The 72,089-nt window shown below is 41.2% G+C and overlaps 2 protein-coding genes across 2 annotated transcripts; both read left to right on the top strand.

Moving 5' to 3' along the window:
* Nucleotides 1-37,341: 37,341 nt before the first annotated feature.
* On the top strand, nt 37,342-38,806 carry gsx2 (GS homeobox 2). Its single transcript, XM_046050319.1, has 2 exons — nt 37,342-37,787; nt 38,014-38,806. Exons 1-2 carry the CDS (start codon nt 37,415-37,417, stop codon nt 38,352-38,354), a joined length of 714 nt encoding a protein of 237 aa, XP_045906275.1. The 5' UTR covers nt 37,342-37,414; the 3' UTR covers nt 38,355-38,806.
* Nucleotides 38,807-43,612: 4,806 nt separating this feature from the next.
* On the top strand, nt 43,613-61,935 carry pdgfra (platelet-derived growth factor receptor, alpha polypeptide). Its single transcript, XM_046050190.1, has 29 exons — nt 43,613-43,814; nt 46,030-46,102; nt 46,214-46,504; nt 46,899-47,159; nt 47,686-47,825; nt 48,728-48,890; nt 49,295-49,487; nt 50,076-50,191; nt 50,285-50,578; nt 50,670-50,936; nt 51,108-51,250; nt 51,423-51,591; nt 51,718-51,907; nt 52,059-52,174; nt 52,315-52,441; nt 52,564-52,760; nt 53,337-53,431; nt 53,905-54,037; nt 54,371-54,475; nt 55,521-55,631; nt 56,040-56,193; nt 56,827-57,005; nt 57,323-57,432; nt 58,011-58,133; nt 58,247-58,358; nt 58,451-58,550; nt 58,767-58,872; nt 59,662-59,897; nt 59,991-61,935. Exons 2-29 carry the CDS (start codon nt 46,048-46,050, stop codon nt 60,136-60,138), a joined length of 4,434 nt encoding a protein of 1,477 aa, XP_045906146.1. The 5' UTR covers nt 43,613-43,814; nt 46,030-46,047; the 3' UTR covers nt 60,139-61,935.
* The last annotated feature ends 10,154 nt before the right edge of the window (nt 61,936-72,089 follow it).

Raw genomic sequence — 72,089 nt, 5'->3', positions numbered from 1 at the left:
ACACATGCACCTACACACACACACACACACACACACACACACACACACACACACACACACACACGTGTGGAGCCGTAATAGCTCTGATGTTGCATTTCTTCACTTAATTGGGAAAAGAACCAGTATTGTATAAAATGAAACTAGTACAGAGAAGTAGATCCAGTGTATGAAAAAGGAACTGGATTGATGGAATCCTCGCTCTCGGCAACATATGAATAATGTCAAAAAAATTATGCGCCAACATGGTTCAATATGCAGATCAATTGCAGGGTAACTTTGAGGGAAATCAGTTCAACAAATGGAGGGTAAAAAGAGACCACAGCTCTGTCACAAAATGCTCTGTCTTCTCTCTCTCACTGACTGACTCAGCGCTCAGACAGGCTGTGGAGATATTGAGGCTTACAGGTATAGTGTGTTATAGTGTTAAGAAATGTAAAAACAGGACGGAACCCCTCAGGGTACTGAAGACAGACATGGGCAGCCATCTTACTCATAGTCCTGGCCACAGCTGACAGAATTGTCGGACACTGATATGATGTACAGCTCGTGACAAAGAGACAAAAAGACCAACTAGTGACATGAAATATGAGTCTGTTTGGCGTGCCAGAAGTTACTGCTGCAGTTCCATATGGACAAATGACCATAGGACACAGTTCCACCAAGGTCCTTATGAACAAAAGCTCATGTTTTATAGATACATTAAAGACGTTAATAATGGAGACCGTCATCCTTAAAGACTTCAATGGAGAATACCAGCATTATTTAAAGTTTAAGTCCATTAACAGGGCTTTAGTCTTCAGCTCTGCTTTACATATCTCACTACTATTTTAATGTATTCCAAAAGTAATTAGATTTGTGGACATTAACTTATTTTTTGTCATTTTTAACTCACAAAATATATGGTGGTAAACCAAGCTTGAAATTAACTGCTGTTCTACTCGCAAAAACCCCCTAAATAAAAAGACATGATAGAGATAATAAAGTTTGTAAGGCGACATATTTTTGGAGGAATTATATCCGAGCAGAACTTTCATTTCTTCCTGAGGGGGTGAGGTAACTCACAATAAAGTTTGATATAATGAGCAGACTGAAGGGAAAATACTCAACTCGGAGAATGAAATAATGATAAAAGAGACCAACTTTGACACAACCAGATTTACAACTTCATTGTTACTGTAAGGGATTATCTAGCTCAGGCAATTTTCAAGGCCGTGGAATTTGATTTTCATAATGTACAAAAAAAGGCTTCTTCTTTGGGTAGGAAAATGAGTCTTAATATCTCCATTTATGCTCACTACATACAGACACCATCAGGAATAATAGAGTCGGTATGCCTGGTACCAGAGCTGTTTTTAAGTCTTTTGTGGCAAATGCAAGCCAAGTCTCATGTTTTATGAAGACAAGTATCATGTCCTTGATAAAGAACATGTCAAGTCACAAGTCTTGAGGAAGTGAATTGCAAGTCATTGTAAATTCAGATTTCTGAATTTTTAAGATGACACAGCCTTTAAACAACTCCAAATCCTCTAAACCCACAAATCACATACAGAAATAGAAAACAAGACATTGAAACCACAGCGTCAGAAGCAGCCAGATTACAATTTAATGTTTTACTGACCATCTACAGCTAGCTCAACCCCCTGTGACAGTGAAGCTGCAGGGTTCACACACCCTCCAACTATGAACAAAACCAGATGGTTCCTGAATGTTACCAGTAGCATACGTTAGCAACAACACTTATAATTGCATTAAATTTGAAGTTACCAGAAGTCACAATTCTCCTCTTTTGGTAGAGGCTAGCTGCCTCCCTACGCCTCCAGTCCCAGCAATTGGTGAACCCTACCAATTAATCTCTCACTCCAACTGGACTCACTGGATTGTATTTCACTGTCTCACTGGTACCTTAAATGTAAACATGCCCCCACCAGCTCGGCTCCCTGTGTTGTTTTATTGCAGTGATATTTTTGGTCTGAATCCATGCTTACTGAGAACTGTAATGGAATGAACGAATGTCGAATGGCAATCTCTTGCACTACTTGGTAATGAACAAGACAATGAAATTATTTTAATGTGTTACTACTGCAAGTAATAATTGTCTAGGCCAGGTCAAGAAATGAGACTTAAGTCTTTTGGGTGTCTCAAGTCCAAGCCTCAAATCTTAAGTCTAGTGCTCTGCCTGGCACAAACTTTAGAAAAAGTATCCACTGGTGCACACATATTTTATACCAACACACATAATTGTAGAAAACTGAAACATCTATGTACACATTCAGCTCTACACCGAACTGCGATGAATCTCTGAGCACTGTTATCAAAGGATGGCGTGTTTATAGTGAGGCCTGTGCAATGGGCCGAAAGGTAGCAGCATCTCCCTCATGTGGGCGTTGTCGTCTTCGGAGACAAAGAGGAGCGCGCTCAGTCAGCCGTGGCCTGAAAACAGACTGAGGTTGTTATGTGCTGAGAGTATTGTATTGTCACAGCGACCGTCCGACCCCTGAGGTTCCCATCTATCTCACCCCTTACTTACACCTACAGGAGAGCACAAACTCAAACTCAAAAAAAGACATTAGACAGAAGTTTAATACTCATGCAGGCTCACTGCATTAGTCAGATGAGTGCACAAATCCAGTGGTGATGAATAACCTTGGTGATAACCACTGGATTAGCCAATCTCTATGTTATTGGAAACACATCTAAGGGAACATTGATATTAATGAGCAGCCATCCCAGTTAGCTCCTAATGCATATCCCATGGACCATACTGCAGCATTGCTTCCTGCACTAATGTCTCATGTGGCAGTTTTATCACGGCCATGGCCCTGATCCAGATGATGTAACAGCTCAATTGAAATATCATCACGGGAGAAAGCCAAGCATCAAAAAACAAGGAGTGCCACCCCCAAAACAAACCTTAAATATTAATATCAGTGATGCCACTTATGTAAGACTCAGCACCATTGGGAAGGAGGTAGACACGTGTGCATGAGCAGAGTAGGAGACATTTGATTTTACAAATGCTGTTATATATTCTAGTCTGGTTTGAAATGTCTGACTCATAACGATCAGTAGACAGAAAACAGAGTGCTAGATCGCTGCCATTCATCCTTCTGTCTCACTTTCCCTGACATGGTTATTATGAAGTAAGTTTTAAAGGCAGAGACAAGCCATGGCCAACAGTCTGAAAGAATTTCGGGTTTATAAATTATGGCATTGGACAAGGGCTAGCAGATACACAGTGCAGAGATAACAACAGCAAATGAGACTACTGATTAGAAAGGTGAGGCAGAGCACGTATCACAGGAAACGGTTAATCTTTCTCGAGACAGAAAAGGTTACGCAGAATCTGCAGATGTCTTAAATATTTACATAAGGTGTGCGTGGACATTCAATCTCTCTTTGCTCCTTTCTTCCTTTCTTCCTTGTGCTGTGCAATAGTTTACGTCCTTCCTCTGAGGTGAAACACTAGGGAAACATTGTAAACAGTTTTATTAGGTGTATCAAGGGAACCTAAATATTTGTGTAACGGGATGGGTTTCACTTTAGGAAGAAGCCTGCAGAGGGCACAAAAATGAAATTTACTATACCAACATTTTTACTGTTACTCTTTCTTTACTGACATGCTATTTGAAACACTTGTAATAACAGTATTTTCAGCCATGCCATTAACGGATGTTGACTCTAGTGATGGCAACATCCCTCGGTGTGTCCACTACTTTGGTCTGGACTGAAAAATCTCAATTTCCTTAAATTTTCTACATACCTTCATGGTGCCCAGAGCACTTAATGCACAGTTCTCCTATTACAGCTTTGAACCGGTACTCCCACAATGCACCATTCAAGTTAATGGCAATAATGAGCCTAAAGGCTGGGTTTAGGAGTTTGAGTTCATGAAGCGTGAATATTATCATTCACGTCCAAGCACTACAAAGTTATGGCAGAACCTCCACATATGGTTTTCACTTAAAATGAATGTGAAATATCATATCCTTAATCGTCCTTAGAATTTGTATCATGCAGAAATCATTCAACATGATATAACGTTAGGTCTCTTTTAGTCAACCTATGAGCTTATAGATAACTCAATTGAATTGCTTTATTATTTATTTATTACTCCTCAGCTCCTCAATGTGCATTTATTACTGTCACCTGATTGTACCTGTAATAGTGAATGGTTGATGGATTGTGGCATGTCCAGTATGAGTATTTGTGTGAGTGAGTGATGGGATGTCCATATTAATCAATCCATGTCCCAGTCAGTTCAGATAAACTCCCAGAAGCTCGCGGCCTTAACTGTACTTGGTACAGTTACTGTAAATACGTCACAAGTAGGGACTGAACTACTCGCAAATACCGCAAGTGTGGGTATTGATCTGGACCCTTCATAGTCTTGTTTCAGTGTGGCTGAATCTGTCCCTACCTGGTGTAGAGGAAATTGAGTCTTGCTAAGTGACTACAGTTACATTTCCAGTTTCCTGATTTCTGTTTACACAAAACAAAACCGAAAATCCCTGCCTTGCCTTCCATCAGTGTCTTAAATACCTCTGTAGTAATCTTGTTTAATCAGCCACTGATTATTCCATCATCACTACTTAACATGCTCCCTCCTACACAAAGCAAAGCAAAGGAAATTGGGATTCTAAAGATAACAATAGCCTGCGTTTACCAGTTCAGCTGTAGTAATGGATACACTGCCATCTGCACCTCAGGGATAATTTGATTTGCCCTAACATGGTAAATTACCCTGCTACAGCCTGTCCATTTTATTTGCTAATTCAATTCAGTGTCACTTAACACCCAGAACCCTGCCTTCGACAGGGCCCCAGAGGCACAGAGAAACTGGTCTACTGTACTGTAGGTACTTCCAAGGGCTGGTGTGCTGGGCGGAGATGACCAGGGTGAGTTGAGGTGGCCGGCCTGTGAACTTGACAAACACTGACCATCACGACCTTGGCATGACAGAAAAAAATACCACAATGGCAGAAATACATTCATTCATTCATTTGTGGTGTCAAGCGCAGTTGAACTGGTCTGGCCACAGAGCTCAACCTCACACATGAACAGCCACAATCACATGCAGATGAGCACATACAAACATGCATATGCACAATTACTGCTATAATGCAGTTTATGATACCCACCGGGTTAAAGAGTTGAAGCTCCTTTCACTGCCTCTCTCTCCTTTCTCAGTGGTTAAGACACTAGCATGGTGAAAGGCCTATAAATACCATTAGACTTCTGTAATTCATCCCTTTGACATTGATATCCTCAGGGAAGTGATCTAAGATAACTCTCCATTTTCCATGTGGTTGATTAAAATAAAGATGTCCTCTCACTGGCTGCTGACCTTGTTTTTCCCACCACAAATTATACTTTATGAACAAGCTATGCCATTTTCTGTCCCTCGGAATAAATATGTAGAAAAACAGCTTTGCTAGGAAACAATTTTTCTTTCCAAACACCCATCTTGAGGCTTTTTTTTATTTTTTATTTTTTTTACGGTTTATATATTTGAACAAAGAATCTCCACCAAGTGACTAAGCGTCCTGTTCCTTTCTTCTTCTCCACAATTTTGTTTAAATTTTATTGTTGATGTTTTGAAACCCAAAGCCCACTCCTCTGAGCTTTCTAGTAGACTAATATTTGTCTTTCCACCTCCTCCCTGTCTCTGAACATCTGGACTGGAGCTTTACAGAAACTTCCTTGGCGAAGCCTGTTTATCTTTTGATGATTGCGTACACCACCATCGATAGTTTACCCTGACCATAAACATTCCCCTCTGGCCACTAACACATGGCCACTCAGCTGACTGGTGATTTTTGTCAATAACAATATTCATCAGAGGGAGACGAAGCACTCTTGCTGGTGTGGCGTGGTAGTGGTACATGTATTTATAGTGGAAATATCGCTGATTGAAAAAAGTTATAAAAAAATCTAGTCGTATGACCAAGATCATTAAAAAGGCAACAACAAAGGTCTAGTGTGATCTATCCACACAAACTAGAATTTATCACCAGGTAAAATTGATCACAACTTAAATGAGCAGTTCTGGAATACCCGGCTAAGATCTGTCCAGAAGGTCTGAGAGGAATCATGGTAAAGTACACAGGGGGTGCAATTTTAGCTGTGAAAGGTTTGATTGCGTACAATCACTGATTATTAGATAAATCAATAAATCCTCGGAATAACTGAGTGGGAAGTCAGCTTTTAAAAGGTTGTCTTTGCTGTTGGAGGCTTCATCCCTTGATTTTGATAGGATGGTCTGCAGGAGGTTGATGTGTCTGTGACCCTCTGGAATAATTTGATTGGAAAATGAAAAACCCACCCGAGCCTTTATTTTGTAGCATCTTTTCTTCCTGTTGTAGCGCTGCTGCGGCTGAGGTAGTGATAAGACAGATGAAGAGGGAGAACAGAAATGAGCATGAAGCTGGTTGTGAACGTGCTCATAATGCCAATCTGTACGTGTGTGAGTCCATGCATGCCCGTCTGGATGTCTGCACCACTGTGCACGTTTCTGCGTGTCACGAAGTCACACAGCCTGAAGTTTGGTCCAATTTCCTCCCTGTGATGGAAGTCATTACAGCTCTGCCTCACTCCTCTGATTGAAGTCTTTTAGTTACAATGGATTCGGTGTGACTTCGTCTGAGGCAGGGTCAGTGGAAGCCGGGCTCGGTAATCAGGTGGGATTCAGGAGTGAAGATGTGTTCAATCAGGCACATTCCAGCTACACTCTGCAAGTCATGAGACTGTGAGATTTCATGAGTAGCTCCATGTATTAATGCTGGTGTCAATCACAGACACACATTCAGTACACTGTACTGTGTGCATGCATGGATGAGTACATGTATGCATGCACAAATAAAATGCACTGTAAAGCATCACACAGGAAATTATTGAAATCAACTAACCTTTTATTGTTAAAGTTATGTGTAAGTTTTATTAGATTCAAGTTAATTGGTTCTAGGTTTAATGAGTATTTTGAATTGAAATTTGAGTTGAATGAATGTATAGCTGAGAGTTGACTTAACTCATTAAATTAATTTTCTAAAGAAACATGATCAGCATATTAGCACACTTCCTAGCATGCATTCCCAGAAACCCCTCATTTTTAGAAAATCTATAAGATAGAAGGTTGTGTGTCTTTCTTTACTACATATTAAGCTCTGTAGCTGAGTCAAGTTGGTGAGAGCATCCTGATCCACTAACTCGTGTCTTCACTTTTTACACATTTTCACAACTCATGAAACAGCTAATCAATCTATTTAAATTCAGTGAAGTTACATTTTTAAGGCAAAAAATATGTTTCTAAGTTTAACCAGCTTTGTTTTACTGTGCAGACAGGCATAAATGTATGTGAGAGACAGAGACTGTGCCAATGTGACGCTGCAGGAAATAGCTGTGTTTCTGTAGATGGCAGTGTAGCACAGATTTCCTGCAGCCCTCTCTCTGTCTCTTTGTGTGTGTGTGTGTGTGTGTGAGTGCCCAAGTCCCTGATAACCAAGATAAATCCTTTTAATGGAAAGATTCCACGTATTCCTGAAATAGCAGCGCTTTATCTTACCATATTTAGCTCACTTTTACATAAACATACAAATTCAGAACGCTCATTTAAATAAATCACATAACCTGATTTGATTTCTGTCCTTGCAAACTGAATTGTTCTATTAAATTAAGAGCTTTGGTATATTTATAGTAAAAAATACTGCAGCATTTGTGCACGTGTGTATATTTTAGAAGACGTTTGATGGAAACTGCAGATTACTCCTCATCTGCTACACAGGGCTGTCAGGAAAACAAGCCAGCTCTTTGAGCAAGAATAAACCAAGTCCTGCATTCATTTGCATTCATGTTTCCAGTAAACATATTCCTCTGTATTCAGCAGACAGAGACATCACTGTGAAGAAGTATGAAGTATTCTCAAGAGTGGCTACAAGCAAAGAGAAGGGTGCAGGAAAGGGATGACACATAGAAAAAAGGACCAGATTAGAACAGAATTGGCAACGGAAATAGTAAATTTAGCAGATACGGTATTGATAAGAGAGAGGAGGCTGGAGGAATGCTGCCAGGAAAGGCTTTGACAACATATCGTAGTGTTACGAAGGAAAAGAAGGAAAGAGAGGAATGACTTTATGTTGAAAGAAGGAGACGGATGTGACCCGGCGGTTAGTCATGTCCCCTGTGGGGTCCTGGGGGGCCAGCAGCGTCTCTCGCTTGCTTATTCCTCCTCGTTCCCCCCCCCTCTCCCTCTCTCTCTGTCAGGCCTCTTGCACTCTTGTCCTCTGCTCTCCTTCAACATCTGGAGTCTGTTTAGCATCATCAGCGCCAGAGCCCCCGCCATGACACCTCTCCTAAAAATGCCTAGGATCAGGACTTTTTCGGAGGGTAAAAGGAATTAACTGTTCAACGAGACAGTCCGTCTACAAGTGTTTTTATACACCGCGTCACATCTAAAACTCTCCTTTCCTGTGGTTTCACACTATACATGTCATCATTTGTCCTCATTGCATTTATTACAAAAAACTGCTAAATCATGTGAAAATCCATTGCTTTAATGGCAAAAACCTTCCAGTAAGGTACAGCTCATCTAGATGCTTTGATGATCTCTGGTCAATTAACTACAAGATTCCAGTGTTTACAGATGCAGCGGTACTGAAACTCAACCACGGTATGTTGTTTCTGGTGTTTCCTGCTGGTTGACAACATTATAAATGAGTCATGTTTAATTGGGAGGTTTTACATAAGCCGTAAGCCACAGCCTATTTGTAGGTATGTGTGTGTGTGTGTGTGTGTGTGTGTTCAGTGTTTACATGGAGCTGTGACAGTCCCCCCCCCCCGTGGCCAAAGGATTAGAGGTTAGCAAACACCTCTGTGAAAGTGTTTGACATCAGGGCCACGATGACGGATTTTCTCGCTGGTCAGTCAGCAGATGAGCACGCCATTAATTTTCTGTTGTCAGAGAGATGACCCATGTGGCCATCCCCCACATGCTGGCTCATGGGAAACAACGAGGTCTGGGGGTCTAAAGTTGGTTGTTCTGGTCAACAGGTCAAAGCAGAGATGCTGTAAAAACAGGGGCTGTGGGGGAGCGGGAGGTGGTACATAATGGTTGTAGTTTTGGGTCTAGGGGGCGCTGACAACTGTAAAATGTATTATTGAGTTCATATGAGGCATACGTGTGCCATGTGTGTGCTGAAATGCCTGATGTGTTATGCTTTGAGTTGAGATGTGTTTTGTGTCATCTTATGCAAGCAAAAGAATGGGTATGCAGACTGCTAAGTACCTCTTGGGAGTACATTTTGTGCATGAAACTGCTCTGTGTGTGTGTGTGCGTGTGTGTGTGTGTGTGTGTGTGTGTGTGTGTGTGTGTGTGTGTGTGTGTCTACAAACTGGGGCTTGGCTGAGGGGGTCCACATGGGAGAGGGTGGGAGTTCCTGGGCACCAGGCCTTTAACACTAAAACATTTCAGAGGCTGTCCGTCACAAACCTAATGACTTCAGCAGACAGGGCCTGGATTTTGGCTTTTCCCCACCGCCGACACCAACAGCCATAAAATACTCCATGTTTTGAATGCAGAACATGGATCTTGCAGACGAGAACAGCAACCAAGAGATCACACACACAGCAGAAAACACTGCGGTTTACACAATGAGGTGCTCAAAGCAATTTTAAAATATAAAGTGCTGTTATTTTGAGCAGCAGACTATGATAATTGTTTGCATGCAATCACAATACAGGCTTGAATGCAGTGAATGAATTCATTTGTTTTGTCAGGATGCAGAGTGATGTGCATCAAGCTCCAGCGGGCCAGGGTACTGGATGATTCATAGAGTGGCGTAAGTGACAGTGTTTACAGGAGGTCATCCCAACAGACCAGTCCTCCTGACCTTTAACCCACAGAGGCTAAAGACAGGGTTAGTTTGCCAAATCAGGAGACGGAAAACAACCAGGGGAGGGCCGAGCAGCAGTAGCACCTCATTAAACAGAGAAGGTAGAAGATGAGAGGGGGCTTAGGTGGCAAGAAAAAGCTGAAAGTACGGGAAATAGTGATGTAAACACACAACATATATACATTATATGTAAATATTGGCAGTCTAGAAAGGTTGTGGATATAAAAAAGTAAAAACAGGTTACAAGTTACAAAAGAGACGGGCTCAAGAGAGACAGAAAATGCAATGTGTGTGAATAATGTTTGCCCCCCAGCAAACCATGTCAAATTCCCCAGCATGCGTCCATTAAAGTCCCTTATCTTGGCCCGCCTCCTTCACACAGGGTAAACGTGGAGTTCGGTTACTAAGCTGACCTCCCACATGGAACCAGCAGAGGTGGGGCTCTGACTGTGTTTTACAGTAAGAAATGTTACATGTAAATCCCTGGATCTTCACCTACAGAACTAACAGTTGGAGCCTTGACAAACACAGAGGGAGCTCTGCTATTAAAAAAGAAAACTTTAACACTTGAGCTTTATAATTTGATAATCTTTATTGACAGAGCATGTCACCCAGACGCTCCGGCTTCTGTACATAAAAAAGTGAAAAAGTCATTACCGACTGGAGATGAGTTTTTCTGCGAGAGTGATGGTTTTGGATGGATTTTGCTGCAGGCCAAACGACAGGTCAGGCTGGTCGAAGAAATGACAGAGATTATTCTGAGCTCCGCAGAGGCCACTGTCATTTGTAGCTGGTCCCCATCCACTGTAAAAGGTCACTTCCCCAGGAGCCACCACAGGCACACAGCACAACACTGTCACCGTGGTAACCAGTCGGCCGCAGCGGGGATTAGACAGGATGAGCTGTCACGCCTGAAATGAATACAGTGGTTTTATGAAAGTGGACTGTCACTGGTATAGGAAAATGGTTGTCAGGGGGCCAGGTGAGAAGACAGTCTCATTAAGAGTGAGTCGTCTTGATACAGTTTGATGTGTGATGGATTTCACACAACAAACTTTGTCATTATTGTGTCATACCTCATGTCTCTCAACATTAAGAAAACTGCGTCAGTTTGCTTGTCTTCTGTGACTCGGCCCTCATCAGAAGTTAATGTATTAAAGGTTAATGGAAAATGCATCAAACAAGTTTCAGAAGTAAAACATCTTGAGAAACTTTGCCTAGTTATAACATAAGTGTTTACTCAGTGTTGACATTTACTCATCTGTAAAAGAACAGGGACTGCACCACACAAACTAGTTCTTACATAGAGAGTAGATGTTTCTAAACATTTACACCCAGTAACTGCTAGGTGTAACTGTTACATAGCTAACAGTTGTAAATGACAAAGCCAACAGTAGCTGGCTAATATATGACCACATTTAGACTGAAGAGAAAATGGGTTAAAATATGGAATATGACTCTTGATTTGAATACATTTCAGAAAACCAACACAAAATACCACAAATTACAAAAGACTAAATAGCATTTGTTTAGCTTAAGCAGATATTTCCTACCGTATGAAGATTAACTCTAAAACACATATTTTTTCATGTCTGGATAAATGAATAAAACAAAGTCATATGTGCATTTACATATGATTTGCAGATACATTTAATATTGTTTGTACCCTTAAAACTGTTATTTTTGGAAGTTATAACTCAGGATGCTGCAGTGACTTTCTGTTTACATACTTGATTGGTTTCGACTGGACGGCGCTACAAATGTTTCTTAGCCACAGAAATTTAAATTGATTATGAATGTATCATTGTTTTATGGACCGGCTTCGCAAACTAGCATACAGGTGAAACTCGAAAAATTAGCATATCGTGCAAAAGTTCATTTATTTCAGTAATTCAACTTAAAAGGTGAAACTAATATATATTATATAGACTCATTACATGCAAAGTGAGATATTTCAAGCCTTTATTTGATATAATTTCAATGATTATTGCGTACAGCTTATGAAAACCCCAAATTCAAAATCTCAGAAAATTAGAATGATGAAATCAATTTTAAAAAAAATCATTTTAAATACAGAAATGTCAGCCCTCTGAAAAGTATAATCATGCATATGTACTCAGTACTTGGTTTGGGCCCCTTCTGCATGAATTACTGCCTCAATGCAGCGTGGCATGGATGCTATCAGCCGGTGGCACTGCTGAGGTGTTATGGAAGACCACGATGCTTCAATAGCGGCCTTCAGCTCTTCTGCATTGTTCGGTCTCATGTCTTTCATCTTTCTCTTGGCAATGCCCCATAGATTCTCTATGGGGTTCAGATCAGGAGAGTTTGCTGGCCAATCAAGCAAAGTAATCCCATGGTCATTGAACCAGGTTTTGGTACTTTTGGCAGTGTGGGCAGGTGCCAAGTCCTGTTGGAAAATGAAGTCAGCATCTCCATAAAGCTCGTCTGCTGAAGGAAGCATAAAGTGCTCTGAAATGTCCTGCTAGACGGCTGCGCTGACTCTGGACTTAATAAAGCACAGTGGACCAACAGCAGCAGATGACATGGCTCCCCAAACCAACACAGACTGGAAACTTCACACTGGACTTCAAGCATCTTGGATTGTGTGCCTCTCCATTCTTCCTCCAGACTCTGGGACCTTGGTTTCCAAATCAGAAAAGAGGACTTTGGACCACTGAGAAACAGACCAGTTCTTTTTTTCTTTAGCCCAGGTAAGACGCTTCTGACATTGTTTGTTTTCAAGAGGAATACGACATTTGAAGCCCATGTCCAGGACCCGTCTGTGTGTGGGGGCTCTTGATGCAGTAACTCCAGCCTCAGTCCACTCCTTGTGAAGCTCCCCCACACATGTTTATGGCCTTTTCCTGATAATCCTCTCCAGACTACGGTCATCCCTGCTGCTTGTGCATCTTTTTCTTCCACACTTTTCCCTTCCACTTAACTTTCTATTAATGTGCCTTGATACAGCACTTTGAGAACATCCAACTTCTTTTGCAATTACCTTTTGAGGCTTTCTCTCCTTGTGGAGGGTGTCAATGATGGTTTTCTGCACAACTGTCAGGTCAGCAGTCTTCCCCATGATTGTGAATTCCACTGAACCAGACTGAGATACCAATTAAAGGCTCAGGAACCCTTTGCAGGTGTTTTGGATTAATCAGCTGATTAGAGTGTGACACTTTGAGCCTACAATACTGAACCTTTTCACAATATTATAATTTTCTGAGATTTTGAATTTGGGGTTTTCATATGCTGTAAGCCATTATTATTGAAATTATATCAAATAAAGGCTTGAAATATCTCACTCTGCATGTAATGAGTCTATATAATATATTAGTTTCACCTTTTAAGTTGAATTACTGAAATAAATTAACTTTTGCACGATATGCTAATTTTTTCGAGTTTCACCTGTAGGCTATAGATGCTGTGGTATGTGGAACTGGTTCATTCTATAAACATGTCGCTATAAATCTAAACATTAAATAAATGGATACATTAAACATTTAGCCGGTAAACTGCTAATTGCAGCATATTTGTTAAAGGATATGTTCAAAAGTCTGTCTTAAAACTATAGTCAGGTGCCCATATGAACACTGAAGGAGCACTTTTCATTCCTCCTGTTCATACTGGCCATTAAAAGTTCTCTTCGTGATGCACTTTAAGTGTAAGTGAAGGGGGACAAAATTCAAAGCCCTTGTTTTGTGCAAAGTCTGAGTGTTAGTTAAATCAAGTGGCTATCTTCCAAAGATTATATTTTTTTAAGAAAGAAACTCCCTCTTTGTGTTTCCACAGACAGTCTTTCCCGGCTGAGCTTTAGTGGAAAGTTAGTAACACAAAAAGGTACTAAAGGGGCTGTAGCTTTGGAAGATAATGTTGATTTGGCTAACTTGGACAAGTGAAGCCTCAGAATAGGTCCACATAAACTTTTGAAACTTTTGTTTGTTTGTTTCTATTCACTTACATTGAACCTGCATTAGGAGGGGATCTTCAATTAAAAAAAGCTCTTTCAATCTTTAAATTTGTACCTGACTTAAGACAGACTTTCAGGTCAGACCTTTTACCAAAAACATTAAAGTAATACATAATGTAATATAAATATAATTTCACTTAAGCATCAGAGTAGTGATGCTTCCTTGTACTGCTTCAAGGAAGTTTGCCAGTTGCTACACCATCACCATGGAAAAAGACATAAATTGCTGTACTTGAAAGCTTCTTTTACTTACGGCAACATAGTAACATCCTGGATCTAATACCCTTCCTCCCATTTGCCTTGTGGACATATTTTGTTTCTAGAAGAACTTACCGAAAATGTTTGTTTTGCTTAGAAAAACCCCACTAAATAAAATGGAGCGTGTGAGAAAGCAATACTGCGCTGACATGCAGATCAGGCTGACAGCGCCACAATGGCTGTTTTCTTAGTGGGAGTCACTGAATGAAGGGCCCCAGAGGCACATTCCCCCAGGTTAAAAGAGACATCACATTGTCATTGAACTGGTAAATGAAATCCTATTGGTTCCCTCAAAGAAACAATTTATCGAGTCACCGACCACACTCCTCACTGAATCAACAAAAGCACTGCAGCTTACGTCTTTCAGCTATAAACAAGTGAGGTAAATGCTCTATTACAACACAAATATAATATCGTCCGAGGCCAAATACATAGTTGCTAGTCATTATAGGCCATGGGTGACAGTTGGGGTGCATCATATCATATTGTTTATACTACAAGTGAAGGTGAATAATCTTCCTGTGTTTCCACATGACGGAGATAGAGGGCAGTGTTCGTCTTTTCAAGAAGAGTTGGTCCCACAGGAAGCACAGAACAGAGATGAGCTGCTTATTGATAAAAAGAGATCAGGGAGATGGAAGACGCTCATTGAATCATTTTTACAGCATCAGATGAACAGATGAAACATTCCAAAAAATTTCCCACGAGCGCTTTGGCTCAAATATCCTAAAATGTACCACTCAAACTTTATTAAATCCTGCAACAACATAAATACAGTATCCCTGAAGCCTTTCCATAATCTCTTCTATCGACTCCACAGTGCTGGGTGGAGTATCTAACCATTATCTTATTGTGGTTTGCATCTCCACAGTACTTTGTTGATCCTAAGAATGATTACTTCTCGTAATTGGCGCTCTTACACTTTTGTCCCCTTTGAAGCGACACATTGAGAGCGCCTTAAGAATAGGCTCGAGTGCGTCTGTCTCTCTTAAGGAGGTGAGAGTGGTGGGTTTTTTGAAAGCTGCCTCATTTACGCTGAGAGTGTTTGTCTCCAGCGAGCTCTCTGCCTGCGCTCCAACCCATCAAGAACAATGCTCAACTCTGGACTTTGATCTGGAACTAACATGGAAAAAAACAATGGTTTGACCAAGACAAAGGACTGTTTCACTTCAAATGTTGGTGAGACTGTCACTGTTGACATGTTCTGCTCTGGAACCGGATCAGATGTGGCTTTGATTCTGTAAAACTGCTGTTTTGTTGATTATGTTAGATCTTTTCTTCAAACAGTGTCACTGATCAATGATGTGATGTAATGTTCGTCATTTATTTGTGAGCTACAGCTGCTGCTTTGACGTTTTAAACCGAGCTTCAAAGTTCAATAAAGTGTAGGTAACTCATCTCAGTGCTGGGTCAGGCAACACACAATGAGTTTCACCTACAAATGACCTTACCTGACAACCAAATCCCCTTACTGCATCCCTGTGAACAGATTAGTCATCAAATCCCTATCTGTGTGCCACCTTGCCTCTCTCTCAGACAAGACAAATGTGTGACCGTGACAGCCAGTGACATAATAGAGTTTTGCATTTCTCTGAGCTCAAGTTTATGAAGTCAGTGTGTGTGTGTGTGTGTATGTGTGTGTGTGTTTTTCTGCTGTAGGTGGGTAAGATTACTGCTCATGTCTTGATTAGATAGAGTTGTTAGTCTTTTGATGTGTCAGCCAGACGTTTAGAAGAACTCCACTGAGTGATTTATGAAGGTGCTGAACACACACGCACACACACACATAAACACACACTCATTGCCTCCCTGCAGAGAGGCACAGTAGTATACAGGACGCGGGCCAGGCCTGTGTTGTCTGATGGTGCAGACTAAACAGAAAACAGACACCTCACAGGGCGGAGTCAAAGTTTACAGAGTTGTCTATGTGACTTGCCTAAGACTCAAACAAAACAAACAAAATCTTTCATCTCAACACAGTTTTTCCACATGCAACATGATCATAATCCTTCATATTCACATAAAAACATTGGAAATACCCTTTGAAAAATATTCCCATTGTAATTTATAAACACAAGTGTTTGGACTGCATCTGTAATTACACAAAAAATGCGTCACGCAAGAGTAATGTTATAAAATAAATGGCACACTGACAGAATCTTTATGCTCTACGTGTTATTGTGTTCAGTGTATCTGTGTAATTCTTGTGTATGATGTCTGTCAGTGGAGTCTTTGTGGCGCAGAATCTATAATAGGAGGATCTGGCTTTATAGAGGGACCCTCTCTATGGGCCCTGGCCCACTGCCAGTAACCCCAAATGCCTCTTACTGGCTGTTGGTTTAGCCGTTGATCCCTGGAAGTGGCGGTGGAGAATCGTGGACGTATTGGTGCTCATATAAATCACAGGATATGGTTGGTTTTACTGTGGTTGATTTTTTATATCTCTACTATGGGCTCAGGCTTTCTAACAAAGCTGAGATGCTTTTTACCCACGCTTAAAATAGTCGTCCGTCTTCAGATAGGCCTGTAAACCAGCAGGCCACAACACAGATCAACATCTTTAATGTTTGTTTCACCTCTTTAATGTTCGTTATTCTCAGTCGAGCATATAACAGCCCCCCTAAACAAAGTCCCCTCCAGTATCCCTCTTATCCATTCAAGAACTAAACTCCTACACAGTCACAGACAGACAGGCGGGCACAGACACAGAGGAGCTGAGATTATAGCTGTTGGAGCTCATGCTCTCTAATCAGAAGCAGAAGTGAAGATGTTGGTTGCAGCCAAGAAAAGCTTATGTGACGCAGGCTGGTACACACAACATGGCCAATGTGTTGTGTTCATAGAGTGCTTCCTTTTTGTTGAGAAGGAGTACTGTACTGACCTTTGACTCTTTTTAACAGTAAATGTCCTTCCTGCACCACGTCTTTATTAAAGATTAATAACCCAATGCAAGGTGTCATACCGTTTTCTCACATTGACTGAAGTAAACGTTACTGAAGTTAACGCCTTTCATAATGTAACGCCTTCATGCCTGTTTTTGTACCAGAATCTAAAAATACAAGCGACATGCAGACTTGTAATGATTTATACTTTCCCTTTTAATACTTCATTCACCAGTTTCAGACAAAACTAAGTGTTGTTTGTAATGTTTACTATGTTCACCATTTAGATTATTGTGCTAGCATGCTAACATTTGCTGATTGGCACTAAACACAGTACAAAGTACAGCTGAAGTAAATGGGAATGTCATTAGTTTTGCTGTTATTTAAAAAATATATATATATACATGTATAGGATAAATTTGAATTTTGACCAGATAAAAAGTATTTATAAATAATCCTCAGGGAAAATGTCTGACACATTGACACATTTCACAAAAAAACAAACAAATGAAATTCAATAAATAAAATTTAAACCTCATGGTGGCATTAGAGGAATCGCTAAAGTCTGTTGCATTCATCCTCTGATCCTCTAATATTTGTATAATAATTGTTAATAATTGAGATATTTCACTGTGGACCAAAGTGGTGGACCATGCCATCCCTAGAGCCAACCGCATGGTTAAAGGTTGGTAGGTAATTAAAAGTCATTCCACAGTTTGTCCGTCACAGTCCTGTTTAAAACTTGTAGAAGCTTGTGATGTGTGCTGGAAGAATATGATGTCACAGCAGAGCTGAGAACTTCAAGACTGAGTTGGACCTCTAACTCCAATTTAACTGTAAATGTCTTGTTTCCATTATATAATTGTCAAAGTTAAGAATTTACCTGATGTGTGGCATCCTTGCTAAAACATAAATATAGGGTCTCTATTCTCACCTATGTATTTAAAAAAACTTAAACATCCATTGTATGTAGCCCACAGCACATGAAAAGACGCACATAAAGAAGGTGTTCATTTTCATACTTGCGAAAATGAAAAGAACATTTCTAACTCGAAACATCAACAATGAAAAATCGGAGCAGAGGTTCACAGATAAAACGGGAGATATCATCCCATCTCCTCTCATCAGGCCCCGCAGGCTTATCCCGCTTGTAGAGCTGTTTCGCTGTGTGAGGGCAGTAGATACACCACCCACAGCCCCACCCTCGCTGTAATGAAAAGTGTTATGAATGTATGTGTCTTAATTCTCTTCTACTAATGTCTGTGGGTGGCAAAATTCGGGTGGGCTGTGCCGGGGCAACTTAAATAGGAAACCGTGTCCAGTTTAACCGAGCCTCTCTAAGCCGATTTTTTAAGGTCACATTGGCACCAATGGGGGATTAGTTTGGTTCAGATCAATGTCTGATTGGGATCTTTCTCTCTGCCATTGCCTCCCTCTGTCCTAGGAGAAAGCAGCCAAAGTCTTGCGATTTGTACTTGGGGAGAAGAAAGGCTCTCCCCTCCCATGGAGGACAAAGACACACATTAGCTCAGTTTTGCTGTTTTTCTACTCCAGCAGTAAAGCTCCCAGCCAAAAGGATCAAACGTATGAAGACATGACCAGTGATGGCACCCCACTGCAGCTGCTGTAGCTACTGTTGCGCTAGATGTGCGCGTGTGTGTCAACTATGTGGTGTGAATTTACTTGTGTGTGTGTGTCTGTGTGTGTGTGTGTGTGTGTGTGTGTTATGTGAAGGAAAATAAGAAAAACAGGTGGCTTCCGCAGCCTGTGCATGCATATGTTGTGAATGTATGTAACATTTTTGGGTTTGTGAATTTAGCGTCCGTAATGAATTGCCTCTGACCAAGTGGCATCCACATTAGTGGAATATTTGTCATGGTTCCCACGGGACTTTAAGATAACTTCAACATTAAATATAACTTTTACTACAGTCATCAACCTCCACCCATTGAAAACCTGCATTGTTTTATACAGTAAATGATGTTAAACTAATCAGTAACCACATTTTTTGAAGCAGATTGATTGTTGAGAAACAAATACTGCAGGTTTGTGCAGTTGGCTCAGCCAGAGGTCAAATCCATAGCTTTTTTTAGAAAGTAATGAAATATTTCCAAAAAAGGATTTTGTCAGAGATAGCCAAAACGTGTAAAAATAAATGCTCAAGTAGAATTAAAAGTAGGTATCAAAATAATCACTATATATATATACTATTTGAGCAGTGGGTAACTTCATTAGTTAAAAATACATACTGGTATCTTGTTCCAACTTCTTTTACATGTGAATCCTCAGGAAAAGGTTAATAAATAATAAAATAAATATACCTGTATTTATAGTCAATTTGTGATGACATTTTGAATTATGATCTCTCGAAGTACAATTTACTCAATAAAGTAACTATGTAAGTACTATGTAAGTACATGTAACAGAGTTTTCTTAATTGTAATTTAAAGCTGCCTCCATGATGGCACTGGTTAAGTATTAATGTTGGTTTTATGCTAACGTTAAGATTACGATAATGCAATAGAAATGTCAGAGCTACCTTAAGCTTTTACTAGCAAGGATTTGATCCAACTAAGGTATTCTGCAGGCATATACTTGGATCTGCACACAACAACTCTCACCTATGGTAAAGAGATTACATCACACTGAACATGCTGAAACTCAGAACATCACATTGAGATCTGAGATGAGCTTTCAGAGTGTTGTCTGAAATTTTGGTAAACCCATATTTGTTCAGACCAAAGGTTACAGTTCATCAGCTTGCATCAAGCATGGAGAGATAATTGCTGGTGTACAAGGAGAGTGAAATGTTTCTTTGTTCATCTATATCTCTCGTTACAGCTCGGCGTATCATTATCCAATCAAATAGGAGACCAACTAAACAAACAGGGCCGACCATAATTGACAATGAAGCTGCATAGTAATCTATAATTCCATCTGTTCTACCACCAAAACCAGCATCATTATCTAAATAAAAGAGCAAAAGTGTCAGGTGATTTGTCCTTTCTTTTCTCTCTACACATTATGTGATTTATGCTGGCATGTCAGCCAGGGCATAAATAAACTGGTTTACTCAGAGAGGTTCCCAGCAAAGACTGAAAATAAACACAGAAGGAAGTACAAACATCAGTGAATGTCACCAAGAGGATTATTTTCTCAGAACCTGAATAAATGTGGAATTCGGCACTTACTTTTACTTTACATTTTTCTTCTTTACATCAGAGTTATTCTCAAATGATGGATGAATCAAAATGCCATTGCTCATTTTCATCTGAAAAACATTGTGAGAGTGTCCATGCACATTATTGTTATCTGCTGACACAACAGTCTCAAGTGACTTCCTACAAGTGTACTACAAGAATCTTAAGCCTCCTTCGACTGCTGCTGCAGAATGGACTCTCCTCCCCTTAAGGTGAAGGCCATTGAGAGCCTCAACAGTTGGGTGTGTTTGTCTCCTTGTAGTACACTGGTGAGGGTTAGTTAAATTAGGTTCACAGGTCAGAGGTCAACCCTGGCCCTGGTGTAGAATTGGTGACTTAGAGTCAACCCCCTAAGCCTGTTAGTCTTATTGAGCACAACGTACAGTAATGAGAGATGAGAGTATATGTCTGAAGACAACTGCTTTAAATTTTCTCATATTGTTTGAGGCCAAACCCAACGCTTACAGGTGTTTAAGATAAGATCAGATGCTCCTTTATTAATCCTGCATAGGGGGGATATTTGCCCCACAGCAGGAAACAGTAGATTTTCATACAAGCTGACATTATTAAAATAATATCCAGAATAAAAGAGTTTGTCCTCTTAATTTGTGCAGCAGGAATGCATGCTAATGTTACTTTTTTTAATGCTAACTTCACTCTTGTTTCCAGCAGGTTGCTTCATTTCTAAATACAGAGGATGTCCATAACTAAGCTATCATGACATGATGGCAATGTATTTTCAGCCCCATGCTGCGTGCACATCCTGGACAGTTTGTACAGTAAACTGAAAATCCAGCAGATAAAGAGCAACATTAGCTTTCATTTGGAGTCATGATTGTGTTTACCTGGCTAATTTTGTCTGTCTGCTGACTGGTGTTGGGCAACACACAGCTGGTTTATCCGTACTTTTTTTGTTTTACTGAAAACAGCTTCCTGCTCAATGACAGTGTTGCGAGGGAACCAAAGGTAAAGTTGTAGGCCAGAAAATCCAAATAATGAGTTACAAGACATTATGATTCGCTATATAGCTGGGCGGAATTGCAGAGTATGGGTTCATCACTATGAGTGTCACCTTTCACATACAAGTAGTCATGTGATCCATTGTTAAAATATTAGTATTGTTTGTAGTAGCTTTAAATTAACCTTACCTACCTAGTTATCTTCACATGGAATTAGACTGGTGTAAAATGGTGGTTTACCATTTAAATTTTTTAAATTAACATAAACTCTATCTCAACAAACTAGAGTTCAATACTGGTGATAAGTCAGTTATCATAGTCATTAGTCATTATACATCAGGCTTTGTGTGTCACTTCCTTTTTGAAATGGATAAAGACTAAAGACACAGCCAACTTTCAGCAACCTTCAGGTAACTGAGTAAGCCCATGAGGGTGGCATATGATTAGGGTTAAGTGTTTCCTCTTCCTCAGTGTGTGCTTCTGTAATGTTACACTGAGTCACACTAAACCCAAATAATATACACAGCTGTTACAAGTCAGAGCTTTCCAAGGGACAGCAGCCTCTGCTGGAGGCAAATCTCTGACTGTCTAATTATGTTAAGTGCCAATGTAGATGAAATGGTCTGAGAGGTCATTATGCGAGGATACTTCTCACACAGCTACAGGGCAGGGACAGATGTGTTTATGCTTTGGTGGGTGGAAGTGAGAGAAAGTTACAGAGATGAGACTGAGTAAACCAATTAGACAGTTTAATAGATCGTTTAAATGAACTGAAAATCTAGGTATGATCCTGTAAACCAGAGGTATTACATCAAGTCCTTGGGCTGATGACGTATCCAACGATGAGGTGGAAATGTTACGGAAAGTAACACATGTGTATAAGGCAGTCATCACAGCAGAAAACATAGATTGCGAGTTTTCACAATGCAAATATAGCAACATATTAGAGGAGTACCGGGGGCATCATCCATCACTTGAGGAAGTTGGCAATGGGAAAGGTGTACCCACACATGAAGGATGAAATAACAAAATATATGTAGACCTACGTATAATGTTTTAGCTTGTTAAATTAACCGCTGTTAGTCAAGGTTGATGTTTGTTTTCTTCTGGAAAAGGGAGACCCTTACAATGCTGCTTCTGAAACGCTCCATGTGTGGTACGAAGTACGGTGGCCCAGAGCAATTTCACCACAACACAACAACAAATCACCACAACACGGAACGTTGCAGAGCTGTGCCTGATGCAATCAAGGCGTTCAGACTGACAGTAGCCCTGTGTGAAAAAAACTAGCCTTCTTATTCATTTGAATAGAGCCAGTCCACCAGCACAGCAAGGGTGCTGTATTTCTGCTGTTTTCGTGATCATCTTGACTAAAGATGAAATAGTTGCTGCTTTGATAACTTTCCAGAGTTGGAAAATCCCATATGTATTATAAAATGCTGTGCAGTGCTTTTTGTGTCTAATAAGCCTTTAAACGCACTAATTCAACAACGCAGCCCCTGTGTTGTATCTGGGCGTGAACATGACCAATGAATCCGAGCATTAAGAGTCTTTTTTTAATGAAAGGAAATTTAAAAAGGAAAGAAAATCTTTTTCTCGTTGTACCAAAAATCTTCTGAATCGTGGCCCCAAACCAAAATTTGTATCAAACCTTGAATTTTGAGAAATGTTATGCACCTAATTTGCTATGCAGGCTGGACACATTTCTTCACATTTTTTCAATTGATGGAAAAATATGTTTGTTTAACTCATGGTTTAGTTTTGGGGTATGAAAGGAAAAGACTGACAGTGCACCTGTGGGCTGCCAATGAAGGAGTGATCTGAAAAAGAGAGGGGGAAGAAGAGGGGGAGTGGCAGCCGGAGCAGCTCCTCAGCTCTGCAAACCACTTCAGTTCTCACTTGAGTGCCTCTCTTTGGGCCTTAACCCACACGAACCCCCACCTAACGGCTTCAGATTGAAATTCCTCCACTCGGCAAGACCCTGCGCTCCACTCCTCCCCCAGCGCTCGGCACACACCAAGGGGCATTCAAAACGCATTAACACAAAATCAATGGGAAACAGTGAAAAAAGCACAAAAAAAGAAAGAAAAAAATCTCCTTAGCAACATAATCTAGACGGCCTGACGAGAGGAGAAGTGAAAAGAAAAGAAAAAGAGAGGGGTGGCAGTGCCGTTTAGGGAGGGAAGAAGAATTGGACACAAAAGCTGGGCACACAGACAGCAACAAAATTGAAAATTAACACAGAAGAAACTGTTCCTTTTTTCAGGGGAGCACAATAAGCTACATTAAACCCGAGCCAGGCCCCTCCTCCTCGCCTGGCTTTCCCTCGCCTGTGGACGAAGGCTCCTACGAGACTTTGCCCTGATTCAGGCAAGTCTTGAAGGTAATACCCAAAGAAAAATATTATGTGTATATATATATATATATATATATATATTTGCATAACATAACCGCATTTAAGTTGCACTAAAATCTCTCCTAATTAAACATGAAAGAGGAAAGGAAGGAGGAAAAATTGCTTTTGTGTTTGCTTTTTTGAGAGCAGAAAAGGGAAACTACAACTTCATCCTGTTATATAACCCTGTGTTGTAAAATTATAAATATAACAATACCTTGGATCAGGTAAAGCATAACAATCTATACCACCTTAAGTGGGTTCTGCATTTATCCCATAATATGTCTTTTATTCTCTTCTAAAGTGTGTGTGTGTGTGTGTGAATCCTCCTAGAAATGGTGTGTGTTTGCGGACCTTATCTGCATGTCCACAAACACTTGTTTGGGGATTTAAGTTGTCTCGTCTAGCCTTTAGACAAACACTCTGGCTTAATGAACTCTACGTCTTTGGCAGGACAACGCAAAAGTCCTTCAGAGAGACTGCCAGTCTCCCTGTGTGCGCTGAGAGAAGAGAGATTGGGTGGTGAATTCATTCTGACTGCTCATGCCAAGAAGAAGCACATATATAGTTAACATTCACCTGCCAGAATTATTGTGCTGTGTTCATTTGTGCATATTGGAGGGCAATTAGCATGGTGCAGGAACCCTGGGCACCAGCAGCCCTGTAAATGACCTCTGACCTCCACTACATGATCAGCCCATTGAGATGAGGGCCTGCTTTAATTAGGAGGTCATTAAGAGCCAACCTCAACACACCATGGGACCACATAAAGCCTGCGCTCACTCCCACCTGCAATCGCATAATCTGCAAACTTTCATTCAAATACAGCTGACTACTCCACAAAACTGCATATATTGTTTTAATTTCAATTTAAGTTAATTTTATGCAAGCAAGTACCTGAGAGTGTTTAGCTTGTGATCTAAAAAAACATGCTTGGCTTTACCAATATAAAGTATTTTTTCTCAGTCTAAGAATACAAATGTTATATTAAGCAGTTGAGGAAAAATTCAAAAGACGCAAGAAGCCCAAAATAAACAGTTTTTCTACATTTCTTCACTAGTGGGAACAACATTGTATTTGACTGGCTGAAAGCTAAAACGAAGGTTACTCTCTGGCCATGGTTCATAGGATGAAATATAGAGGAAATGATGATTTTAAAAGAAGTATGAAAAGAGGGCAGAACAGAGTATAAAGAGGTGAAACAACAAAGTCAGATAGAGTATAAAGGTGAGAGAAAATAGATGACAAGGGAAAGAGTGATTCCAGACCCCTTTTATTCAAGACTCTGATTTCACACTCGCACAAAGAGCTTTGGGGACGTTTCATCCTTTTCACATTTCTTCTGCATTTAGTCGGTGTTATTCTGCAGTGCAGTGTCTCCTATATGGGAGAGCTGAGCGCTGCCCGGAGAGGAGTCAGCTCCATTCACAGCTTTATAAATCACCTCAGCATGTGCAGACCGTGGCCAATCAGCCAATTACGCCCCCCTGACACACCGGGGCTGATAAAGAAGGCCCAGGACAATGGGATCACAGGCCAGATAAACGACCCTTTAATGAAGTCGCCCACAAAACAGGCCAAAACCGCGCGCCCCACTTACGTATTCCATCATGCCGTTGCCCTCACATTTCCTCTTGCTCAGCCGCCACGGCAGGCACAGCTGGGGAGAGGGAGACACAGAGAAAGAGAGGCAGGGTGAGAGTAAAAAGGGAGAGAAAAATGACTCTGTGCTCTGACACTGCTAAGCCCCCACCCAAGGCCCCTTTCAGACTTTTTGCCGAACAAAAGCATCTGTTGCCATACTGTGCCGCTCAGACCCCCCTTAACACACATGCATACTCAAGGCGGGTAAGGAGCCTCGCAGGAGCTAAAAAAGGCAGCACTGGGCCGTATGCAGCTGAGGCTGCTCACCTTGTGGCACAACCTATTGTGCGCCCCATTGCAGGAGCTTCTCCATCCATCTTTGTGTCTCTGGGACAAATAGAGAGAGAGAGAGAGAGAGAGAGAAACTTTGTATGACAGACAGAGAGAGTGAGAGTGAGAGAGAGGGGCACAAGACTGCAGCTGCAGGATGAATAGGAGAGGGAATGAAGGGATGAGGTGGGAGTGAGAGAGAGAGAAGGGGGCAGCTGCAGGGTGGTCCCACCCCTCTGTCCCTCCACCTCTAGAGTGTTGTTTGGCTTCTCTTAGGATTCAGAACACAAACAACTTCGTGCTACGTGCTACAAGAGCAGACTGTTCCTGTAACACCACTGACAGAACAGACAGCGGTGAAAGAATGTGCACAGAGAGGAGCAAAGGTGTGTGTTTACATAGATGCTTCACATGTAATCAGGATGGGAGAAGGAGAACTTTTCAATTCTTAAAACTCCATAACATCCAGTCTACCCCTTTATTTCCCCTTAAACAGCTTTAAGATGGTTAAAATCAGCTTATTACACTTTGAAGGTTTTGCACATCTCTTTGCAATTCCATCAGGTGAAAATATTCTAGAGGTCTTCTTTCTCTATACATTCCCCCAAAGTCAGCACACTATTTTCTATGTTTGGAAACATTTGGACCTCCACTAAAATTTAAAACAAGGTCCTGTGTGGTTGAAAAATGTTTGCGTTTGTGTTTGAATGGATAAATTAAGGTGAGCTGGAGACATGCATACAGAAAATAATGCAGGCACCGCATAACAAATAAATACACACAAAGGTCACAAAGGTCACAAAGGTTTATAAATTTACTTTAAAAAGCCATGCCAGAAGCAATTTATACACTAGAAATATGTAAATAATTCATATTTTTTAGTATTTCATTTGTTAAGGATAAGCAGATCTATAGTTTTATTACACTATGCTTAAACAGGAACAATAATGACCGCAGGGTGTTCTGGCTTCTCAGTGGTTAAAAAAGTTGTCTTTGCCTGGAGGGAAATTTGTGACATCCTAATCGTAGTTTAATGTGTAGTTAATTATAAAATTACTGAAGCACGCAGTAATGATATGCTTGCACTATACAGCTTCAGTGGGCATTTTCAAGGAATAGATGTAGCCACACTATCAAACAGTAAAATTCAGGATATCAGTTAAATCTAAATGACAGGAATAATTTTGGTTTCTTTACATCTGTCTACTTATAATATATATCTATGGAAACTCCAGTCAGTTGCCAGTTTATTAGTTAAACCTAGCCTAGCTGAAACTAATTCAGTCTGATCCAACAGTCCTGCAATAAATCCTCCCTTCATGAAGGTTATAATGTTTTTTGTTGAAATTGATTCAGAGAGGTGCTGATTCAACTTTATGTTCATTGTGGAGGATGTAGTTTGTGGTGCTGTTGAACAGTACTGCATTATACAGAGAGGTGTTTCTGTTACTAAACCCACCCTCATTGATGGACAAAATAATAGCAACACTGTCAGAATAACAATACAATTCAACAGATCATACAGTTAAATTTACACCTCTATAACAGTCATCTACAGGACTGTTGTATTAGACTGCATTAGTTTTAGCAGGTGTAATAAACTGGAAACTGAGTGTCTAAAGATAATTAATGCATTTTGTCTTTTTGCTCATTATTTTGGATCTGAACATGCGCAGACTTAGTAAGGGAGCACATAACCCAAAGACCCGCGTAGCACATTTTCCATTAATTAAAGTTATACAAAATGTTCAATGAAAATCATGTATCTCCAAATTTGATTTAGAATTTTTCAGAAAAACTGAAGGATTAAGTGAACATTTTTTGTGTGTTTCTAAAGCTAGATAAACCATTTAAAACCCCAGTGTATTACCTGAAAAATATATTGTAACAAAGCTTTGGAGATACGTGTTTTTCACAGGACAGCAGTGAAAAGCTGAACACAAAACACAGAGTTATGGTAAACAAAAGAATAAACAAATATTCCATATTGGTTTCTTTAGAAAACTACGAACAGTACATAAGGTGCTGGCTTTAAAAACAGTACAAGCCGTTTGGTGGAAGAATAAGCTGATGATTACCACAGCTGCAGGTGCAGCAAGGGTGTCACCAAGTTCAAATCCCTACGCCCATCCCTCCCCTCACCCTCAGGGGTCGCCTCCATGGAGGAGAGTCACAGTGTCCAGTGGTCGTCCGCTCTGTCATTGGACACCACGGGCCGAACCTCCAGCCTCCTCACCCCAACCCACTTCTTTGTACTTTGTATATGTAACCTTGCTCCTCAAGAAACTTATTATGGATTAAACAAAAATGCTCTTTCGTCAAAAGATACTTCTTTGTGATGAAGTACCTTTGTCTAAAATCCTCTCCTTGATCATCATGAGGCTTAAAGCCTTTTTTGAGAAGATCCTCCACTGGGGCCTGTGTGTTTTTCTGATTTATATGTAGATCAGGTGTCGTCCAGAGATGCTCCTACAGTATCCTCACTGTGGAGATATCTTTTCTTTATCCATACAAACATCTCTCACTCACACTTAAAACCAATTTGCTCTCTTTGGCATTGTCATGCTTCAGAATGAGACTTTGGAGAGTGTGTTTAGCATTCAGGTTTGTTCATTCATTCCCCCTGTCTCCGCCACGAAATCTTTGTTTGGCCGCTCCTCTTCAAACCTTGGAGTGTCAGGAGGGGCGGGGGGATCGATTTGATTCTAATCGGACCATGAAAAGAACATGATCTAACTACTTTCAGTCCGGAGTATATTTAGGCCCACTCCTCTTTACACTCTCCCTCTCTCCGTCCACACCCCCACCCCGCTACCCCGCACTTTAGAGCTGGCACAATGAAGCTGGCCAATTTAAAAAGCTTTGAATGTCTCGTCAATGACTTTGTGAATACAGGGGAGAGAGATTTGGAGAGGAGGAGAGGGAAAAAAGGGAGTGAGGAAAGCAGGGAAGAAGAGGGGGAAATTGAGAGAAAAAAGGCCAGGGTGCAGACATAAAAATTCCAAGAGTTGTTTAAGCGTGGGTGGGTTCATTTGCATGACAGCGCCATGTGAATAAGACTGACCTCTTGGACCGCCCCAGTGCTAGGCCGAGCTGCAGCCTGACGTGCAGGCTTTGACCCAGCTCATTGACTCTGAATGGATACTCTGTCAAAGGGAGGGACCTTGCAGCTCTCAGCCGGACAGGCATCTGCAGACCTCCTGTTTGACACCCAGCTACCTCTATTTCCATCCCTAGAGTGATCACAGAGATCCGTGCGCGCGCACACAAACACACACACACACTCACACACAGACACTTACCAAACCATTAGTCTGATCTCTTAAACTCTCTTATCGCCGACCCCCAGGCCTGCAAGAAGAATTACACACAAAACGAAATGCTGAAGTAAACATCCATAGAAACTGTTAAAACATTAGCAAAGACTTGTCTTTATTTCTTTAACCCCCCCCCCCCCCCCCCCCCCCCCCCCCCCCCCACACACACACACACACACATATACACACAGACAACGACAGGTGCAGCAAAGCTCTTGCACGTGCAGGCCCATCACCATGCTTCACTTGATAGCTCTATGATTTACTGCAACAGGCAGGTGAGAGGACATAGAGTGGACCAGGGGGGTGGCTGAGCGATGTAGTCTGCATACAAATCTCGGTAGCTGCCCCGAACTCCCCCTCAACCCCATACAAAGTTGTGACTCTGTGCAAACACAAAGCTCAGACAGCTTACAAACACTTTCCATTTATCTAGCTGGCACAGAGCTGGGACGATGCAGACAGGAGCTCCTGGCCCTGACCTCCACTGGCTAGATACGCTGAAAAGGAAGCCCACTGCACTTGGAAATGCAAACAGTGCGAAGCAAAACACTTGTTACATTTCTATGAATTAACTTACTCTCAAAGAAAATAGACCAGTGTCCTGCAACGAATGGCAATGACGATGGAAAGGGTGGTGGGGACTTTTTGTTCAATCATTTAACAAAAAAACTAGACATGAGCACATACATACAAAGTAAGCAGCTCTAAATCACAACCTTATTTATTTTGGCAGCCAAATCACTCCAACCCGGCACCGGTATGTACAGCTGCCATTTCAAAAGCTTGTTTCATGACATGCAGATTACGGAAGCAACTCAAAGTGTATTTTCAGTCATTCCAATCATGTTATTGTCGACTCTCCAGGTGAATGCAACACAGCTGCTTATTACTTCATTACATAAAAAGGCAGAGAACCTGCATGGCTGTTTAATTTGGAACAAGCTGTGCAGGCGGTCATGAACAAGGCCTTGGTCATGTGTTTACGGGAAAGATCTGGACTTTTCAAATACTGACTTTTACTGTGATATGTTTTGCTTTATGTTTTTTTCATTTTTTAAAATTAAATAAAATCACAAGTTTGTGTGTACACCATTCAGCGTTGTGTGTATTAGAGAAAAGGTTACTTTATAGAGAACATTCATCTAAATACATAACTATTTGTTTAATATTTTATGGTAAAACTTGAGCAAATACAGTCACACTCACAGGTTAAACCTAGGGGTGGGAGAAGAGATCCTATGAGTATAAATAATACAACAATAAAATACTTGTCTTAATGTTTTCAAGGGGGTTTGAATTATTAAGTAAAAGTTATTGTATATTTTAGATGAAAAGTACCTAAAAACTATAGTTGACAGATAAGTAAGATAAGATAAGATCAGCCTTTATTTGTCTCACAGGTGAGAAATTTCAACAGTACAATATTGAAATGTAGTGGGAGTAGAAGCACAAAGTAGCATAAGATTGAAAAGTTTAAGTGCAGCATAAGTACCTTAAAACTGAACTCAGTATGGTGCTGGAAATGTTTTATTTTTTCTGAAATTCCTCCCGTGTCCTGAAACGTGTACTGAAACATGGCGGAAATGTGAAAAGATATAGAATCCACTCACTTTTAATATTAGTTTAATATTTTTACATCTAACACCAGTGTACGCCAATCAGAAAATCCATTTCTCTTTTATAGAATACATTTTATTTATATTTATTTTCTTCTTCAAACACCCTCTGCATTTCACTGCTCTCTTTTTGCCTGAAATAAAAGTGTAGTCTGTTTCACAGCAGACATTTTGACATAGTAGAAAAGCACATGTTACTAATAACAGTAACAATGGCTCTGTTATATTAAAGTGTTCCAGTAAGCCATGACAGTGTGACAGTGAGCCAGCGTGAGCAATAACAGGACTGACACTTAAGCAGCTAAATGGAGTTCAGCCATTTTTATATTTATTATTTACAGCTGTGCTTTTCCTACTGTTACACAAAATGTCTTTTGTGACATTAATATTCCATTACTTTTGCAGTATATACTTATATCAAATTCATAAAAATTGCTTTATTAGTGAAGATCAGATTTATTTATTTATTTATTTATTTATTATACTGTATTACCATTTATTGTGGACAGTAGTGACTGTAAGTAAAATTAAATAAATAGATATGGTCTAACAAATTACTTTTAAGAGAAATTATGTGTTTGTTAACTGCAGCTTTTGAATCAAAAACTGGCAGGGGATAGGGATAAAGATTTGTTTTCAGGTTGTGTGTGGACCTGGGTAACGTTTTAGATTTACTTATTTATTTAGCTGACGCTTTTATCCAAAGCTACTTACAATTGCTATACATGTCAGAGGTCGCACACCTCTGGAGCAACTAGGGGTTAAGTGTCTTGCTCAGGGACACAATGGTGGATGGGTCACAGTGGGGAATTGAACCCCGGTCTCTCACACCAAAGGCATGTGTCTTACCCATTGCGCCATCACCACAGATTTACTCCTTAAAATGCCAATTTATTGTTTATTTATTTGCTTGTTTTTAATGGCTTGGATTTATCTTCCTTTAGAAAGATAACGCAAAGGTCCATGTAAATGATGTGAAAATAGGCATATAGTATAGTGTAGTACCACTTTCATTCTCTGAAACTGAAATGGATGAAGCTGCCTCTGAGTACAACATAGCATTTAAAGATTTGTTTAGATTTAAGACACCTAACATCACTGATATTCCATATCCTAATTTGACAGTACTATTGAAGCTTAATAAACTGTTTCATTTAGCATGTTCTATGAAAAAATAAAGTCAAAAAAGTCTAAAAATGGGATTGCAGAGTTTTGCATGTTTAAACTGAAACACATGAATAATACAAACTTGCTAGTAGCACAAATACAAAACAAAAGCAGACCTCTGGGCTGCGTTCCTGTGGAGGGCGACCCTATGCTGCTGCTAGCCTGATGACTGCCTGCCAAACTCCAGCCAGTTCATGTGATGCCCCAAACTCCCCGCCGCACAATTAGCTGCCTGTTGCATAATACGCTCTGCTGGGCTTACAACACTTTATGAGTTTCTCTGCTATTAAACCTTGTGATGCCCTCCATAGATACCTACTGTTGGATGGATGCAAAAAATAGAAACTATATATAATCTGCCCATTTAAATTCAGTGGACTGCTCTCACAATTTGTAAGACATACTTACAATTTTAGTTTACTCCACTGTTTATGTAACTCTAGCAATAAGCCTGAGAAAAATGAGACTGGTGGCTTTTACATATTCTTGGAGCAGGTGGTTTCACGGATTGCTGTGAAATCACATCTTCATCGTGTTTCATGAGCAATTCATAGTCATGATCTAAAGTGAGGCACTTTATAATGATTAGAACATTCAGCTAAACTTAATTTAAAATGATTGTATCCTATATAATCTTCACTTAAATAGGATCTTCAGCATATGAAGCAAAAAGTGTTTTGGTGATTTTTCCCCCCCTTCAGGTTTTAAAAAAGGTTTTGTCTTAGCTCTGTATCTGAGAATTACACAAGAACACTGTAGCTTTTCACCTAAAGAAAAGACAGTAAATGGCTGTCTGTGGCTGCCGACTGCCAATTAACATAAATAAATCTGATAATCCTCTCATGAAAAGAATCACACGCACTGACTGTGTAAAATACATGGAAGATTTCAATTGCATTGGCCTGTGTTTTTGCAGAACAGAGGAGTGACTATGAACGAATACTGAAATGCCAGCGGCTGTAACAATGATGAAGACATAAACAGAGGAGAACTCAGATCGATGCTTTCTTCATTGTCCAAATGGGCAGAATAAAGCAGAGTTTCAGATCCTGACAGCTCGCCCTCCACCTTCTTTTAAACTTTTGCATATCTTCCAATAAATCACATTAGAGGAGCCCTGTATCCATAATAATGGATGGAAAAATGTGGGCATCATCTCAATTAAGAAATGTGTAAGCTTTCCTATTTGTTTGAAAGCTTCTTTTTGACCTCAAACGCAGGGAAAGCTGGGGTGAGGGTGGAGTGACAAGCTGCCTGAGAGACACTAACAGGCAACAGTGAAAATCAACATAATGACAAATACTGCTCAACATGACACTTGTTCTAATCAACATTAAATCTGAAGAGAGTAGTAAAAAATTAATCAGAAATATGATTTATTTAAAAATAATAAAAGTCCCTCTTTAAGCATTTTGGACCCATGGAAGCCTTGATCTGTCCTCATTGCCTACATTTAGCACAAACTGTGGACAGCAGCAGTACAGCAAAGAGGGTGCTTCTTTAAAAAGGCTGCAGGTTCCTGGACTTTGATTTTCCTACATGCTGACTGGATTAAAAGATGTAATACACCGGAAGATATTTTTACAGGCAAAGTTCAAACATCCCACCCGACAAGAAAACGGACTGATTGACTGGCAGGTATAAGGTGGCAAAAACATGCGGATGAAACATTTTGGTTTGTTTGTTTCTTCACAGTCTGATAAACAGAGGACAGAGAGATTGCGGCCCATGTCTATTCATGGCCGTGGCCGGCGACAAAAGATGCGGCCCGGACACACATTCCAGTCTGCTTCCGCTCCAGCACACAAGCTCAATCCCTGGGATTTCCCTTTTCAAAGGGGAGAAAAAGGGCTACAATATCACCTCCTTTAGATTGAGGGAGATAGCGGTCAGGGTAACCGGGTGGAGAGACTCCTGTCATTCACTCTTTGAAATATTTCCTGATTTGGGTTTCACAGGAAGTCAGGATCTCTCTGTTGTGAGCAGAGGGGATGAGAACCCTCCAGGTTTGGTTGAGGCTGTTTGGGGAGGGGTGACTGGTTTCCATCTGTAACCACAGCAGCTTTAAATCTGGGAAAGTGGGTAAGAAACGTTGTCTGTGGTAGAAATGTTCTGTGGAGACGATCTTGTTTTCAGACGAAGTCTTTAAGGCATCATTCTGAACCCAAATGATGTCGGTAAAAAGCCAATCATTAACGAAGATGAAACAGCAACTTGATCTTCTTGTAAACCAGTGAGGAACACAATAATGAGCCCTTACAGCTGATAACTCCTGCAGGGATAGCATGCACTACAAAGTGACCAACAATAGCATACTATTTCAAAAAGGATGGAATTGCAGGACTATTTGACAACTCAAGCAAGAAAAGATTGAAATAAGGGCTGTTGTGTGCTGTCTCTGTAATGGCATTTGCTTAGTCTTTTGGAAACAACAGAGGAAGCAGAGGGACAAACCAGGGCTCGAACAATAAGCTTTAATAAAGACATTTCTCTGGGAACTTAACCGTGATCGGCGTCACTATCAGTCGGTGTTTATCTCATTTTCGAGGCTCGTTAATTGTGTGCGCCATAAAGCGCGGACACATGCACACGCTGCGTTGAGGGTGGACGTCCAGACACACTCGTTGGTGCAGGGGCACACTTCAGTCTGGAGTGTCTGGTCTGAGCGGCTCTGTGAGACTGAGAAGCGTCTCCCTAATTAGAGGGAGCCTGGTGCAGCACATCTCTATAGGCCATCTACAGGGCCCTCGCTGGCTTTGTTTAGCAGCCTCTTCTTACACTGAGGCTGTCACTTTACTTTTCTATAGGAGCGAGGGCCGTGCTCCCTGACAGTGTTGTCTGTTCCCAAACGCAGAAACAGTTTGTAGAAATTTTCAAAGATAAAGTCGCAACATTGCAGTCCTATATTAGAAAGAGAAATCGTCTCCTGATCCATTTTTGCACTAAAATGCAAACGTCAGCATACTGATCTCGCGCGGGGATTTGAAAAAGCTCATAACCTCCCGGAGTGAGACATTAAAAGGGACTGCTTTTCTTTGTTTATCGGGCTAAGTTGTCACGGCGTTTTAAAATGCAATTATTTCCAACTCATTTTTGCATAGAAACCTAATTATTCACCGAGATATAAATTAGATTCCACATTCATGGAGACCATGAAGCCCCCAAACTCCTGCAGGATGCTATTCACTGACAAGCCTTTTTCTCTCCCCGCTCCCCTTTTCTCTGCAAACCATGAGATGGAGAGTAGCCACTGCAGCTGCTATTCACATCAACCAGATAATTGTTAATGAAAAGTCATTGCGTGGCATTATGTTGTCCACAGGATCATTGTTCATTTTCTCCCATCGCCATTGAGATCTATATGGAGGACCAGAGTGTTTCCTTTGAGTTTTGGTATTCAGGATCTGTTGCCTGGTAACTAATAAAGGGGCAAATCATCCACTGTATTGGCCAAGATGGGCCGCAGACTGGCCCTGCACAACAATGCAAGGTTTGTAAAAAGGCGTTGATACAAGTTAATGACGCTTGTTCAACAAAACATTAATGGACTTCTTCACGGTATAATATGGCATGGGATGCGATGTGAATGAGAGGGGGGAACTTTAGCACTGCACTTTAACAAGTTTGTGTGTTTTTACTACTGGGAGGAGCTGGATACACACACACATACAAACACCTTTCCCCTCCTCTCTGATGCACTCTCATACGCATACAAAAATGATTTTTCACTGAGCAGAATCAACTAACCCACCTCTGAAGAGAATATACTTATTTTTAAATCCCCTATTTAAATTTAATTTTCATGTTATTGAATAGGCCCGTGATTAATTGCCCATCAGCATGATCTGAAAAGGGGGTGAACAGTGGAGGGTAACCGCTGCACTATAAAAGGCACACAACACTGGAGTGAAAGAAGAAGCTAGTTAGAGGTGGGGCCCTGAGAGCTTTACACATTTCTGAAATTCTTTTTTTTCTATCTAACTTGAAATAGTGAGTGATATTGCACTGGCCCCATTTGTTGCACCAGCTTTTTAACCAAAGCAGACAAAAAAAACTGCAGCCTTGTCACCCCGAGCAGAATAAAGGGAATCAAAGGATTTTTTCCCTTAAATGGACTAATTTTCTCCTTGAATTATGAAAGTAATGGCTAGGTAACAGCCTGTGCACAGTACCCGACGGCTTAATGCTTCCTAAATCCTTCCACGTGGCTCCACTAGTCCTGGCAATTAGGCCTCATTATAGCCTCATAAAGGACCTCATTTGTGGGATTACTTAATAGACAATGAAATTTTATCGTGCAGAATTATGGAAAAATAATATTAGAGCTTGCATGGTGTGATGAGGGCGCGCGCCACGCATCATTCCGCTTGGTTTGCTCCCTCTCTCCCTCTCTCTCTCCCCCTCTCTTGTTTCAGACTGTTATCTGTACCATAACAACTCTGTGCGTCTTCCTTGTCAACCGCCGGATTATTATAGCAATTACTGTCTGTGTGACAGACATGTTTGTTTGTATCATTATTGGGGTTGGATTTTAAAGACTTTCTAATTCTTTGAAAAGCTGCATTTTAACTCACAGTTCAATAGGTGCTTCAGTCGTCTATAATCGTGCATTTACTGCATTATGAGGGGGTGGGTGGATTTCAAACAAACAAAAAAGAGGTGACTTATTAAAACTTGGTATCCACAACAGGCCGGTTGCTCTTGTGTTTATGGGGAAAGTGTGTTTTTGTCTGGAGTTGAGTGGAGAAACTAACACATGTTGTGCTGGACCTGGACCTACAGACGGCTCGCCTCTGTCTGAAGGCGTTACTTGGCAGATGAAAGCGGAAGCTAAACCTACCGGTGACCCGTCTGCAGGATCAAACCCACTAATTATTGTCACAAGATGAGGGATTAACGCATTTCTGAAATAGCTGCCTGTTTACCCACGCACAGACCGACCATTATAAACACTTTCTAATTGAATCCTAATCGCCATCAAATAACCGCAGCCCAGACTCGCCAGCAGTTCATAATTCTTTAATTGCTGGAAGTGAAACCTGGACCAACCGGATTCAAAGTATGATTAGGCTGCAAAGCAATTAGTGCTAGTCACTAAAATCGCATTTGGCAAAAATAAATCGATTATCAAATAAAAGTAGGTCTGGATAAAGTCTATCATATAGCTGTGTTTTCTTTACATGTCAGACTCACCACACGGTCATTTTAAATAATAAGCACATTTTCATTGATCTATAGATTTTAGGGAGACAAGAATAATGATCAAATCACCTTTAGTCAATAAGAGACTTATAGTGATTATTGTGTTACAACAAGAAATAAAAGGCTACAGGTTATTCTTTCATCTCTTCCTATGACTTAAAGTACTGTAAACTTATATTATTGAAGTGTTACTTTGTGTCTAGAGTTTAAAATAGTAAGTTCCACGTCAGAAATACAGATTTTAGAAGCATGCTTGCGAAAACTGTGTTTGTGCATAATTTCATTCTGTCACATTGTTTTAAAATAATGGTTCTGTTATTAAATAATCTGCTAGAGGAGGACTTGTAGTTTATATAAATAAAATAAATGTAGTCTGTATGTGTCCAAGACTTTTCTAGATTCGGGGATAATAGAGTAAATCTGCAAGTTAGGATTGGAGGCACAGGGAGACATCACGTGGTTTGGGTCGCTGACAGTATAAACCCTTAGAGACGGGTGCGCACGTGGGTGACGCTGCAGGGCCAACCCTCTTCGGGGTCCCTTTTGTTGAACCATCAAACATAAGCACCTTTGGAGATCCCGAGGGGTTCAGAAGAGAAACAGCTATCATCTTGTGCACGGAGCGATCACTTATCAGCAACGCAGCCATGTCGAGGTCTTTTTACGTTGATTCTTTAATAATCAAGGATACGGTGCGACCTGGACCAGCTGAGCATCCAGGACAAGACTTCCTTATTCCCATCAGCATGCATTCTCCGAGCGTAATGACGGTGACCGCTCCGATATGCCCATCCAGGAAAAATGGGACTTTCTGTGTTTGCCCGCTGTGCGTCACGTCCCACATCCACTCTTCCCGCACCGGCATTCCCATGCTGAAGAGTCAGTTCCCAGGAGCGGAGGCACAGTACTGTCAGAGAATAGCGCATCAGCCACCTGCACTCGCGCATCCGGGACACACACCTGTCTGCACGCCCACCTTCAGCGTCACAGATCCCCGAAGATACCACTGTCTTTCTGTTGGTAAGCCACCTGTTTACAGTCTCCACTCAATGCTCGGCAGTTGTTTGATAGTCTAGCTTCATTTCATGATTCACTTTCAGGAAGTTAGATTCTTAGTTAGATTGCTTTTACACACACCGATTTACGCGCGATGATTTGTTCCATTTGCGTCTTTGACTGAGTTTGCACTTGTAGTACCAAAAAGCTAAACGTCTGACACAAAAAAATGTTTTTTTTCCTCCAACAGGCGCCTCTGAGAACAGCCACATACAGAATGGAAAAAGGATGCGCACGGCTTTCACCAGCACGCAACTCCTGGAACTTGAAAGGGAGTTTTCCACGAACATGTATCTTTCGAGACTCAGAAGAATCGAAATCGCCACTTATTTGAACCTCTCAGAGAAACAGGTGAAAATTTGGTTTCAGAACCGCAGGGTGAAGCACAAGAAGGAGGGGAAAGCCACCCAGAGGAGCGCACACAACGGTTGCAAGTGCACAACCGGTCACACAGACTATTCAAGGTCAGAGGACGAGGAGTCTCTATCCCCGGCTTCTGCTGAGGAAGAGAAAGAGGTGTCACCCATCTGAGAGCAACGCGACACCCAAATTCCCACTGCTGGCACTTACTCTGCCTTGCTGCAGTTACGGCATCACGCAACCTCTGGGCCACAAATCTCCTGCATGAAGTCTCAGAAGAAGTGTTGAAAATGTCAGTTGTTCCTCACTTCATGTGTATCCTACTTTTAAATTAAAGGCAAAATGTGAATACATGTTTTAACACTGTCGTAAAATATTGGGTAATGTGACCTCCTGTATGCCGTATTTTGATCTCTTCAGGGTTCTCACCTACAAAGGTCTAGTAAAGTATACCCAGAAACTGTTTTCAATTATTGCCAGATATCCCATTACTGTCAGTGAGGTTGTGTGGTAATGAAAGCCCTTAGAAATAGTATAGGCCTAAACCGTGTGGAACCTGTACGCAACTATTTGTAAACTATGTATATCTGTATTTATTGTAATAAACATGACGAGTTGACCTAGACGTTGTCAGTGTTTTGACTAACTATGATCAATGGTGTGTTCAGTCATAAGAACGAAGAACCAATGCTGAAAATATTGATAAAGATATTAATAATAAAAACATTTTATACAAATGTATATTTGCAAATTGAAAATTGAGATAGTTCTATTAAAATGGGTCAGAAATAAATGTCCTTCATTTTGGAGTTTCAAAATATATAGGCCTATAATATAATGCATTATTATTGTGATAATTATCAACTTGTTATGACTTATTGATTGCCAGGAAGCACTGGTTCTATGTAGTTGTGGTATATTGAAAAAAATATCCTCTTTATAATGTATTGCAGAACTTTTTTACATTACATGTATTACATACATATCAGACAAAAAATATGGACCGCCTTTCAACATAATTCAGTCCACCAACACTAATTGCATCTTAAAAACTGTCAAACCAATTGGATCAATTTGTACGTCACTGTCTAAACAAAAATAACAATTTCACAAGGTTTCTATTGGATTGCAATGCACTATACAGGGTTTCTATTTTTATGGCCACTCTGCGTGAAAGCTAACGAGTTTTGCTAAGTGCACCTCAACTATGAGTGCAGTTTTCTTCCACTATAGATTTTACAACGCAAACGTTGCCACTCCTTTCTACCAAATGACAGTTATTATTATTAAGCTTTCATTAGGCCTACTACGCTATTTCTGTTGTGTTTAGTAGACTGGTGGAGCTGATATTCAAACAAAATTCACTGACGCAGAGCTCCATTTACATGATGTACTATGCTATTTAATTCAAAATGGATGAAGTGCTATATGAAAGTGTAGCTGTAATTTCTTCTCAGATCTGACCACAAATGGGTACCCGATAACGCCCCTGGGGAGCAGCCAATAGTCCATTAATGCTCGCTTTTGAAAAGATTTTGGTTGTCCAAAGCGAGTTTAATTGCGTTTTCGGTCCCACGTTGGTTGATTATGCTGCCATTGCTTCAAACCACAGAACAAGGATATATAGAAGTGGGCAAAGGCTTTGACAGGTTAGATTGTCCTGCCTTGGGACTCGCATTTAGCCGGAGACCCCCGACGGCTGTGTGCTCAGAGAGCTTTGAGGGACAGCTACAGGGTTCCTCCGAGCGACAGAGAACGATTTAGTCACTGTTTCATTAGGCACTATTTGAACCTTTCAACTTATGGTGAATTAAAGGGGGCACGCTCAAATGGAAAGACTCTGAGGGGGGATTACGTAGGAGGGGCCACTGGAAATTAGCTGACGCCTAATTTAACTCGTTTCTGTCAGAGTTTGGGATACATTCCTAATTGAGAGGGGAAGCAGGTGAAGTTTTGGTCCCACGCGGACCCATTCAGTGCTGGAATAAATGGTCCCCTTTCACATCCCGCTGATGATCATATATTATTGGGGGAAAGCCACCTAATGAATATATATTGAAGTTCCCATTAATCGAATTAGAGTTCCCTTGCAGGTGTGAAAGACCAAAGCAGCATTTAAAGCGATTAACAATAGAATAAACCGCAGTTTTGAGAAAGACACCCCCCTACCTCCCCTCGTTTCTGCCCCACAGGACGTGACCTCAGACTGTAAGGCCACTATAATGGGGTGAAGCTCATTCTGAGAGTTGATCTGTTTGTCCGGGTGAAATCGATGCCTCTCCCCAAACTGTCACACTCACTAAAACTTCTGATCTCACTGATTTAGCAAACAAAATGTTTAAAATAAGGCAAGGCAGAGGCTGCGGAATGTAAATATGTCTGATGAAAGGCGCTACACCTACTAATGCAGAGAAACGAGACGACTCCAAAAGACGTCAGGCCTGGCCACCATTGAAAATGTGGCAATTACGCATGACAAAAGACAATTAATAAGAGCGCTTTTCAGCCGGTTGCAGCTGCTGTCTCATGCGGAGAGATAGAGGCGAGAAGAAGATGAAGTGCCGGTGTGGAAAAGAGGGGAACAGTGTTGTCTTTTCCCGAAGAGATTTGTATCTCTGTCGAGTTTTGCATCTTTTGGCCACCACATTATACAAACATTTTGAACAATTCAATGCATCTTAAACGATGATGATGGCCTTCTATTAACCAGACAGAGTTCACCGTTGGCGACCAAACTACAGTGGGAAAAGGTATAACATTAAGGCTGTTGGATTTGGTATGTTGTGAATAATTGGGGGGCTAATTTGCGAACATCCTGTCACTGTGCTGAAGGGATGATCTGTGTGTGTGTGTGTGTGTGTGTGTGTGTGCGTGTGCGTGTGTGTGTGCGTGTGCGTGTGTGTGTGTGCGCGCGCGGAGTTGGTGCTAATCTTAATGGTGACTTGAAAATAAAAGTCAAGTGGGTAAATCCGTCTTTGCATAAAAAGGTCAGGTACATTCGCACACAGGGAGAGGCAGGGCCACAGGAACACTAGAGAGTTAATTTAAGTTAATTTAATTTTGCTGGGGCTAATCGTTCTTTGAATGATTGGCCAGTAAATGTCCTTTCTGGTAATAAAATTACCCCCACTTCTCTTAATATATAAATATAGCCTTTTTAAAATATAGTCTACACTGTTGGTATAACTGCATCTGTTCAGGCTGGGCCCCTGTAGTGTGTGAAAAAATATGTATGCTTTACAGCCTAATTTCTCTGTTGTTTGTTTTTATTTATCCATTTGTTTCATTAAGATTTAGTCGTTTTTGTTTATAAAAACTCACCTCCACTTCTAGTTAATGGCTGGTTCACTCGAGCCCGCAGAGCTCTACACAAAGCCTTCTGTCAGGGCCACTGCTTCAGGGAGGTCAAAGCTTTTGGAAAATAAAGACAGGAGGGAGGGGTTATTTATGTATGTATTTACTAGCTATATTGAAGGACAGACACATACATAGATACACAGAGTCAGTTCTTTGGCTGGGAGGTAAACGCTGCCAAGACTGGTAAGACACAGTTCAGCACGCTGGACAGCTCCCTCAGGGACGGCCGACCGAAGGCCACCGACACTCTGTGGAGTCATCTTCAAGGACTAGTCGCATCTACATGACTGCAGGACGTGCTGTGCTGCATGTCAATGTGTGTTCAGGTCCATTATGTTGTATGTACTCCTAATCACATATTTGTAAGAGTGGCAGTAGCAAAAACATCTCGTTAAAATCAGTTGATTAGCCAGGAATAAGCTTAACTCCAAATGTTAAGATTATTTAAAAGTTTGAAGAGAAGCCTTTTAAAACGCTAAGCACGTCAGGGCGTTGTTACTCTTGCAGTTTAGGCCTAATTTTCACACAGGAAGGATGAACCATGTGTCGAAATGATTTGCAATAGATGCTCAATTTGTTCGTTTTTAAAAGGAAGCTATCAAAATACATATTTGAAAAGTCCCCCTTGGACCTAAGCTTTAGTATATCTACTACCTATTTTGATACAGATTTCCATTAATGCAAAGCCCCCTGGTGGACAGTTGAAGGCAGGCCCGTACGGGTACTAAAAAAAGATGAGTGATGTTGGTAGAGGGCAGTGTCCCTATTTAAGCGATGATGTGCAAACATCCTGTGCACATTTTTAAAGCTACTGAGATTTCTTCCACGTAGGGCATATTTAAACAATTTAAATGTGTTTCATCATTATGTAGGCAAGAACACAACTTTTCAGTGATATTTAGTTGCAATAATTTAGAGAAAGCGGTGACGGTATAATATTTGACCCCCCCCACACACACACACACACACACACACACACACGCACCCCGACACACACACACACACACACTACATTAATTCACCAGAATCTAATTTGCATATATATATAAGTTTTTTTAAGGAAAAAGTGTTAAAAGAAAGTTCCTCAGAAGTGAGAACCTCAAACTGAACAAACCCTCCCAAGTTGAGATCCTTTGTTTGGAGAACAAGGACACTGCTCTTTTCGGCAACATGTGGAAGTAATTGCGGCAAGCGGCTGCATGGAGCTCGTGGGGTAGTGGGGGTGGTGGGTTCATCACCGGCCCCGGGCTCTGCTCCATGCAGAGACACCGGTCTGATGCCCCTCTTCTGTGCCCAGAGATAGGTGATTCATAGGGGCCCATTATTCTTATGTTGCCCCGGGGTAAGGGAGCTGGGGTAAAAACAAAACAATAATGGGTAGCTATGATTCAGACTCGGTAAACAGCTGACGCATGTGTGACAGTAAACAGGGGTCCCATTAGTATGGTGTCATTTCTTTTTTCGTAAAATTTAAGAGTAAGCGTGTGTGCGTGTGTGAGAGAGAGCGAGAGGGGGGTAAGAAGAGAGAGAGAGGGGGGGGGGTCTGAGAAAGCTGTGGCGTGAGATGTGATATAGCGGTGTTGGAGCGCCCTCTATGAGTTACGCGCTCCACTGTTCCCAGTTTCTAACTGATGCACAACAACACTGACCATTCACTGAGTTGCCATGCATCGTGCAAAAAAAGAGTAATAAGTGTAAATTTGTATTGTAGTTTGGTCATGACGCCTGATGGGTTAATAACTGTTCGCAGTGACACTAACCAGAACAAGAACATTTGTGCGAAGACGGTGAAACATCAGCAGATGCAACATTAGGTACTAGAAAACACACCAGTCCTATTTCTATCTTCCAAAAGTTCTTGTATCCAAATAAAACCCCATGAAAATGCCATTCCTTCCCTCATTTCGGCGGGGATATTCGTCTGCACTCCCCCCAACCCCCAAAACAGACTCTTACTTTGAAAAGGGGTCCAGCGCTTGGAGGGAGGAGAGGGAGGGGGGTGCCATTTCCTGAGAGTTATTTACTTTGAGCCAGATGATTTTTCGGAGGGGAGGAGGGTGGACTGTTACATTGAATCAGTTACAGGTCGCTTAGCTGGAGCGCAGTTGTGAGTACGGTCGCGGATGCGGACGGAGGGTCGCACATATGCTCTCACAGCGTAGGATCTCAGAGGATTACAGCCGCTGCAAAGGACCCTTACTGCGCCTTTTGGAGCGACCTATTCATTGTGGATATACTGACACGAAAGGAATATAAAGAGGGGGTTACTAAAAGGTAACTGATAGGTTGCTGGTATCCCAAAGATGATTGAAACTACTTTTTTAAAAGTTTGGGGTGTTTTTTTATCGAGTAAAGCAAGATAGAATCATATTCTATAGGTCTGATAGGAGTTTAATTGCAGACTTAATTGGTTTATCTAATTATTAGATTATGTCTGTCTGTTCTGGAAAAGTTTTTTGGAAACTTTTACGCATTAAAATGGGAACGCTCTGTTGCTCTACAAGTTGTATTCAACTTCTGCATTAGGCAATGCATTACATTTTGTTTAGATTAGATTTCTGCTCTCCGTGCACCATATGGTCTCAACCCTGGGCGCCGAGCAGGGAGATGTCGCTGACTCTGCTGGATAAAAGCGCTCGGTTTCAGCCTCACAGCTGGAGGTGTCACCTCGAAGACTGAAGGCACTATTGTGGGATGCCGCTTGGCGCTTAATGGGAAACACATTGGAAATTGTACATCACATTGTTTTGTCGTTTGGTCCTGGAATGTGAGGAATTAAAATGGAAAATCGGCACTGGAGTGAGTCCGTCTGAGGCTTCAGAGCTGCAGCTGAATGGATTCAAGGGGAGAAAAGAAGATTTCAGTGTGTTGTGAAGCCACGCATTCTTCATTACCCACTTACCCTGCTGTGTCACCAAGGGATTTTGCATAGGAATACTCCCGTGGTCAAATATTTAGACAGAAAATATTCAAAACTTTTTTAAAGTGCATTAATGCTTATTGCACATTTAAGTAAATTCTCTTTTCAAAATAATTTCCATGGAAATCAACCTTCTTGACGCGGACTTGAACGGAACCGTATCACCATCCTGTGGAGGGCAGAAAGTTGAGAAGCCTCCTCAGCTGTTGCTCAAATGTATCCAGCCAAGCAGAGTGGTGCATTTGTTATCTGCCACATTTGTGGAGTCGCTTGGTAGAAGCGGGGGAAATAAAGGAGCAGGATATGCGAGCATACGAGTTTGACTGCCACTCTAGGCTTAGTTAGATTTACGCGCAGCGGCTGGAGGATCCTCGCCAAACCGAGGCAAAAAATCCCTTATTGAAATTGTTTGAGACAAGGCGTGTGCACAAACACGTCAACACGGATTAGGCGTTTGTCGGATTCCCACGCGAATATGTAGGCTACTTTTGTGCGGAGTGGGCTCACTAATTATATAGTTAAACAAACCCAGGTTACCCATGGATAATTTCGGGTGAGCCAGAGCGGACAACCACAGGAAGCTATGCAAGGGCCAAAAGGTTTATTGTTTGGGGACACTGTCCATGCAAGATACAGAATATCCAAAATGATAGAAAGAGAGAAGATAAAGACAAGTTAATGTTAAATAGAACTTGAATTAGACATGCCTTGGATGGTGATTTTAGAAAGAACAGCTCTGATTTATGGAAATTAAAATGTTCAGAAACGCCTCTCAAACTGTGTGGCCCCTGATGAAAGCCCTGATCCAACATCAATCAGACAGAGAGACAGACAGACAGATCGGTCCGCTGGACCTGACAGGATCTGTATGATAGGTTGTGAGGAGTCTGGACAATACTTGAGAATATCTTAATTAGGCGTCCTTTAGACATCTGGTTTATTATGCTTCGATTGGATAAGAAAAAAGAATTTAAATAGGCTATAGACCTATATTTATAAAGGCTATATATATTTTTTAGGCTTAGAAATTCCAGTTTTTAGTCAAAGAAATGAAAAACGGGAATGTCCTTCAATCAGACGAAAAAGGAAAACTTTTTTTAAGGCGAGTGGGTAAACCGGAGATGGTGAAATCCAATTAGGTTTAGGGCCCTCAAAAGGTGGACTGTGTCGCCCTCTACCGACAGGCTTCATGTGCACTTGGAGCGCAGCGCTGCAGCGAGGAGCGCCCTGTCTGTCTCTCCATTCAATAGAGCCAGAAACTTGTAATCCTAACCTTTATCCCTCATCTGACGAAAAATAATTCCCCTACTAACCCTGTGATCAATTTAGACAGGTACCTTTTCAGTAGGCCACCTATGTGTGCTGTCAAGTTCCTCAGATCCCTCTATTAAGTGTTCGTGGAGGTTAGGAAGTCAATAAGCAATTGATTTATTAATCAAATTGTTATGTAATCCAATTGAATAACATGCAGAGACAGTGGTAATATATTTTATCAGGAAGGGCCAAACAATCCAAGTGTTTGCTTTAAATACTTGTTGATTAAATAACTCGCCTTTCTGTCTTTTACAGGCCAGAACATCCATAGTCATGGGTGGGGTAAAGACGTATGTCGTCTTTGGGGGTATCTTGGTGGTGCTTTCAGGTGAGTAACTTTATATCGTAACCTAATAGGATTAGTCTTGGTGTTTTGTTTTGTTTTTCCTTTTTTTTTTTTTTTATCAGTTCCTCTAATGTTTTCACAACTATCTTTCAGTTACATCTGGGCTGCCGTTACCTACCATTGTGTCCAACGAACAAGAGTTCATCCTGCAGCCCAATTCCGTGTTCAACATAAGCTGTACCGGTAAAAGAAACGTCGTTTGGGCTGAACCCCTGCCGAATAACGCCTTCGTTTACCCAGGGTACTACACGGCGACGCTCTTCATTTACAACGCAACTGTAGAAAACACCGGCTATTACATGTGTACCTATGAAACCCAGGAGGGTCCTCTGGCGGATGAACCGGGAGAAGACAGTGAGGCGGGAATTTATGTCTTTGTACCAGGTGAATATGTTTTTCACATGGTCCAGCAGTCATGGATATACTGTGTATGGACATGTAAAGACAGACCTGGGAACAATAGCAGAGTGGCCACTGTGGTCCCAAGTAACAAATGATATAGCTAAAACAGTATGTAACAGAAGCACATGTAGAACAACACACACACAAACACATACACACACACTGTAACAAATCAGTTACACAGCATTATCTAGGTAACATGAACTAGCATTAGCCACCATCATAGCAGACTAAGTAAGGCTGTAGCAGTAAAAATACCCCAGAGTGTATTAGCCTAAACTGAGCAAGTATGAGTACAATGGATCACAGTGATGCTTTTCAATCAAACCAAATCCCATTACTCAGTGTGACCTCCTTCCTTTCTGTGCGCACCTAGATCCCCTGGCTCCATTTGTTCCCGAGACGCCTGATAACTTGGTAGTCCCCATGGACACACCTGGAGTCCCCATCTCCTGCCGTGTGTCTGACCCCTACTTTCACGTCATCCTGAGGAGTGTCTCCAGCGGAGAGGAGATGTCTGTCTACTACGACAACAAGATGGGCTTCTTTGGAAGCCTGTTGCCTGGGCAGTACCAGTGTGAAACCATTGTGAACGGCCAGACATTCAGAAGTGTCATTTATACTGTGAAGGCTGAGGGTAAGTCAATGCGAATGTGCATATAGAGGCCATGAAGTGTTAAGGAAAAGGGACATTTCATAGATTTGCCGTTGTAGTTTCTTAAATTCTGTTGGTGTGTTGAATGAAGAGATCACTGAATCTATCTGGATTTTCACCTTGTGTGATTAAAATGTATTGTCTTTGTGAAATGAACAACTTTGATTGAGTAGGAGTCGTTATTATTGTGTAAATCTCAAAAAGAACTAAAGTGATACACTCATCAAGTCTGTCTACCATGAGAGGGCTGCAGGGTGATCTCACTACATGAGAGCCATGACATTATGTCATTATCACAGGGGGAGATGACTTAACACGGCTGTTTTCACTGTGTGTGTGTGTGTGTGTGTGTGTGTGTGTGTGTGTGTGTGTGTGTGTGTGTGAGTGAGTAATGACGACTTAGTGATCCACCACTTTGTGATTAATGAGCTCATGGTGATCAAGTTGTCACTATGTCGGGACCTGCGAGCTGACGGTGCTGATATTTGCTCTCTGGTGTCCCCTCTAGACCATGAAGAGAAGGAGGACTTTGACGTGGAAGTAAAAGTCAGTGAAGAGACGGTGAGAGCAGGGAAGCCTTTTAACGTCACATGTGTCGCTCCCACTGGATTGGGCTTTCAGCAGCAGTGGCTCCATCTTAAAAAACAGGCAAGATGCAATCCTTTTTCCTGTCTGTGTTTTTCTAAATTTCAATTTAGTCTCCCCTATGGCTTCATCCATAATCTGCTTCAGCCTGTCAGCCTTCTTGCCCTATTTCCTACAACCCCTTGTCATATTTCCATGTCATTTCCTACCCAGGAGCTCTGAGCCTTAAATTAGCGTGTAATGGTTTTGGACCTAAACGTAGCAGTGGCAAGTGGAATATAGCTCTGAGGACGGCCCTTAGTGGTTGCAAAGTATGTGTTAGGAAAGCAGCGACTGAATGTTGCGTCTTCATTATGAGGACAACCAGCCAAAAGGCTCCTGCTGCATCCGAAAGACACTGGCGGAAAAGTTAAAGTTCAGGACAAATGGCTCAAAGGAAGCAGGCAGTTCAAAAGAAGAAAAAAAAGGATAGTAAATCCTTTGACCCCTGTGACCTTAAGACGTGTAGGACAGATGCTGTCTGCATATGACAGCCAAATAAACATTTAATGCTTTTGAAGTGTGAGCTGAAAGGATCCAAAAGAGTCTCGTGCAATTTATGCTTGTTTATATTTACATTCAGATTCTTAATCTATACAGCACGTTCTCTGTCTCTCTGCATGGGATTGCTCTAAGCCCTTTTCCAGAAACAGTGAGGGTAGGAACGCTTGAGTCTCGACTCCTGGTTTTGGTTTCAGTTGCAATTATAGGCTTTTAAAAGGCTCTGTGATCCTGATTTATCTCCTGTGGCCTAGCAAGTGTTTTAACCATTAGCCTTCTGCCGCACGACAAACCCATTCTCATACATTGTACCTGTAAAACGGAAAAACACTGAGAGTTAAAAAATTCACATATCTTATTACGGAGATTTTTTCTTTTATTCCGGTGAGATTGGATCTCAAACCCATATTGTTCTGTTCTTATAGGCTGTGGACGCAGTTCAGATGAAACAGACCTTTCCTGACCGGGTCATCTACACCCTCAGTATCCCACAAGCCACCTCTCAGGACAGCGGCACCTACGAGTGCTCCATCACCCACAAAATCAGCGGAAAGGTCAGAGTCAGCATAGCGGCTGTCACCGTCTTCGGTAAGTCTTTGTCCACTTACAAACATTTTCTGGATACCTTTTTAATGAGTTCTCAGCAGAACCCATAAACCCCCTTAATCCAAATTTAATATTCTCATCATCATTTGGGTAAAAGTGGTAAAACATGGTTCCACATATGTGCACAAGGTGCTTTTAGTGATGTGTGGAAGTAAATTTCTACCATCCGACTGTTAAGCTTCACCTCTACTTTCAACATCAGCTACTGTGTTTTATGGGATGGCTTCAGCAGATGTGTGTCAGGCCTTCATTTCACCTCAGACCCCTCTGTCACTCTGCCTCAATCCTCGCCTTGCTCCACTGTCTCCCTGTTTTTACTCACTGAATCCATTTTCATCCACTATCACTTGCTCATTCTTTTCTTCTTTTCTGTTTCTCACCTCTAGAGGAGGATTCCTTTGTGGCACTGGACCATAGTGGGATTCTAGCTACGGAGTTTGTCAGCCTTTTAGAGGAGACAGAGTTTACCATCCTCATTAATGCCTACCCGGCCCCTAAAGTGATGTGGCTGAAAGACGGCAAAGCCATACCACAGAACTACTACGTCCTCACCAAAACAAGCCACCTTGAAGGGAATCGGTGAGGATAACAGTTGTGATTTGTAATAGATCAATAGGTGAGGCTTTTTACTTTCAGTTCTGACTGCAGTTGATTTATCAGTAAATATGAAGCTTAGCTTAGCACAAAGACTGGAAGCAGAAAACTGCTATCCTGGCTCTGTCCAAAGGTAACTTCATCCATCTAAAACTAACTAATTAACATGCTACTTCTCATTTGTTGAATCTATTTTAAGTCTGTTATGTGCCTGACTGTTTCTTGGCTGGGAGCAGTAACCTACTGAAGTAATAGCCCGGCACATAATCCAGTGAAAAACCACAACTTGCCATTTTAAATCTCTCCAACCAAATAAATGACATCAGTGAACATAAAAGGTGCTGGTGGATGTATTTGGTTACCTTCAGACAGAGCCAGACTGGCTGTTTCCCCGTTTCCAGTCTTTATGCTAAGCTAAGCTAACCACCAGCTGGCCCCAGCTTTGTATTTACTGTACAGGTGTGAAAGTGGCTCTTCACCTAACCCTATGCAAGAAAGCAGAAAAGTGCATTTCCCAAACTGTCAACTTTTCCTTTAAATGACAAAAAGCATTTGCCAATCTTCGTCTCACAGGTACCAAAGCATTCTGATATTACGGCAGCCTCTGGTGAAAGACAACGGGAATTACACCATCACAGCCCTCAGTGGCTCTCACACTGCTCAGTTCTCCTTTAGCCTCAAAGTGAAAGGTAAGAGAGATATCGTACAGTAGACGGATACGTGGATAGATAGGTTGAGGATTTGTGATCAATGGCTGAGCGTTGTACATGTCTTTCTTTCAGCCCCTACTGCAGTGATGTTCCCAGCATCCTCAGCCCCTGTGCTGCTGCCACAGGTAGAGGAGATGGTCGTGCCCCTCTACACTCCTTTCACCTTGACCTGTCGGGGAGAGGCAAAACTAGCATGGGAGACGCCGCTCGATGTGGCCGAGAAAACACAGGAGGACAACAGCGGCCTGTTTGTCACCACCATCACTGTGGACAACCCTACTGCAATGCACACCGGTTACTACACATGCTTGTACAGTAATACCACTGAGGATACAGAGCGCAGCAGCATCTACATCTATGTGCCAGGTATGGGGTACATAGCAGCTTTCAGCTTGTGTGTTTTTATTATTTCACGTTATTATCTTGGTCTGAGAAATGTATTTTGTCTCCAACTCAGATCCCGATGTTCCTTTTGTGCCATCACCGGCACCTTTTGGCAACCATGTCCTGTCTGACCACGAGGAGATGGAGATCCAGTGTCGGGTGTCTGATCCCAGGACCAACGTGACCCTGGTAAACGTTGACACCGATCACCCTGTGCCTAGTTTTTATGACAGCAAGAGGGGCGCTCTGGGAGTATTCACTGCTGGAACATACGTCTGTAAGACCGTCATAAACGGGGAGGAACACTACAGCGAGGAATACATCGTCCATGGCTGGACAGGTTCGTGTTCACGTGTTTGTGAACGTGTAAATCTGTGTCAGTAGATGTGTGTAGCATCACTTGGAAAAGAGGCATTTCACCTTGCAAAGCTGATCTGTCAGCTCTATGTTTTCTTTGCTGGATCTGTGCCCTCCCACAGGCATTTTGACCTTGTCAATTATTGTATCTCAGGTGGCACTGCAGGTTTCACTGAACTGCATGTTGAACTGACAGCCAAACGGACTGCGCTGCTGGTGGGAGACACCTTAACAGTCACCTGTCTGGCTCGGGGATCTTTGATTCTGGACGACCACTGGAAATACCCTGGCAAAGTGGTAAGGGCATACGTCATCCTATGCAGCACAAAGAACATCCATCCATCCATCCATCTTCATCCGCTTATTGGGGCGCGGGGCACAAAGAACAGTTGAAACTAATTACGTGTTTTGGTGTCCTATTGAAGGTGGTTTGAAAATCAAGTACCCGATGTTCCTTTCTCTTTGACAGACTAATCGTGCTGTCAAAACAGTGCATGAGAACAAGAGGGATCAGGAGATCCTTTACACCCTGACGATCCAGCAGGCTTCAACCAAAGACAGCGGCATCTACTCTTGCTCCATCACTGATATTATTAGTAATGAGAGCCAGACAAAGGAACTCATCATTCAAGTTTTTGGTATGAAAGCTGTATTTTGTGTACATACTGTAATTATCATGCGGTATAATTTCATAAATTCTTATCTTTCCTGTGGTGATTGAATGAATTGCTGATTGTCTGTCGGCCTCTCTTCTTTTCTAACAGCAAGTCAGTTTATGTCTATCTCGCCGGAGTTCGGAGGATATGAATCGGCAGAGCTGGATGAGGTCCGGGAGTTCAGGGCCCAAATCACCTCCTTCCCCAGTGCTCATGTCTCTTGGCTTAAAGATGGCATCCCACTCAGTGATGTGACAGCGGAGATCTCCACCAGCCTGCGGCAGCTCAACGAGACCAGGTGAGACCCCCATACAAGTTCAACTAATAACAGCAGAGCTAATGACAAGCTCAGAGTGAACACGTTCCCGGCCTGTCATTAGGGTTTAGTGCGTGGTGAACTTCTATGACTGTGTGTTTATTGCAGTGTCTCGTTTCATTGCTCTGTGTAGCTACATGAGTGTTCTTACTCTGATCCGGGCCAAGGAGGAGGACAGCGGGAACTACACCATGCGAGTCAAGAATGGAGACCAAAGTCAAGACGTTGGATGGATCCTGGAGGTCAAAGGTCAGAGACAGGAATGCAACAAGCCTTTTATTACCTTTATTTCCTTAGAAACCGCTGTCACAACCTTTCAGCCCCCGTTATAGTCTTTTTCTCACATATTTACACACACTTTGCTTCTGTCTGACTTGGCACTGTCACAGTGCCTGCAGTCATTGTGGACCTGATGGACATCCACCACGGTTCAGCCACGGGCCAGTCTGTGGTGTGTATTACTAGAGGGCAGCCCACACCTGTGGTGGAGTGGTTCATCTGTAAGAACATCAAACGGTAAGTCCTCTTTAGTACATCCATCTATTCTACAACCAACATGAGTGCTTTCAGACTTCAGTATCTACATACATGCAGCCAATACACACTTTATATTTCTCTCGTCCTTTGTTTACATTAAGTTGTGCCAATGACTCGTCTTCCTGGGTGCCCCTCCCACCAAACTCCACGGAGATCACAATGGATTCACACTTTGATGAGGACAATAACCTGGAGAGCCAGGTCTTGTTTGGCCATCTTGAAAACACACTGTCTGTGCGCTGCTTGGCCAGGAACGAAATGGCCACGGTCAGCAGGGAGGTCAAATTGGTGTCCAGTGGTAAGAACACATTTCATCCATGTTTGTTTCCTCTGAAGTAACTTTACCCAGCTTTTAAATCGACATATGATGTTGTTATTTCCACCTTGTTTCCTCTGAAGTTCCTTCCATTTCTGACACTCAGAGTGTGAAAGGCTTTGTAAGTGACTGTGTTCAGGGCTGAGATAGTGCTGTCAGTGTTGCAGCAGCTGTCAGATGATGAGTTTGCAGTGAGACAGCTGATAGGGGGGCTGTGCTTTAGCCACGAGGAAGGGGCTCTTATTCTGACAGCTTATTCAGAGAAGCATGAGATCATTAGGCCATTTGGTTTGGCTTTACACTCCTAACCTCAGCTCCTCACAAAGCATGTGCCTGGATACCTCCCCTAACCCCCAACCTCCATGTTATCTTCCCAGCATACCTTTTGGTCCTAGTAATATGGGCACCTTGCGGATTTAATTGTCTCTTAAGCCTAACAGGCGACATTTCTTATGCGACACGTAGAACATATTTCACTGCAAGCATTTCATTTGTCATTATAACATGTCGACACATCAGTGTCTAACAAGTGTGATCACTGGCTCTCCTCCCGAACAGGCCCTCACCCAGAGCTGACTGTAGCTGCTGCTGTGCTGGTGCTCCTGGTCATTGTCATCATCTCACTCATTGTCTTGGTTGTTATCTGGAAACAGGTATTGCTGCCATTATTCTGTTCTCACATATTCACTCTCTCATCTTTTCGTCTGCTTATTCACTTGTTTATGCGTTTATGCGAGGAAAACGTTTTTGGAGCGAATGCGCCTTGCAAAATCAAGCGAAAATGTTTCTGATTCATGTTTTCAGATTGAGACTGTAGCTTCCTTGCTGCCCTCCAGCATGTTTTCAGATTGAGACTTGACAGATAACAAACAGAGATGCAGTTGTGCAAATTATTTTGAGTATCCATCAAATAATAATGCTCCTAACCAAAGAAAAGTCTACTCAGCTACTAAAAATAAAAGAAAAAACAATTTGTGGGTGGACTTTACAAGGCCAGGAGAAAATTGCTCTTGAAAACAACTCATTATGGTAAAACTGTCCCAAAAGCCAAATATGATACACCAACAATCCCCTGACCTGACTTGACAAAGGTAATTAATTAGTTCTCATGTGTTTTGTCATCTAGAAGCCACGGTACGAGATACGCTGGAGGGTCATAGAGTCTGTGAGCCCAGACGGCCATGAGTACATCTATGTGGATCCCATGCAGCTTCCCTATGACTCCAGATGGGAGTTCCCCCGTGACAGACTTGTGCTCGGTGAGCTGACTGCTATTTCTCATGTGCTAAAGCTAGAGTCTTGTGCCGGTGGCTTTGCAGCCTCCCTGCAGGGATGTTCTGGTCAGGATGTCTCACTCTGTCTTTGAAGTGAGGCTGTTATAAACTAATCAGGCATAGGCAGTAGGGGTCTGCTGGCTGGGGGTTTGTTTGACTTAGTGATTAAGGGGACATTCAGCCATTGAAAGGGTCACAAATGAGAAAGCAGAGGCCTTTTAAGTGCATGGCTTTGTTTGTATGCCTGTGTTGTGCAGGTGTTTGTTGTCATTCTTTGTTGATTATTAATCCTATGACTCCAATTTTGTGTTTTTTCAGGTCGTATCTTGGGCTCTGGGGCATTTGGGAAGGTGGTGGAGGGCACTGCCTACGGACTCAGCCGCTCCCAACCTGTCATGAAGGTGGCAGTGAAGATGCTGAAACGTGAGTTTCATGTCATACACAGCAACAGTATAGTCATCATGCGTATGATGACTATACTGTGGCACTGTTGCTGCATGCTCTGGTTTGGACATCCTGTAACCACTCTTGATCTTTAGACCAAAACAGATTCTCATGAGTTTATCAACAAACTATAACATATTACAAGTGGATTACTATTACAAGATATTTGAGCTATGTTGTCACCGGTAACATGATATGTTCTTTCCACCAGTAAAGTTTAGTTGAGGGCAGCTGTTGTTACTACTGGAAATAATATATACCATAAAACAGAGATTTTCAAACTTGAATTGCACATCAACACAGTCAGCAGTTGGAGCAGCAGCAGAGGCTCTGATAGACAGCAGTGACATGGAGGCAAATACTTTAAGACCGTAAGTGCCCAATTGCTGCAACTTGTGCCAAAATCACACTCTGACTGACAACACAGTCAAATCTGAACACACAGACATGATGCATCTTTAGATTCAGTGTGATCAACACTTGCATGGTTATTAGATATCCATTGTGAAAAAGCATCTCTTTACAACTCTCAGAAAAGTCTGAGAATCATCACGTTTTCCTCAGTATCAAAGTAAATTCAATGATGGTTTTCTGTACATCCATGAGTACATTGCCATCAGAATTGCTAATAGCTAATTCATCATATACCAAATTGCGAGATGGGTGGTGTTAGGGAGCTTTGAAAACTCCTCGGCATAAATCAAAAAGCCTAAAACACATTAGGCCTGTTAAACCCTTTAATATTAAAATGTTACAGAAGAAAATTGAAAGACGTAAGTGTAGCAACACCTCATGTGACAGCTGTTTTTCTTCAACTGGTGCGGAACCTTGTACTTGTGGCGGCAGCAGAGAATTGGAAAAAGTGATCAAAAGGCAGATACAAAAGCATCTACAGGATAATAAAGACACTGTTGTACAGCAGTTATAGAATTCAGATGAAAAAGGTTTGGGTGACTGCAGGGTTGACTTGCTTGATGGATGGATTATGCAGGATGATAGACACGGTTGCTGCACCTTCTTTCAGCCACGGCCCGCTCCAGTGAGAAACAGGCCCTCATGTCTGAACTGAAGATCATGACTCATCTTGGACCACATCTCAACATTGTCAACCTCCTGGGAGCCTGCACCAAGTCAGGTGAATAATACACATGCAAATTAGAGATATAAAGACACATTCATTCATCGACAAATAATGTACATAGTGCATAATAACAGCTTAGATTAACCATTGTTGCCTCTCCCTGCAATTTATTCACCACTTTACAAAGACTAACAATACCGCCCACTTTCATGCTGCCAAAAACACGTCTGTACATACACACACCCATTCAGATTTGGCATTAGCACACATTTACAGCTCCAACAGCCAAAATTGACTGACAACACTGTCTCAGCTCTTGGTGGGTGTGGTATTTTAATAGGCTTTTTATGGGAAAGTGCCTGCTTGCCCTCTTGACTGTGCTTTTAGCCTTTACGAGCCTCTGATAAGATTAGCCTGCAGCCTGACGCCGATGCACAACTTTATCTGCTGTGTTGTTCCCAGGCCCTATATACATCATCACAGAGTACTGCTTCTATGGGGATCTGGTCAACTACCTGCACAAGAACAGGGAGACCTTCCTCAGCCTGAACACAGAGAAAACTAAAAAAGAGCTGGACATCTTTGGAATGAACCCTGCAGATGAGAGCAGCAGGAGGTACCACATATAATGTTTTTAAAGCTTTTGTACATGCATTTACATGGAAAGTGTTAACACAAAAACACACACATTTAAGTACACTTGAATTTATTTCCCCTTTGCCACTCCCAAATATTACAACCATAGTCACAACAGTTTGTACTCCCACACACTCACATTCTCTCCTACCCCTAATCGGTAACTCTATCGCCATTTTCTCCATGGTTGAGAAGATAGTCTGGCGTCTTTGCCTAATCAAATCGCAGTCTGAAGTGGTCTCAGCTTTCAACCTAATTACATTGTTTTGGAGGTACCTGTTAATTCTGTCCTCCCAGACATTCATGGTGAAACAGCAGCCCTCTCTCTCCCGCCGAGGCTCATCTGTGTTGATGGATGACTCACAGTGACCACACCTCGAATTGACCATAACATGATTTAATCCTGGCTACCATGTTAGGCTCAACCACATCCAGAGAGGGAGTGAGAGGATTTAAGGACACACAATAGGGGACTTAATAAGACGTGTAACATAATGTATTATCACAACATGTCTTTGTGCCCCATGTCACATGGCTCAATATTCCCACAACCTGTCCTCACCTCCTCACTAACAGCAATCCTTCTTTGTGTCTCTCTTAACTTTGTACGCAGCTATGTGATCCTGTCTTTCGAGAGCAAAGGAGACTACATGGATATGAAGCAGGCTGACAACACTCAGTATGTGCCCATGCTGGAGATGAGCAAAACCTCTAAGTACTCAGACATCCAGGGGTCTAACGATGAATACCCACCCTCTTACGACCACCCACTCTCTCAGAAAGGATCAAGTGGTACGCACATGCAGTTTTCTTCCTCTTCTCTCCGTCCTCTTTTCACTCTCTCCTCTGAGGTATTGGTGTGTGCTTGCTTGGCTTTAGTGCTGTGTTTTAGTCAGTGTTGGTTGAGGAGTCCACCCTTGTCAGAATTTAGGACTGGTACAGCCCTGTAATTACATGGAGAGGATAATTGTAGCACACACATAATAATGCCCAGTTTCTCCCTGCCATTAGTAAAAGCCAGGTTTGAGCAGCCAGTACTATTTTTACAATACATGATGACCATATACTCGTGAACCGCCTCATGGTGTTTTCTGTGTTTTCTTTACCAGAGACGGACGACCTGTTGTCAGAAGACATGAACGAGGGCCTCACCACCACCGATCTGCTCAGTTTTACCTACCAGGTGGCCAAAGGCATGGAGTTTCTGGCTTCCAAAAATGTAAGTTTCGTTTGCAGAGGGACAATGAATGCACATCATATCTTTTTCTTTTTTCCATAGACGCATTTGTCCTGCTGGGGTTTGCACACCACATAGGCCCTGCATCCCCGCATTCCCTTTGCTTTCAACTGGTTGTGGATTTTGAACTGTGTCCTATAAGATGACAGCTGTGCTGGCCAAGGGGGACTTGAGAAAATCAGCAGTTGTGTGATAAGCAGTCCCGTGAAGGCTGCTGAGCACACTCAAGAGACAGGCCAGGAGCTGAATATAGTATCAGCACAGCCAGGGTTAGAATTACCAGGCAGGCACACGCTGCAGCCAGAGGATATTCAGCTTCATAGTTATTATCCCTAAATATCCAGTGGTCACGGCCATCTCTCCAGCTGGCATGTTTACACAAAGACCATGCTTTATAAAGCAATATGTAACTGCATTAAAAATGAACTCGGGTGAAATGCGATACATACAGAAATAGATGCTGTCAGTAGCTGTGGCAGCAAAATGTGTTTGGAAGGAACTGAGAATTCAAAACAATTGTGTATGATGCACTTGAGCACCTTTTCTTACTCTGTTAACAGTGTGTGCATCGGGACCTCGCTGCCAGGAATGTCCTCCTATCTCAGGGCAAGATAGTGAAGATCTGTGACTTTGGATTGGCCCGAGACATCATGCATGACAACAACTATGTCTCCAAAGGGAGCGTAAGTCTCCGTCCATACATAACTTTCACTTTATGCCTAAAACCTTGCTCTATTCTTCTTTTCCATAATGATTTTGCAAGTGCGATTTAATTTTCCTCTCTGCCATCATACAGACTTTTCTGCCCGTGAAGTGGATGGCTCCGGAGAGTATTTTTGACAATCTATACACCACTCTTAGTGATGTTTGGTCCTATGGAATCTTGCTCTGGGAGATATTCTCCTTAGGTGAGCCCCTGGAAACATCTATTAGAAAAGAAAAGATGGATTTAAGACTGGTGGTTGTTGATAAACTCATGAGAATCTTTTTCTGTCTGAAGGTGGCACCCCATACCCAGGAATGGTCGTGGATTCAAGCTTCTACAACAAGATCAAGAGTGGATACAGGATGTCTAAACCAGAGCACGCCCCTCACGACGTGTATGTAATCATTCGCATGATGACTACACTGTTGCTGTGTATGGCACAAAGCTTCCCTAACATCCTGTCACATGACGAATGTGTTGGGCTAACTCAGCACAGTTTGTTTGTGGACTGTGATATACAGCGGCTGACATGAGTTATGGCAAAATTGCATCGTACAGTACAGGTCATACAGTTCTCTATGGTAACATTGCCTGTTTTTGCTTTTTTCAGGTATGAAATGATGATGAAGTGCTGGAACAGCGAGCCCGAGAAGAGGCCTTCTTTCCTGGGTCTGAGTGATACTGTAGCTTCCTTGCTGCCCTCCAGCTACAAGAGGGTGAGTCTCTTTGTGACCTCTCGTGTCCCCAGACCTCTTTGGATTCTTGACACCTGCTTTCTTTTTTACCAGCTCTCATCCTTGACCCCATGGTTGGACCTGCACATTCTGATCCTCTCTTTCTTTTTGCATTTTCTGACTCACATTTACTTTTTTTGTGAGGTGCTTCAACCAGTACTTTTTGCCAAGCAAAGTACAGGTTGGAAATAATTTAAATACACTCTTAAAGTAGCAGGCTGCTCATTTAAAACTCCTTCCACTTCCTCTGAGAGTGCATTAGCAGTGTTTCTGCGGGCTCTCTGTGTTTCTGTAAAACAGAAACCTACAAGTGATTAGAGTGCAAATGCAGCAGCTGGATGTCAGAGCGGCTGGCCTCAGTCTGGGTAATGACGCAGCCTCAGTTCTCGCCTTCACCACCCAACCTTAATTACCCCATTAAACTCCACACCACACATGGTACATCAAAACAGCTTTACCTCTGCCTCCTTCACAGAGTTTTAATGGCTGGGGCAGACGAGGAACCGACTCTTGTTTTAGCACCACAGGCTTGTGTGATTTTCAGTTTGGATTGCACTATCCAGCTGGCAACACAACTAGTGATCACACTCACACCACAGCACACTCCTCTGGCTTTGTAGCGCTTCATTAATTCTGTGCTTATGCAGAAGTACAGATTCTATCATCATCACCTCTGTGCAGCAAAGATGAACACAAATGTTGACATGTGTCGTTTGTGTTCTAACTATCTAACAGAATTTTAATTTTACTGTATGCGTCTGTCTTGTACAGCATTATGAGAGGGTGAACCATGAGTTCCTGAAGAGCGACCACCCCGCTGTGACTCGGGTGTGCGTGGAAAACGATGACGCCTACATCGGCATCACCTACAAGAACCAAGGCAAGCTGAAGGACAGGGAAAGCGGCTTTGACGAACAGCGGCTGAGCTCTGATAGTGGCTACATCATTCCCCTCCCGGACCTGGACCCTATATCTGACGATGAATATGGAAAGAGGAACAGACACGGGTAAATGGAGCCAAACATTTACCTCTACCACTCTACCTTGTCTATGCTGCACCACAGATGGCACTAACGTCTGTTATTGGTGTCCCCTTGTAGCTCTCAGACATCCGAGGAGAGCGCCATTGAGACGGGCTCCAGTAGCTCCACTTTTGCTGCACGTGAGGGCGAGACACTGGAGGACATCACGCTGCTGGATGAGATGTGTCTGGACTGTAGTGACCTGGTGGAGGATAGCTTCCTGTGACACCTGCCCAGCCTGCAGAGCAGAAGCACCCAGAAAAAGGGGTTTAAGGACACAGGACACAAGGCTTGTAAATGAACCAAATACCCTGCTGTCTACCCTCAAGCCCTTCCATTCCTCCTCCTCGACCACCCATTCAGAGGACAGAACAAAACCACTTCACTGTCTGGATGAGTCTGTGGTGGCAGTACGGTATGCCCTTAACTTCTCCCTGGACACTGCCCCCTGTTGGGCTGGAGGAGTGAGTGAGCGTTGACGAAAACGTGACATCAAGGACTCAAGGAGCCACAAAGCCTGTGTGTCGGACCTATCAAGATAAAACAGATAAGATCAGATTGAAGTTTTAATTTGCAGAGCTTTATTCTATCGGGCATTCTTTTAACAGCAATATAAGCAAAAAGGGACGAGTTCAATATGTTGGTCAGCAATCTAAATGAACACCACAGGATTTCACTTATATGATGTATATTTAACCACTACAGATGCACTAAACTAGATGAGACCAATACTAGGAACAGCTTGGCAGGTAAACTCACTTCACAGTCACCTGCTTCAAGAGATGCACCTGATGCTGGCACAATCAGTAGCAATACCCGGATTTGAAAGCACAAAATCTGGACTATGTCCATTTCTTTTTTGGTATCTGATCATATAATGTTTTCAATGGCTAAATACGTGCAGTAATTCAAATTTATTTTTTTACTTTATCATTGTGTAAACATGTATTATTTGTGAATACCGAGTCGATATCGACCATAGCTGTTTGAATGGTTATGAGAATTAAGCTTTGAGTCGCATGCATCTTGGCAGTGTCTCACCTTTTGCCAAAATACAACATCATCCCTGATCAAGACTTCAGTCATATGTGTCATATGGGCTTCGAAAAACAAAGTGTGATTGTATTGTAAATAGCTCCAGAGTTGTTTTATAAGAGAGAGTTATTGGGAATAGTATTTTATGTAAGTACACATTATGCTTCTGCACCCTCAATCGCCCCATGATAGCCAAGGCTTTTGATTAATCAGTTACAATAAAATAAATATAACAAATTTTCCTCAATAGGAATAACAGAAAACATTTTCCATCGTAGTGGACAGCATATGGCATGGACAACATCCGTGGATTAGGAAGTTGTATGGGAAATATTCATATTTTTACATGTTTAGGTATGACAGGGATAGTATTAATTTGGCTACTACAAAAGGGATCAAAGAGAAACCCAGTTCACCATGCCAATATGGTAAAAAAAAAAAAAAATAGGTGAATTATATCCATTAGCTGTGCTTTACAAACAGGTTGTGCCCTCCATATTTTATCTACAGTCCTTAAGTCTATTAGCAGGTTCTAGTTATACTAAGACACTAGATGGACTAGAGATTCAAGTCGATCTGATGTTATACATCAGTTGTGTGTAAACTCTTTGTAATCCTCTGTATCTTCCTGCTACTGTACCAGCTGTGCCACTGCCTCTGCCTCTCTCTGTTGACTGTGATATAATCTGCAATCAGTTGTTGCACTTTCCTTTTTTTCCATTTATTTTGGATGTTGCAGAAATGTTAGCCAGGCTGAGCTTTAAAAAAAATGAAAGAAAGAAAGAAAAGGCATGCTTTGGCTTTAGATGTTTAAAGCAGTGCGGATGTGAATGTTTGTGCCATAGGAGAGTGATGTGTTGTTGACAGTACAGTATCTTTAATTATAGGTAATCACACCCAATATGATGATTTAATACATTTTTTCAATATTTTACATCATGTACATTCAGAAGATTTATATTTCAATAAATGATTTATAAAGTTAAAAGACATGTCCTCTGGCTCTCTATGATTTTAAAGACTTACACAACCACACGTTGCAATAATGTAAGTAATAGAAAAAGATTTATGAGGTGCATGTCTATGAGGAATGGGGGGACAATGGCCACTTGTATTGTACATTTCTGTCCACAAGGATATTAGATTGCAATATAGCAGCATTCCTGTATGACGAATATAAAAAACAAAGATGAATGGTAAAATAACGTATTGGTAAATAACATCAATATAAATAATAAAGGACTGGAGAAAGAAACTCCTTCAGTTATGTGAGAGTATTGTCATACAGAAACAAACAACTAGTTGCGGAAGGAAAATCCTGCATAAAATACTTCAGTAAAAGTACATAAGTATTATCAGCAGAATGTACTTAAATTATCAAAAGTATTAGTACTCCTTATGCAGTGAAATTGACTGTCAATACTGATGCATCAATGCATAAAAAGCACTTTATTGTCGCTGCCCGAAGTTAAACTGGTTTTAACTACTTTATATACAGTTAGATAGTTTAGTTTAGTTAGTGGTTGCCAACCTAGGCATCGGTCATATCCAAAAGGTCACCAGATTAATCTAAGGGGTCATGAGATGATGAATTGGGGTAACAAAGAAAAAAATAAAGATGTATTCATTTCACTTATATTATATTGAATGTGCTTATCTGCTTGGGCCCCGACAGTTACATCTAAAGGAAACCATCTTAGACGTTTAAAAGGAAACTCTCTCTTTGATGTAACTGCTAACAACTAGTAGACATTTTAAATGTGACAATAGACCCCAGCTACACCTTGCTTTGTTTTAGAGTCACAAGCTAGAAAGGCTGGAACCTCTGGTCTAATCTTTGACAATGTGTTGAATTTCACAAGCATTTTAAAAAACAAAAATTATTTGAAAAATAACGACAGCTATCAGATGTAGTTGAGTAAAACGTACAAGTATTTCCCTCTGAAATATACTGAAGAAGTATAAAATATCAGGAAATGGAAATATTCAACTACAGTACCTCAAAATTGTACTTTCATCAATGCAATAAATAAATAAATAATAATAAATAACTAATATATTGTGCAAATAAACAATCAACACTACTAATACATTTAGAAATTACATTTATTCAGTACTATAGTGTTATATAGATATTATTTGACTGCATACAGTATGTACTATTGCAAATGCAATCGGAAAGACAGCCATCAGAGGGCAATAATCTCACTGCAAGGCTGCCAACTATGTTGCCAACAGACAGCAAACAATTATTTAGTGACAAAATATGTTGTCCTTTTCTCAGTATCACTGCTTTTGTGGTGGTTTATGCCTCTGATGTTTACAAATATGTTCAACAATCTGAAAAATTAAAGCTGCACTCTTTTTGCTGGACACCAATAGTTAGTGTGTCATTGCCATTTTATTACCTTATTACCACTAGAGGGAGGTAGTATTTTAGATATTGCTCAGTGCCTTCAGGGTGGGAGATAAAGGGGGAGAAGTGGAGGTTCAACATGATGCAGAGGTGACGTTGGCAGACCCTCAGACTTCAGACACGCCTTCTGTAGTATTAACTCTGACCATAACAACCTCTGAAGTTTTGTGTCGCGAAGGGGCATTAGGAAGATGTAGCTTTATGTTCCATCAGGCAACAGCTGCAAACCCCTGGAAATATTTTGAAACCAGCGCATAAACCCAACCTTTCTAGAACTTTAATCTAAAGCAAACGACCTTTGTTGACATGTAGTTTAACTGAACCGGACTCAAAGAGCAGTACAATTACAGCAGGACAAATATTTATTTTAGAATGCATTTCATAACTTTTATGGTCTTATTTTGTAGCTTTACCCACATCTGCACAATTATAAAACTTTAGCAACAACAACTTTTACCTTAGGCTGTCTGTCTTAATAATGGCTGTCTTTTTTGACTGGTTTTCCTTTTTTTCCTTCTGTTTGCTCAAACCCTTAAGGCAGATCGGTGCTAGTACAAAGCAGGGTCAATAGCTGCTCCAAACCACAACTTGCAAGCTCGCGGAAGCTAGTAGAGGACTAGACGGAAAAGTAGTGATAGTCAGTAGAGATGCTTGAGGCTACTGGTAATCACATGAGTGTGCTAGAAACAACAGTTGAAGGTTTGCATGCAGATTTTCTTGCAACAAGAAAATAACTGCTAGGGAACAGTTTTAAAATATATTGGGCAAAAAAATGGAAGCACCCTCACATCTGGGGTGAGGCCCTCTTAGTTCTTAATGTATCGGAATAATATTTTCTAGTATTATTTGTATTTGAAAAGACACGGCTCCAAAGGAGGCTTTGTTCCTGAGAAAAATGAAGCCCCTTGTGGTGTGCAGGGTGGAGGAAATATGATAACAAATGTCCCATTCACTGAATTTTGCTTAACGTGAGACATGCATGCAAACTTTCGTGGTGAACATGCAGCTAGAAAATTTCCATTTACAGTATGGAAATTTATTTCCTTCTTTGTTTTCACAAAAAATGTCAGCTTCTGTTCCAAGAAAATAAAATGTAACTCTTTCAGGCTCTGCAACAAAGCATAAAAATAAAAATTTAGATAAAAAATAAGAGATGATAAGCGTTAATAATAAATTAAACCAGACTAAGAGTCTGGCGCAGTATAGCCACACTAGCAGCAATCTGAGGCTGTGCTTTGAGCATGCTAATGTGATGATGCTAAGCAGGTGGGCAATAATTTTCACCATGTTCATAATCACCGTTTCAAAAGTTAGCATGGAACTGGAACACTAGCTGGCACAAAACACAACATACAGCTGAAGCTGATGGGAATGTCCTGTTTTGCAGGAATTTGGTCTCAAGGGGTAGAGGCAGGGTTAGATGAAGAGATGAAATGTCACAAAAGTTATTGCATTTCATCCTGAGGAGGGCTTGAACGTGTGTAGCAAGTTTAGTTGAGACATTTCTGTCAAAACCACGAATGTCATCCTCATGGTGTGGTGCTAAAGGAAAAGTCACTCATCACCAAAGTCATTAGGAATTATCATCTTTTAACCATCAATGCCTGTACAAACCTTCATGGCAATCCATCTGATAGCTGTTGACGTATTTCAGTCTGGACCAAAGTGTTGACAGACTGGCAGACACGTTCACACAACCATACTTGCAGTTAAAGGAAAGCAAACTAAACTAACCCAACAAATAGGCATATGTGAAAAGATAACTATCTTGCTGAGGCGAGAGGAGGGCGAGACAAAGACACACATTATTGACTGTGTCAACACTTGTAAACTTTGAAAATGATTTGGTGTTCTGCTGATACACTTCACACTGTTTGCTTCATTTATCAGGCTAGTTCAGCGAGCCGCCAGTTAGTGTCCTGCAGTGTTTTGGCCTCTGTAAAAATATGTCCAAGGGGGTACGCCCAGACGAGCCTGGAGTACAAAAAACAGCTGTTGGGCAAGGTAGCACACAGAAATATGAAACAAATCATATGATTGGATTTTGGTTGAACCTGTCTTTCCACAAGAAGAAGAAAATTTCCTTCAGTTGCTAATAGCAGGCTGAATGGCACATAGTTTGTAAATAAGGCACAAGCCAATAACATGTGGTACATCTACTAAATGTTTTGAGAAACCAAACTGACACTAGATTTGATTTAGAATGACATATAAATATCTCTTTTAACAATATGGAAAGACTCAGTGAGACCTTACCAGATCATAAGTCATGAAAGAGATAGAGGGAAATTTGATTGTATCATGTTTTACTTTGCAAGAGTGAGGGGCAATCTGATTTTGATATATTTGGCTGCACGAGTGAGTGTGAGACAATTAGATTAGCAATCTCTTTGGTTTGTTTGATATGTAACATCAGTCTCCTTCGTGAAACTCGACGCCTTGTTGCCATCCGTGCGGTCTCCATCCCCGGCTCCTCTGGGAGAACAGGTTTGGACAGATCTGCTGCAAAATAGATTTGTCTCATGGCCACCGTGTGTCTTCGAGGCTGGTGTCCCATTTCAAGCTTTTCCTCTGAGGGGCCTGCGTGTCGTGTGCTTGCCATGCTTTTTGTTTTTGTTTAACCTGGGGGGCATCATGTCCAAAAATAATCAGGCTCTGCAACAAAACATAAAAATAAAAATTGAGATAAAAAAAAGAGAAATGATAAGCGTTAATAAGAAATTAAACCAGACCAAGAGTCTGTAGCCACACTATAGCAGCAATCTGAGGCTGTGCTTTGAGCATGCTAAAGTGATGATGCTAAGCAGGTGGGCAATAATTTTCACCATGTTTATAAGCACCGTTTCAAAAGTTAGCATGGAACCGGAACACTAATTGGCACAAAACACAACGTACAGCTGAAGCTGATGGGAATGTCCTGTTTTGCAGGGATTTGGTCTCAAGGGGTAGAGGCAGGGTTAGATGAAGAAATGAAATGTCACAAAAGTTATTGCATTTATTGTGTGTCTTCGAGGCTGGTGTCCCATTTCAAGCTTTTCCTCTGAGGGGCCTGCGTGTCGTGTGCTTGCCAGGCTTTTTGTTTTTGTTTTTGTTTTTGTTTAACCGGGGGGGCATCATGTCCAGATTAAAACACATTCTCTGCAAAAGATACTGCCATTGATTTCGTACTAGGAAAGGACAATAAAAAGCAGTCAGGTTACATAAACAATACTTTTAGGCTAACCTTCTACAGTAAAATCACACACACACACACACACATAGACAATGGTGTAGGAAGACCTCTCGACCTCTAATTTATAGCTATAAGAGTGCTGTAATCACACAGGCCTTTTTGGCGGGGACTTGCTGCAAACAGGGAAAACATGCAAACTCATGACTGTTTGTTTTCAGGAATCATATGAGACTGCTAGAGGCTGGGGTAGTGCAGGTCTCCAAATAGCACTTTTAAGACAGCCTTTTATATTAATTCTATGTTACCAAGTTAACCTTTGCAACCTCACATCTAGTTCCTTGTCTACATATTACAAGACAATCATTTCTAGTACTTTTTATTTACTGTCAGAGTTGGAGATGGCATCTGGCAAGTCTTTAAGTTCAAAAAAGAAAATCTTACTTGCATTTAGTCTCTTTTCTTACAACATAACTGTAAATGTTTCCGTACATGACGTACGTACATTAATTCTCACGGTCTTTCAAGGGTAACATAATTTCAGAGATTGTGTCATAAATGTAAAAACATGGATACTTTTTCTGTCTTCAATTGGTCTTGTGTCTAATTAGGGGTAAAGATCAGCAACCAGGTACCACACTTCAGAGTTCAGGCAGTCTCAGGAGCAGACACAGAACACGGGAGACTGGATAAAAGATAACAAACTTTATTTGGAAATGTGCAGAGTTGGTGTGAGCAGGTGTTGCTAGGCATGAGCATGAAGCAGGCAGGTTGACGTGGGCGGGATCCGGTTCCTGGAGTATTTAAACCCTGAGGCAATTTGAAGATTGAAGACCTGTGTGAAGCTCGACCAGGTGCCCAGATTGCAATAACGCCGACAACACACCCATACACACAAACGGAGGAGAGGGAACATGAGAGAAACAAGAAACAGAACCAGAGCTACAGTGCTGGAAGTGACAATACAATTACTTAATATTTGTCTGTTGTGGGGAAATTTGTTTTTTTTTTCGTTTCATAAATGAAACAGAATTTTAAGCATTTTTCAGATTTACAAGCAAATATTTTCCAAATTGTGCTATAAACAACTTAGGAACCATGCAAATCACTTTAGCCAATGCTTTTAGAGCTCAACCCACTACAGCCACTACATAAATTACTATAGATTTCAACATAATGCTAATGAATTATCCATGAAAGGGAAGTTCATTTAAAAAGATGTAAAGGTTTGACAAGCACAACTTAGTCTCGGACTATAGTGGTGATGGTTGAGGATACCAGACACCCAGCTATTCAGTTCCACTGTTGCCTACACCACTCTAGCCACATAGTATATTTAAACATTAATGCACCCAGGCTGCCTCACATTACAGTATTTCCTCAATACTTAGTTAGTACTAAATTTAAAAGTGTTTCAACGAAGTTACTCTGAAATAATCTTCAGGGTTAGGGTGTTATTTGCCTTGTCTGCCCTGAAGCCATATGTACTGAAGCAAGCACACTGTTGCTGACTACCGACTGCCAACTGCCGACTGCTGCTTCCAAACTTCTACAAAGCATCAAGATCCACAGCATCTGCATCAACCCCTAACCCCTCCCCGTTTTCTCAAAACAAACACAGGCATCTTGGAAATTTAGTACAGAGTAGTGATTGTTTTCTTTCATTTAATTTTTGAACCCCTTCTCCCTATGCCATGGCTTTCAGTCTGTAACACTGTACCTTTTGTTGCTTCCTGGTGGGGGGGGGGGTGTTATACCTGGATACAATAGTGTTTACTCAAAGCAATTTACTTGTGAGGTCTTGTTTTTGTATAAAACTCTTTTTGCTTTTTGCTTTTCTGCTGCAAGTTTGTGTGTGTTTGCTCTTGTGTGTCCACTTGCCTGTGTGGATGCACGTGCCATTGCGTGCTACTGAGCCACTGTAGTAGTCATATGCTGTTTGACTTGTGGCCGTGGCCTGCGGATGACACTCTTCCAATCATGTGATCAGTGACAGTGGGTTGTGTGGGTACTCTCTAGGAGCCTAAGGCATAAGTGGGGAAGATGTAGTCTTTTCATATGCCAGACCGACAGAAATAAACTCCCTGAAGTGACAAAAGTGCATTTGTCTCCCAAAAAGTTTCAAAGAGTGGTCATGATATGCCCTCTCTCTCCATGTGATGGGAAGCAAATATATTCAAATACTCAGCCACACTAACAGCACATATTTGCCTTGTGTGTTGTCGGCCTTTTTAAACGAGATCTTAGTGGAGATGGTTTTAATATCTGGCAGGGCCAGTACAGCTGCAGTTGATCTCATTCATTCTCAGGCAAGACCCAAACCAAGTCCGCCTTCATCTGCAACATTTTCTTCTAACCAGAAAAGACTTGTGTGTTATGCTCCACTCCTGGTCTCCTGGGTAGAGAGTGACACAAACTTTAATGTAGTTGTTTCATTTCCACAGGCCAAGTACAGAAATGAATTTTACTCTGAAATCTGTCTTATACTTATACTTAAAAATCTGAATTTGAAGTTGAAGTGAAAACATAGAACTGAGTTGAACATAATGTTTATGTATTTACTAGAGACTTTATATCTCACCTCACAATCCCTTCAGGATACTGCTCCCTTGAGAGGGTTTGCTGTCAATTTAAGCTTTAGGGGTTAACAACAATGCCACTGGAGGCTCAGCAAGGTGCAACTTACAGTAGACATGCAAAGAACAAAAAAACTTCCTCACCAAATGCAATGCAGCATTTAAAAAAACACTGTTAGGTGACAAGACACAACCAAATAAGGAAAACACATCCCAAATATGGAAACTTGCATCTGCAAGTCTAATTTTTAAGTTGTTTTATGACTTACAGCATTTCTGTATTTGTTTTTCTAAATGCTAATTTAGCATTGTGTTTTCTAAGTTTCAGTGCATTGAGTACCATATTTAAAAACCTTTATTTTGAACAAAATACATCATGACAAAGTTCAACGTTCAAAAAATAGCCCACAATCCCACTTCATGCGTGGAGCGGAACCTTTGAAAGTAGCAATTACCAGGTTGTCAACTCCTCTGTCACAGCAGCAGAAGTATTGACATGATGATCATTGTCCATGTGAGAAAAAGAAAATGTGGTCACTTACAGAATAGCATCCAAAGAACTGCAGTCTCCCAAAGCGATCATAATGCTTCAGCTACAGTGGAAAAGTCCGTGAAATTGTTCAAACGTCCATGATATGATTTTCATTTACCAGCAATTGAGGCTTGTCAGAAAGCTAATGGATAACCATTTATAATACATGTCTGACTAGTTGAAATGTGATTAATAGTGTTCAGATTAATGAATGGACAGAAAAACACATCATTTTGAAGTGTTAACAATTCTATTTTTACTACATTCAAATTCACAATTTGTATACAGTATGTATGCAACTTTATATTGTGGGCTGGTTGCATTAGAAATCTTAACTTTCACTCTGTTGTTGTTGCTGTTGTTAGCTGGAAATAAACAATAGAAATAAAAGTAGAATTTCAGATTTAGTTAGAGTTAGTAATGCCATTATAATTTACACTGGGATACATATAATTGTACAAATGACAGGGTAAATATATTTCGTAAAAGAATACAGGGGTCACAAATTACTCTAATTACTTGGTCATTTCACACTAGCAAGGTAAGCATTTTCCAAATGACCTGGTATGTAATTGATAATTACACGCTGTGTCATGAAAACTTTGACACAACTGAAACAACTTTAATATACAGTAACTAACCTGTCAGTACAGTGAAAATATGCTGACTTTATTTAAAGCTTAATTTTTTTTACCTACATGCCCTGACTTACCCTGTTATGAGCAGGGTTTCTCACTCAATTTCAATGCTTTGTCCTGATGCATACTTGAAAAAACACAACTGACATGTAGTTTGTTTTATTTAAGAATAGCCTTCTTTATACTGTATATTGTCCAATAAACCTTACATATTCATATTTATTCATTCAACCACAGCTATCGAAGGAACACCCTTCTTCCCAGGTGTAGCCTGATATTTTGTTCTCCAGCAACAACAATAATGTACACTATAGTAATAATGATAAGTCCTCCATATTTAAAAACTCGTTACCTCATATTATTTGTTAAGTATATCATAATTTTAAAATAAATGAGACCATAAATTATTTCATTTTAATCTTACCACTGCAATCCTATTTTCCCCATTTGTCCAGCCTTGTTACACAGTGATAATATTACTATATTAAAGTATTTAGTAATTAAAAAAATACTTAAGCAATTCATTTCTAAGTCTCTTTTAAACAAAAAGATGTTGCCCTATTATTCCCTAATCTCTTGTGCTCTTCTGTTATACTTGGTGCTAGTATATACCAAATAATTACACTCTAATTTGTGAACTGTAATCTAAATTGTTACCCATATGTCTAAAACTAAATTGCAATGGTGCAAGAATTACTTTATTAATATTCAACAAAGCTCTGAGAAAACCCACCCCACAGCCAGCAAGGAGGAACTTGTATAAGATTGTAACAATATAACAAACTACCCCTTTCTATAAGTAAAACATCTCATTCAAATGCAATATCTATAAAACTACGTATTTAATGTGTAAAAAGAGGAAACAGGATAAGACGAAAATCAAATACAAACTTCTTTTACACGACAACTTGCAATTGTCAGTCACAACCTGACTGGAAAACCACTGAGGATAATTACTGTAGATCTGATTTCTTGGTGTGGAGTGCAAACTTCTTATTCTGCACTTCTTAAGTCTTGGTGATCTTGGGGGAGATGAGCCTTAAACAAAGTCAAAATTGGGCACCACATTCTTACAATATGAAGAAATAAGAACATGTTTGATCCATGCACATGTGTGGCCGTTTAAGTGTAAAATACATTTGTTTTATAGTAAGCCAGTTTGGCTGTTAGATCTGTGAGCTCGCAGGTTTGAAGCAAGGATCTTTCTGAACTGCTTGTAATTCCTCCATGATCCACAAACCAATTAACTTTCCTCCCAAACATACCTCGTTTCCCTCATATCCAATTTAGTTTTTTATGGAAACCCCATCACTTGATACAATCAAGCAAGAGTACTTCTGTCTTTTCACTAGAAGAAGTTGGTAGCGTCAAGTTACCCTGTCACACCATGACATACAGAAGTTGAGGGATCCATGGTGCTTTGAATTTCTTAAGATAGATTTAGCACTATGAAATCACACAGACTTCATTCTACAGCTCTGATTATTAACTGTGACATGGGGAATTATCAGGGATTCTACTGCCTTTGATAAAAACTGTATTATCTGTGAATGAATGTTAGGAAAAAATGTATCTTGAGTCTGTAGGCCAAATGACAAATTTCACAACATTTAGTCTTACCAATAATTAATCACTATAAGATAAAACAGGTTTCTATACCTAAGTTGTTACACTGCAACTTCATTTTCTATGTCAATATAAGCAGAAGAGGCCCATAGCCACTTGTCTGTTTCCAAGAAAACCTAAAACAAAAACCAAAAGCCAGGGAACAAATTACAGAGTTGTCTAATTGTGATTCATATCCAAGCAAA

Source organism: Micropterus dolomieu, linkage group LG05 (genome assembly GCF_021292245.1).
Source record: "Micropterus dolomieu isolate WLL.071019.BEF.003 ecotype Adirondacks linkage group LG05, ASM2129224v1, whole genome shotgun sequence".
Lineage (NCBI taxonomy): Eukaryota > Metazoa > Chordata > Actinopteri > Centrarchiformes > Centrarchidae > Micropterus > Micropterus dolomieu.
Note: the sequence above shows the minus strand (reverse complement) of the source record. Positions and strands in the feature narration are given on the sequence as shown.

Coding starts and splice junctions, on each gene's coding strand:
- gsx2 (XM_046050319.1), top strand. CDS start 37,415: ATGTCGAGGTCTTTTTACGTTGATTCTTTAATAATCAAGGATACGGTG. Junction 37,788..38,013: donor ATACCACTGTCTTTCTGTTG/GTAAGCCACCTG, acceptor TTCCTCCAACAG/GCGCCTCTGAGAACAGCCAC.
- pdgfra (XM_046050190.1), top strand. CDS start 46,048: ATGGGTGGGGTAAAGACGTATGTCGTCTTTGGGGGTATCTTGGTGGTG. Junction 49,488..50,075: donor AGCCACCTTGAAGGGAATCG/GTGAGGATAACA, acceptor TTCGTCTCACAG/GTACCAAAGCATTCTGATAT. Junction 50,192..50,284: donor CTTTAGCCTCAAAGTGAAAG/GTAAGAGAGATA, acceptor TCTTTCTTTCAG/CCCCTACTGCAGTGATGTTC.